General features: G+C 36.2%; 1 protein-coding gene across 1 annotated transcript; it reads right to left on the minus strand.

Annotated features, from left to right (window-relative positions):
* Nucleotides 1-36866: 36866 nt before the first annotated feature.
* Nucleotides 36867-59529, minus strand: tbx4 (T-box transcription factor 4). Its single transcript, XM_073818094.1, has 9 exons — nt 59200-59529; nt 55880-56025; nt 55598-55692; nt 49232-49351; nt 45701-45848; nt 40111-40263; nt 39943-40031; nt 39626-39861; nt 36867-38103 (listed from the first exon to the last, which is right to left on the minus strand). The coding sequence occupies exons 2-9, from the start codon at nt 56021-56023 to the stop codon at nt 37457-37459; spliced, it is 1632 nt and encodes a 543-aa protein (XP_073674195.1). The 5' UTR covers nt 56024-56025; nt 59200-59529; the 3' UTR covers nt 36867-37456.
* Between the last annotated feature and the right edge of the window lie 5263 nt (nt 59530-64792).

Below are 64792 nucleotides of genomic sequence, written 5' to 3' on the forward strand. Positions count from 1 at the left end.
TACCATAAAATGTACCATATGCCAAAAAAAAAAAAATGCAGTTGCGCTGCGGGTGTCCCGAGTTCGAATCCCGCCTAGTGGACCTTTGCAGATCCCGTCCTCTCCTCTCTCTCTCTCTCCCTCTCCCACTCCCACTCATTTCCTGTCATATCTCACTTGAACTTCCTTTTAGCACCACTCAGTGGACATTTATGTTGGAAACTGCACTGATACGTAATTTATATAGGTATGTATTTTGTGTTTTAGGAAAAAAAATCCCACAGGTACATTTTTGCCATGAGACCAGGTTGTTTTTAACGTGATCTAAGCTTAGGATTTGTTTGTTCAGAGCATTTTGTTTAGGGTCAGTATAATTTGTATAATATGTACAATATACAGTATAATAAGTCTCTTATTCTCGTACTCTCTTAAACAGTACTTTTGAAATATTATTACCATGTAAAATTACTTTTGTATTTTAAAGGAGACACATTATGCCCTTTTTTTTTTTTTTTTTACAATATGTAATTTAAATCTCAGGTGTCCCCAGAATTTGTCTGTGATGTTTTAGCTCAGAATACCCCACAGATATTTTTTTTTTTCAAAGATTTATTTTTTAGCATTTTTGCCTTTATTTTGATAGGACAGATCAGAATTGACAGGAAGCGAAGTGGGAGAGAGAAAGGGGGCGAGATAGGGAAAGGTCCTTGAGTCGGGATTCGAATGCGGGACGCCCGGAGCACAACGGCCCTGTATGTCAGCATGCTGCCCACAAGGCTATCGGCGCTGACACCCCACAAATAATTTATTATATAATTTTGAAAATGTAAATTTTTAGTGAAAGCAGAAAGGTTTTGTGCATAACTCTTTAAATGCAAATGAGCTGCTGCTCCCCACCCCCTTTTCCAGAATAGGGCTGTGCCTTTACAACTCGTATGTCAGATACTCTGATTTAAAAAAACATGTATTAAAGCCATATTAGTTTAAACTTCTGATATAGGGTTTTCTGAGTGCATGCATCCAAAACGCGCGCACAGAAAGTGTATGAGTACTAAACTAAGTTCTCTTTCATGTCTTATTGCGCTTAAACTGTCAAATACACAAATAAGTTACAAAAACGGTTATGTCTGTGAAGGTTAACTGCTGGGAAAGAAATTGCATGTTTATGTTAGTCTCCGCTAAGGCTGGGACTCTAAATAGTGTTCTGTGCTTGTCTGTGCAGCCTACGACAGAACAGTTAGCATGCTTTGCTTGAACCTTCGCCATTGCGTAACTGGTACACCGTGGTCACTTGCAGAAACTAAATGGCGGTGCCGTGGGTGGAATCATCCAGATTAAAGGGTTGGTAATATTATAATAAGATCACATTTTTATGTCACGGGGGAGCGAAATCAGAGCGGCAAGTTTTTTCACATGCTTGCAGAGAAAGGCTTACCAAAACAGTTGCTGGGTTGTCCTTTCTTACGTTTTCTGGTTTGGTAGATACACTGGAGGACCCATTTATAGCACATAAACATGGAAAAAGTCAGATTATACTGATATGTCTTCTTTGATATATTTAAAAAGCAATTGTTAAAAAGAAGGCTACATCATGTAAACTGTTTGCATTAGTCTAACAAGACAACATTCAAGTGCGTCACACCCATAGTGTCCCGTTGGGGTGTGGTCTTTGCTACTACTTATGCAAACCGTCACTATCCTATGTATCCTGTGTGGATGAATGCAGTCTTTTTCACCTGACAGAAGGGCAGATGGGGCCATCATGATGCATTTTGACCCTGCAAGGTCTTTCAGACTGCCAAACTGGCAAAATTACGTATGTAGGCCTGTTAAAAATTTCAATGTGTGGCATAATTAATAAACTGTTATTTAATTATTTTATTTCCCAATTCAGAAATTTGTACTGTTTTTGAAGAATTTTCTTTATAGTTATGGTAGAATAATAGGCCAGTTTGATTTTCCTTTTATGAGCCATTTAAATTCTCAGTGATGAGGTTCTGTCACTAAGAGAAAAGCCTGAGCAAACATGCCCTCTGAAACATTAGCTTGTCTTTTTGCTGTTTGTGCTGGTCTGCTGCCATCCAGTCAATATTAGGCTTGCACTTATTTCTGTGGTTATTTTAGTTGAGAGCACATAGATGAATACACACAGTCTGTGTCTTTTGTTTCTCATGTATTTGTGCACCCTGTACACAAATATCCACCGTGTTCGTGTACAACGCCATATGGAACGAATTCTTCAAACTGCGGAAAAAAAATCCTTATTGATTGGAAGTGCTTGAGCTTTAATTAAATCAGAACCAGACAGATACTTAGACACGAAAATGAAGCCATAAGGAACTTGAAAAACACTGTGAAGGTATAATAAGATGTTTTATGTTGTTTGTATGTGTATTACAAATTAAAAACGCTGTAACACTACAGTATGTCCAATCTCTTAGAGATCTTGTCCAATAATGTAAAGTTATTATTGAAATATTGATCAAAATCATACAAGAAGGGCTTATTGGTCTGTTGTTAGTAGGCTATCATACACTGCACCCCTACACATGAACAGAAGTTTATTGATCCACAAAGTCTGCAGCGGGTTAGTAGTCATCATAACTTTTCAGTGCGTCTGGTGTGACTGAACTCAGATAACCCATCAACTGAGGACAACATTTTATACTGACAAAACACTTTTATTTTTATTTTATACACTACCGGTCCAAGGTATGGGGTTAGTAAGGTTTTTGTTGTTGTTAGGATTAAAATTAAGTTGATCAAAAAGTAGAATCTGCTAAATGTTAATTATTTTAACAAAATAAGGTGGATCATACACAATGCATGTTATTGTTTATTTAGTACTGACCTGAATAAGATATTTAACATAAAAGATGTTTACATATAGTCCACAAGAGAAAATAATAGTTGAATTTATAAAAATGACCCCATTGAAAAGTTTGCATCCCCTTCATTCCTAATACTGTGTTCTTACCTTAATGATCCACAGCTTTTTTTTTTTTTTTGTTTACTGATAGTTGTTCTTCAGAAACATCCTTCAGGTCCCACAAATTCATTGGTTTTCCAGCATTTTTGTTTATTTGAACCCTTTCCAACAATTACTGTATGATTTTGCGATCCATCTTTTCACACTGAGGACAGCTGAGGGACTCATTTGCAACCATTACAGAAGATTCAAACATTCACTGATGCTCCAGAATGAAACATGATGCATTAAGAGCGGGGGGTGAAAACTTTTTAACATAATGGAGATGTGTACATTTTTCTTATTTTGCCTACACATCATAATTTTTTCATTTAGTACTGCCTTTCAGAGACTACAAAAGATACTTACATGTTTTCCCAGAATGCAAAATAAGTTAAATTTACCTTGATCTTCAAATTAAAAGTTTTCACCCCCCGGCTTTGTTGTTGTTGTTGTTTTTTTGCTAAATCAGCTGCTTTTTAGCTGTTTTTTTTTCCCCTAAATCAACTGGTTTTATGTTAATCGGCTGGTTTTAACTTGTTTTAGCTGTCTTTTCTAAATCAACTAATTTTTGCTGGTTTTCTCTAAATGAACTGGTTTTTAGCTCTTTTTTTCTTAGTTAGCTGTTTTATCCCTTTTTGCTAAAAAGGCTGATTTAAACTGGTTTTAGTTGATTAGGTTAAATTAGCTGGTTTCATCTATCTATCTATCTATCTGTCTATCTATCTATCTATCTATCTTTTAAAACTACTAAATTGAAACAACTATTTCAAACTGAAAACCTTCAAACTTCAAGCTTTTAAAAGTGTCAAACTTTCTGGCTAGGCTTTTTCAAGCCAACTTAAAGTTTGTCTACAAACTTTATCTAGTTAATTTGTAATATTTAAAAAAAAAAAAAAAAAAAAAAAAAAAAATCCAGACTTTCAGTGTCGCCATGTGTCGCTGACACTATCTCTCTTTGTTTTGCTTGTTTCATGTAAGGAGAAGATTCTACACATGGGGAAAATATCCTATAGCCATCTTTATTACAACCCAACACCTGCTTTAAATTTATGCTGCGGTCGGCTCTCGTCACCCTCCAGTCCCGAGTTCATCCTGACAAATCTTCCACCCCTCCAGCCTGACTTCCATTTGGGCGTGTAGCATGGGACCGACACACTCCCCAGAGGTGTCATCCCATCATTCGCACAGCCACCATCGCGCCATATTAATCACATCTCCCGTTGGTGTGTAATGTAGGTTTCATCTGCTGTCCAGCATTGTCGCAGTACCACTGGCCCATTTCTTTTCCCCCCTTCTTGGCCTTTTGTCTTTGCCTCAGAGCAGAGCTCGGCAGCTCCTGAAGGTGTTAGCCTCAGCCGTTACCTCTCAACGCCATCCGAACTTTAATTCATAATGGGCGAGGACGTTGAGGGCACATTAAATAATTGGCCATTATTCACAGCCTGTAGGGAGCTCGGCGCACATGGCATAGTTTGGTGGTTTTTAATGTGGAGGAGGAAGGTTGACAGACTCTGACCCCATTACGGAGGTTAACGTTATATTTGTAATTAAACTGGATCATTTTGTCTCATGAGAGGAAATTATCACGCTTCGCTGAGTATAAAATGTGATCATTCAGAGCGGAGCTTTTCACTTCACTGCTTTCTGGATGAAACAAAAGAAAACATTGCTTCATTCGTTTGCCAAATGACTAAGCCTTTTTCATATTGTATATTTTAATACGTTTTTTAATCACTTTTGAATATCTTGGTGGGGCTGTAGTAATTAGTTTTAGACATTAAGTTCATTTCGATTTATGTGGATGTTTTGTATGTCACAGCACTTTTATGTGCTAAGTTACAGAATCCAAACTGACTTAAAAGTTATCTCTACAAGATTTGTTTTTTGCAATATGAGCAGTATATATGAAAAGGTAAAGAATCAAACAGGACATGAACTTGTAGATTTTACACTATAGCTGGGGCCATGTGTCCCCAAGGCGTCACATTGCACAGCAAAGGAAGCTGTTAGCCAGAAGCTGTGATAGCATTGTTAGAGCCGGTGGGTGGGGTGATGTTATAACTGCTTGTGTTTTGGGTTTTTAACTAGGAGTGGCTTGTGGACAGGTGGTTGCCTAGTCACTGAATGTTTGTTGCTGCAGCAACAGTCTGCACCAGTTTTGATAAATCCTTTTTTCTTTTTCTTTTTTTCAAAAGGGGATGCGACTTGGCAGGTGAGGCGTAATCTATAATGTAATGGATAGCTAATCCTCATTTTGGTTAATCTGTCTGTCATGTTACCATCTTGTGCTGGCTTGGATGCCAGTTTTTACAGCCTAGAATCCGAATAACAACCCTTATGGGCTGAAGAGGCTCTGTTAGAGGTTTAGACCTATAATCTCTGGCAATAATTGGCTCATGATCAGACAACGGCATTAAGGAACACATAAGTCTGATATGCCACTTGTGTTTGGTCTTTAAAACTATAACAGCTTGAATTACTATAAATGGTTGATTTATAGGTATGAGCAAGAGTTATATTCTATAACAGTTTTATGTAATTTTTAAGTCTGAGGCTCTGAAGGTGTTGTTGGCTGGTTTTGATCAACTTAGTTCCTAAACATCTCCCCCTCAATCTGTCTGCAGACACAGCTGTCAAATCTTGGCTTGGGTTATAGTTTTGGAGCCCCTTGAACAATAAACCCGGATTTCTTTCGGCGGTTTATTCAGAATTAGATGTTTAATCTGGTTTAACCATTTGATAAGTAGACTGATCTGAGTATAGACATTCTTTGTTGTGGTTCATCCCCTGTTGTTTACTTAAAGCCTTTAATACTTTTTTTTTTTTTTGCATCTGTAATCTTTGTTAAATCATAGAGGCCACTTATTATGTTATAGCCTATATATAAAGTCATTTGTCGTCAACCTGAGAAAAAAAAAAGTTACTTTTTTTGCATTTTTGCATTTTGGTTTTATTTATTAAATTAATAAATTTTATTATTTTTATTATTACATTTTTTTTTTTGCATTTTGGTAATTCATTCATTAACATTAGTTACTTTAGTTAACATGAACTAATAATGAACTGCATTTATTAATCTTAGTTCATGTTAATTTTAACATTTACTAATGCATTATTAAAATCAAAAGTTGTGCATGTTAACTAGTTAATACATTATGAACTAAAAATGATTGACTGTATTTTCATTAACTAACATTAACAAAAATTAGTACTGTAGTAAATGTATTATTAAAGGTTAATAAATGACCCCTTATTGTAAAGTGTCACTCAGTATAGTGTCATTTGTTAACATTAGTTAATGTGTTAACTAACATGAACAAACACTGAACAGTACATTTATTACACTATTTTTTAATCTGTGTTAATGTTAGTTAATAACAATACAGTTCTTTATTGTTTTTTCATGTTATGCTGCATTAACAAAGAATACTAAATCCTGTAAAAGTGTTGTTTATTCTTAAGTAATGAACCTTAATGTGAAGTTTTACCCTTTTTGTTACGTCTTTTTTATCAGCAAACAAATAATTTCCAGCACATATTTCCGTAGCGTATTTCCATATTCATGTACTTAGCGGTTACATAAGTGTATCTGACGATTTAGCCACTAACAAATGGCTCTTTCATGTAGTTTTAAGTACTTGAGTGGCCATCATTTCAATCAATTAAACACTTATTTGGTAAGTCCCTATTGTCATTTCCATTTGGTAGAAAATTGATTTCTTAATTATGAGATAGAAATCTTGTGTTGGTTTGTCAATTAATACAGTTAAACATGGCTGTTGCCACACATAAGTGAATCAATAAAATTGACTTTTTAATAGAGACTCTGATGAACCTTATATTGAACCAGGCCTCCTACGTCTGTCTTTGGGGGGACTTTATCCCAGCTCGATCTGGACTCCAGCCTGTCAGTGTTTCAGAGTTATGTTTTTACACTTTTACTTTTATTTCATCTCTAGTTACCATGCTTTTGGATCTAACTGCAATTCTAAACTTGCAATTCTGCCTTTTTTGCAGAAGTGTGTGATATAAACTTGCAATTCTGACTTTTTTCCCGGGATTGTGAGATATAAATTTGTAATTCTGACTTTTTTCTCAGGATTGTGAGATATAAAGTTACAATTCAGACCTTTTTCTCAGCATTGTGAGATATAAACTTGCAATAACAAGTTATACAGTCAGAATTGCAAGATTTAAGCTCGGAATTCTGACTTTTTTCAGAATTGTGTGATATAAACTTTTTTGGGGGGACTTTATCCCAACTAGATCTAGACTCCAGCCTGTCAGTGTTTCAGAGTTGTTTTTTTAGCTTTTACTTTTATTTCATCTTTAGTTACCGTGCTTTTGGATCTAACTGCAATTCTAAACTCAAAATTCTGACATTTTTTTCATAATTGTGTGATATAAACTTGCAATTCTGACTTTTTTTCTCAGGATTGTGAGATATAAACTTGCAATTCTGACTTTTTTTCTCAGGATTGTGAGATATAAACTCGCAATAGCGAGTTATAAAGTCAGAATTGCAAGATTTAAGCTCAGAATTCTGACTCTTTTTTTGGGGGGAGGGGGGGAATTGTGTGATATAAATGTATTTGGGGGGACTTTATCCCCCAACTAGATCTGGACTCCAGCCTGTCTTTGTTTCAGAGTTATGTTTTTATGCCTTTACTTTTATTTAATCTCTAGTTACCGTGCTTTTGGATCTAACTGCAATTCTAAACTCAAAATTCTGACATTTTTTTCATAATTGTGAGATATAAACTTGCGATTCTGACATTTTTTTTTTCTCAGGATTGTGAGATATAAACTCGCAATAGCGAGTTATAAAGTCAGAATTGCAAGATTTAAGCTCAGAATTTTGACTCTTTTTTTTATTTTTTATTTTTTGGAATTTTGTGATATAAATGTATTTGGGGGGACTATATCCCGCAACTAGATCTGGACTCCAGCCTGTCAGTATTTCAGAGTTATGTTTTTCAGCTTTTACTTTCATTTCATCTCTAGTTACCATGCATTTGGATCTAACTGCAATTCTAAACTCACAATTCTGATTTTTTTTTTCAGAATTGTGAGATATAAACTTGCAATAACGAATTATACAGTCAGAATTGCAAGATTTAAGCTCAGAATTCTGACTTTTTTTCAGAATTGTGTGATATAAACTTCTTTGGGAGGACTTTATCCCAACTAGATCTGGACTCCAGCCTGTCAGTGTTTTAGAGTTATGTTTTTATACTTCTACTTTTATTTCATCTCTAGTTACTGTGTTTTTAGATTTAATTGGTTCCAATAGTCAGACATACCATTGCTTTGATTGATTAGAGACTTGTTTGAATTCTTTCTGTGTGATTCAGGTAAAAGCATTGTCTGGTACAGAGCCACAGACAACAGCAAATCAGCCAGACAATGGATAACAGCCTCTCGTTGTCTTGTTCCGCTGTGATATTGCTAGGCCGCTCTTATTTAACCTCACATTCCCCTTGTTTTGTGAGCTGGGTGCCTATAAAGTTGTCTGTTTTCACCATGTGTTTTTGATTTCACTGTAGGCTGGGTGGAAGGCTTGTGAAGTTCACTTCTCTGGGAGAACTGTCTCCTCGATGCTGATCATAGTGGGGATTACCTGAGCTATGAGCCTTGGCGGTCTTTATGCCATGCTATAAGCTCCAGCACTAGCTCCTATTGGATGAGAGAGCACTCCTTCCTGGCCAGAGTGCTAAATAACTATGTTCTTGAGGGTCTGTCTCCTGCTCACCAAAGAATGTCAAGAGGCTGAATGTAAGGTTAAATGTAAATCAGTGTTGGTAGACGTTCCATGCTGTTAGTGATTTGCTGCCAGCTAAATGCTGCAGACAAGCTATTTTGTCTGATAGTGATGCAGGTCATAAATTCAATACAAGGTACAGTTTTTTTCATATTCCCCAGCATGTGTACATGTTTATCTTTGTTTGGACTACTTTCAAAAAGATACTGATCCTATGGTTTGCCTTATTTGTATGGCAGGTCAGTTTCATTGGCATTTTTTAGTGTAAGTTATGGATGTGTACTGTTCTGTATGGAAGCCCGCTCAGCCACTGAATAAAGAATAAAAAAAAAAAAAGGTAATTGCTACTTTTTATTTCACAATTCTGACTTTTATTGTCACAGTTGTAAGTTCACATCTTGCAATTCACAGAATTGTGAGAAATTAACTTTGGCTTTTTTCTCAGAAAACCTGATATTAACTCGCAATTCAGATTTTTTTTCCGAATTGAGATATTAACTTGCAATTTTGACTTTTTCTCAGATTTGCGAGATATAAACTTGCGATTCTGACTTTTTTTTCCGAATTGTGTCATATTAACTTGCAAATATGACACTTTTTTCCTCAAAATTGTGAGATATAAACTTGCAGTTTGACTTTTTTCAGAATTTTGAAATATTAACTCACAGTTTTTTCAGAATTGCGTGGTGCAAACTCGCAATTTGGACATTTTTCTCAGATTGCAAGATGTAAACTTATTTCTGACTTTTTTTCTCAGAATTGCATGATATAAACTCACAGTTTTTGTGAGTTATAAAGTCAGAATTACAGGATATAGACTTACAATTGCAATAAAAAAAAAACTAAGATTTGAAGTTCTTGCCAGATATAAACACGCAATTCTGACTTTCCAGAATTGTGAAATATTAACTTTGCAAATTGGACTTTTTTTCCTCAGATTGCAAGATATAAACTTAATTTTGACTTTTTCCTCAAAATTGCGTGATATAAACTCGCAATTGCGAATTATAAAGTCAGAATTACAGAATATAAACTCTCAATTGCAATAAAAAAAAACTGAGATTTAAACTCGCAGTTCTTGCCAAATATAAACTCACAATTTGGACTTTTTTTCAGAACTGTAAGATATTTACTTGAAATTTTGACTTTTTTTCCTCAGATTGCAAGAACTCAATTCTGACTTTTTCCTCAGAATTGTGTGATATAAACTCGCAATTGCGAATTATAAAGTTAGAATTACAGAATATAAACTTGCAATTGCGAATTATAAAGTCAGAATTACAGAATATAATCTCAAGTCAAAACTGTGGGATATAAATCAGTGAAAAAGTGCACTTGATTGGTCATTTTAATACTAATAATTACTACTTATTAAATTTATATTTTTATATTAGCATTTTTTTATTTTATATTAGCATTAGTTAATGATATTATGTGAAATAACAATGAACAGTATTTTTATAGCTTTAATTAATCTTGGAATGACGTTTCAAGGCTTGTATTTTGATCTTGGATTAACAAAGAACACTAGTATATTTATAAATTAGCTGTAATAACAAATTACAAGATTGAACCTTTTTGTATAGTGTTGCCATAATAATATTAATTGCTTTGCAAGAGTCACTCCCTGTGGTGTCCACATATGCAAGGCTTTTTTTATTCAGACTTATGCAATGTGCCAGAGCACCATTACTAAGTAAACAGTAAGCATGTTCTTAACAAGTCGATAGCGATTTCATCAGAGAAACCAATCAATCGTCTACTGTTAAATCCAGCTGCCAGCCCCCAGAATGATGGATGCTACATCTGTTTGTAGAGGTTTGTGTGCAAAAAAAATCTCCAGCCTGTGAGAGAATGCCCAGCTCCTCCTCTCTCTGGTTAAGTGTCAGAGCTTGCAAATGAGTGAAGGAAACCTAAGTGAAAATTGAATGCTTTAGAAGTGCGTATGCGCGCCTGTGAGCGCATTTGTGTGCCTCGCTAGAATGTAGGTGGTCTGTGGTTGTGTAAATATTGGAAGCTCTGAGACACAGTGTGTCAAAACACGCACGGCTTCAAGTGGCACGCTAATGAATGGGGGCCACATGTGGAGTGCCACGGCGGTTTGTTTAAGCAAATGAACTCTGCTGACAGACATCTGCCCTAATGTGCAGGCAGAGACAGCTCCGATGCAGGATTTATACACAGACACACATACTAAGACGCACCCTTCCCCTTCGTGCCTCTGTGTCGAGAGGCGACTTCAGAGGCCTTTCAAAGTGGCGGTCGAACGGCAGAGGCACTCCGTGTGCTGACAGACAGCCTGTGTAAGAAACAGAGGGTGGGTGAATTATGCATGCACACTTTCCCAACACTTAACGCTTGCCCTGACTCATCATTACACAGTTCACAAGCGTCACGAGAAAGGCAACTGTTTATTTAGCCTCTTTTCACCACTTTTATTCCTTTTGCCTTTAATCCAGCTCAGCGCGACCCAACATCAGTAGTGTTCGTTTTCAAATTGATGAAACCGGTTTAAGGCCTTTCAGAGGTGGAAGTTTAGCATGTGGACACAAGCCAACGGTGCCAAATGTCTCGAGACTTTCAAAAGATTCAGTACAACAAAGATCGAATGAGTTATGAAGAGCTAATGAATTGTCATCGGAAGCGCGGCTGTGTAAAGAATAGCTTTCAGTGCAAATATGAACTGCTTTTTTGCTGAGTAGTTAGTTGACTTTTATCTTTACAACTTCATTGAACTGTGTCGTGATTTTTTTCCTTCTTGTTTTTCCATGTTTCTCCAGGTTTCTGCTGCAATAAATTTAGGCATTATCTTAGTCTGAAAAATGTAAAAAAAAAAAGAAAAAGAATTCATTAACATCGGTTAATTTGTGTTTTTCGAAAGTGTATTGTAAAGATAAATACCGAAGGATATGTTTGTTAACTATTCAAAAGTGTTCAGTATTTTCAATTCCAGTTCAATTTCAAAAATTCACTTTGTTAACTTAAAAACAGATTTGTTATCTAATTAATTAACTACAGCATTTATTAATCCAGACTAATGATACATTTTTTGTTAATTAGTGTTTGTTGTTTTTTTGTGTGTTGGACGTAGAAATAGTTTTCCACTGTAATTAATATTTCCATGGTTTATTAATATTTATACGGTAACACAAATATAGCAACCAATTCTCACTATTAAGTAGTTGCTTATTAGCATGCCTGTTAATAACATATTGGCTGTTTATTAGTATCTATACAGCGTATATTCTGCATGACCATATTCTACATCCTTAATTCAACCCAATGCCTAAACTTAACAACTACCTAACTATTACTAAGCAGCAAAATAGTAGTTTATTAAAGCAAAAGTAGTAGGTAATGGTTTGTTAATAGCGATAATTGGACCTTAAAATAAAGTGTGACCATTTAAACAATTTAAATGTTAAAAAAATAATATACTGTATGTAGATTAACATTAACAGAGAAGGAAAAAAAATGCTTTATTGTTAGTTTATGATACTAATGTCACAAATTGAGTCGTATTGTGAAGTGTTACAGAAGGTAACAAGTTATACTTCCTCCCAGTGAAATAAAAGTTGACCAGAAGCAGGTGTGACTCCACAGTCAAAGAGATAAATCCATCACTTTTAATATAATATCCACCAGCTTAGTTCCAGGAATCACACCCCAAAAACAAAATGGTGTCAGAACAGCCCCAAGCCAGAATCTTCGCAACAACAACAGAGGTGATACCTTAGAAACTGAAAACAAGTCAGGGTTGTCATTTTCCAAAAGGATGAAAGACACTTTTGCGGTGAAAGGATCCACGCTCAGAAGTTTGTATGCTTTAGCAAGCTAGGGATTACTTATGTAAAATAACAAGGGGAGGTGTCAGCACAGGTGCCTCTCGCTGTTGAGAAGCACCACTGGCCGAGGTCCAGGCACACTCACGCATCTGCAGCTCCCCTCCCTTCCTCTGCGTGTCAGCGCACAAAGCCCACAGGCTCTCTGACAATGAGAGCATCGCTGTCGCACCAGGAGAACACCTCGAAAGCAAACACGGTCATAGCTGGCCACAAAAGCGACCAGGGAGCACTGCACTTTTATGCCCCTGAGTGCCTTGTTAGGGGCACAATGACTTGCAGGCCTGGACAGCAGGTGTTACATTAAAGCGCTGCTCTGATGTATTGTGGCCGTCTATTCGCACTACGACCTGTATTTGCTTTCTCTTTGACTTTGCAATCACACCCAACAAAGCATTGTTTTTGAGAGCACAGGAAAGTGCAGTGATAAGCTTTGTTTTCAATTATGTTTATAGAGATTGAGCCGCTCTCATACGCGGCATCTCTCTCTTCCTTTTTTGTTTGCTGAAAACCAAGCCACTCAGTTTCTGTTTGCCTTTTTTAAATGAGCGCATTTATATGAAAGACATTTCGACTATATAGTCAGATCTACAGCTATTGTATGCATTTATATATTTGTAAAGAGGAGTCTCTAAGATAGTTTTTGATAATGTTTTTGAAAGATGCTCACCATAATTGGATTTATTTACTGTAATTAAAATTACTATAAAGACAGTAGTCAAAGGTTTACATACACCTTGCAGATTCTACAAAATGTTTATTATTTTATCAGAATAAAAGGGGTTATACAAAATGCATGTTATTTTTTATTTAGTACTGACCTGAATAAGATATTTATATTTGTTTGTCCTGAACAGTTGAACTGCCCGCTGTTTTTCAGAAAAATCCTTGAAGTCCCACAAATTCTTTGTTTTTCCAGCATTTTTGTGTATTTGGACCCTTTCCAACAATGACCGTATGATTTTGAGATCCATCTTTTCACACTGAGGACAACTGAGAGACTCATACACATCTATTACCGAAGGTTCAAATGCTCACTGATGCTTCAGAAGGAAACACGATGCATAAAGAGCCAGGGGGTGAAAACTTTTGAACAGAATGAAAATGTGTACATTTTTCTTGTTTTGACTAAATAACATATTCTTTTCATTTTGTTCTGACCTTCAGAAGCTACAGAAGACAAAATCAGTTAAATGTATCCTGATCTTCAAAATCAAAAAGTTTTCACCCCCCGGTTTTTATGTATAGATATGTGTATGTGTCTAATTTTAAATAGTTTATACATTAGGACATTTATTCATTTATTCCTTCATTGAAGGTCAGTAGATGGCAGTATGCTCCACAGCATTGCTGTTTTGCCATCATGGTCTGGCTCACACGCATTGTCTTACAATATCTACATCCTGCCTTTCAAAGTCATTTGGAAAGCCGATGACATCTTTGACTGCAGCAGGATTTTAACTATGTACATGTCACAACAAAGATGCACAGCTTGACAAAAATATGTACAAATATGCTTCTGCACAGCTGGCATGTATTGCCTCCGTTTCTGCTCAATCATCTCAAACACGGTCATCGATTTAACCTGCGAAGTCAACCGTACACCCTTGAACCTTTGAACTCCCCATAGCAGCTCACTGGCTGTGCACTGCTGGTGAGTTATAAAAACCAGGACATCTTTGCTGTGCACGACCCTAAGAGGGCACATGCTTGGACTGGCTGGTGAACCGAGCTTTCCTAAAGCCCCAAGAGGGGTTGTGTGACAACAGTTCTGTCATCATGTGATGAAGCCCTCACAATCCTCTCTTCAGCTTCTCTTATGTGTTAATGTTTGCGCTTATGGCCCGGAGAGACAAGGAATTGCCATTAGAAACAAGAACATGTTGATAATTGCCATACACATATCCTGCAGCGCCGCTGATCTCTGTGTCTTTGTGGAGGCCGTTTGCAGAATTAGGAGTGAGTTGGAGGCGTTAAAGCTTGGGATAATGAGAAGGCAAACAGGATTATTGACAGAGACACAAAGAGAGCTTTAGAGGTGTCTCCACCAGCTGTGTGAACGTAGCACACACTCCCAGTGCACTGGGAGGTACGTAAGATCAACACAGATATGGTTGAAGCTGTTAACCCTGTCACGTTCAGCCAGATTCTTATAGCTTTAGAGCTACATCAGTGTCTTATATGACCCAGATCTAACCATTAACCTCATTTTTAGGGTGCTTTATTTGAATGTGCCATCATTGTCTGTTAATTGGCTTTCATTCGTGACCCACTTTTTGCCCGTGAGGCTTCAGCTCCCCGTTGTGCATCTCCAGTCATGTGTCCAATTGTGCATTGAAGGAGGGAGGAGGGACGGTGTGTCTCGGAGGTTGCTGATTGGATCGTTGCGCCGTTTCTAATTACCCTCCTCTTTGGGAGCGCCAAGGTGTTACCGACATGCTCACTTCACCCTGTCATTCTTTTCCCTATCAGACGCATTCCCACCCCATTATTTTACATCTCATTTGATTGTAGACAGGGGGCGCTGTCTGCTTACACTTCTGCACTTTAACTCTTTGAATTTATTCAAATGGCTGGACCTCTCCTCTTTACGATTTGGGAGAGCCTTGCGAAGATTTACTTATCACCAAGTGGTTGATATTTAAGTTTGCCTATTTTCTTCGCAAATGGTGCGAGGACATCTGCTTCTGAGGCTCATCTCATAGAGTACCGGCTGTTCAAACTCTTGGAAGCCTTCACCATTCAGCAATGCAAACACAAGCAAATATCTCTGCCTTTGTATCAGGCAAATCATTTGTCTTTCCTAGCAGTTTTCACCAAAAATGCTTTGTGTACCAAGGCAAGTTATTGTGTTCTGGCGTACTTAGGAGGATTTTGGAGTTTTAAAGTGTGTAAGGGAAGATTATGAGGACATCTTGTTGGAGAGGCAAAGAAAATGATGAAAGCATACATTGCTGACCCCCCAAAACTAATTGAGGGTCTAAAACAACAAGGTTTCCCAGGGGGACTTGACTTGTTGTTTCTTAAGTGTTAGCTAACATCTTAAAATATATTAGGGCCGAATTCATCTCCTGGTGTTTTAATCTTGATTTCCAGTGCCAAAAATACAAGTTTCTTACTAAAAAAATACAAAATGTAATTATATTTATAAAATATATTAGGGCCGAATTCATCTCCTGGTGTTTTAATCTTGATTTCCAGTGCTGAAAATACAAGTTTCTTACAAAATAAATAAATAAATATAAGTATATTTACAAATTATATATATATATTAGGCCTAAATTCATCTCCTGGTATTTTAATCCTGATTTCCAGTGCTGAAAAGTCAGTTGTTTTTTTTTTTTACAAAATAAGTAAATAAATAGATTATAATTATATTTACAAATGATATATATTAGGCCCAAATTCATCTCCTGGTGTTTTAATCCTGATTTCCAGTGCCAAAAATTCTATTTTTTTTACTAGACAAGTAAATAAATAGATTATAAAATATAAATATAATTAAATTTATAAATTGTATAAATTAGGCCCAAATTCATCTCTTGGTGTTTTAATCCTGTTTTCCAGTGCCAAAAATTCAAGTTTTTTTTTTTTACTAAGTAAATAAATAGATTATAAAATATAATTATATTTACAAATTAAAGCTGCAAGCAGCGATGAACGGGCCCTCGCACACGGGCTCATCGCCGACCGGTGGCTTTAGGAACACAGCAAATGGTGGGTAGTATGCTTTTAATACAGTAAAAATAGGAGAAATATGTCAAAGTCACTTAAATGTGCCAAATTTCCTGCTGCCAGCTGGTGGCGCTATGCCTATAACTGATTATTGGCATGTAGATGTGTTCAGGCCACCACTTTCATCAAACATATGAAGTTTGGTGCAGATTGACCTTGGTATGTTTGAGTTAGTGAAAGATATGATATATCCTGCTGCCAACAGGTGGCACTATGATAATATCTGAATATTGGCCTTTAGGTGTCTTCAGGCCAGGACTCTTACCAAACCTGTGAAGTTTGAGGCAGATCGGACATTTTATGGCTGAGTTATAACAACTTCTATGTCCATGGCGAAACATCAAACTTTGTCACGCCGCCACAGACACGCCCTTTAACGAAAACTCAAGATCTTCACAATTTAACATCTCTAAGGCCTCTAGATCAGACTGACCAAATATAATGTTGATATCAATAAATTTCTAGGAGGAGTTTGATACAAGTCATTTCCTGTTGCCAACAGGTGGCGCTGTGATTATAATAGAATATTGGCCTTCAGATGTGTTCAGGCCAGGACTCTTATCGAATATGTGAAGTTTGAGGCAAATCGGACATTTTATGGCTGAGTTATAACAAGTTTTATATCCATGGCGAGACCTCGAAATTTGTCAGGCCGCCACGGACACGCCCTTTACCGAAAACTCAAGATCTTCACAATTTAACATCTCTAAGGCCTTTATATTAGACTGACCGATTTTGGTGTTGATCTGTATAAATCTCTAGGAGGAGTTGGTGGTAGAGTACAGCATGACACTTCCTGTTGCCAGCAGGTGGCGCTATGACTATAACTGAATATGGATATGTAGATGTCATCAGGTCAGGAGTGTTATCACACATGTGAAGTTTGGGACAGATCGGACATTTTATGCCTAAGTTATAGCAACTTCCTTTTTCATGGCGAAACATCGAAATTTGCGAGGCCGCCACGGACACGCCCTCTAATGAAAACTCTAGATCTTCACAATTTAACGTCACAAAGGGCTTTAGATTAGACTCACCAAATTTGCTGTTGATCGGAGTAAATCTCTAGGAGGAGTTCGTTCAAGTACGACGCTTGAAAATGGCAAAAATGACACAAATTTTGCTAAGAAAATTAATAATAACCGACTTCCTGTTGGGTTTCGGATTTTGTCCCAGGAGGCTTTTTTGTAGGTATTGGTGAGATACATGTGTGTACCGATTTTCATGCATGTACGTGAATCATAGCTGAAAGCGCACACCGCGGAACGTGTAAAGGTGGCGCTATCGAGCCGTTTTGCCACACCCATCTCTGAAACCCATATCAGACATCCATTTTCGCCAGGTTTGATGTGTGTGCAAAGTTTCATGAGTTTTCGGGTATGTTTAGGCCCTCAAAAATGCGATTCATTCCGGAGAAGAAGAATAATAATAATAATAATAAACGAAGCAGATCCAATAGGGTCCTCACACCATCGGTGCTCGGGCCCTAATTATATATATTATAATTATATATACCAAATTCATCTCCTGGCGTTTTAATTTCCAGTGCCAAAAATTCTAGTTCTTTTACTAAATAATTAAATAGATTATAAAATATAAATATAATTAAATTTATAAATGATATATATTAGGCCCAAATTCATCAAAAATCATCTCCTGGTATTTTAGTCCTGATTTCCAGTGCAGAAAAGTCAGGTTTTTTTTTTACAAAATAAGTAAATAAATAGATTATAAAATATAAATATAATTATATTTACAAATTATATATATTAGGCCCAAATTAATCTCCTGGTGTTTTAATTTCCAGTGCCGAAAATTCAAGTTTTGTACTACATAAATAAATAGATTATAAAATATAAATATAATTAAATTTATAAATTGTATAAATTAGGCCCAAATTCATCTCTTGGTGTTTTAATCCTGTTTTCCAGTGCCAAAAATGCAAGTTTTTTTTTTTTACTAAGTAAATAAATAGATTATAAAATATAATTATATTTACAAATTATATATATTATAATTATATATACCAAATTCATCTCCTGGCGTTTTAATTTCCAGTGCCAAAAATTCTAGTTCTTTTACTAAATAATTAAATAGATTATAAAATATAAATATAATTAAATTTATAAATGATATATATTAGGCCCAAATTCATCAAAAATCATCTCCTGGTATTTTAGTCCTGATTTCCAGTGCAGAAAAGTCAGGGGTTTTTTTTACAAAATAAGTAAATAAATAGATTATAAAATATAAATATAATTATATTTACAAATTATATATATTAGGCCCAAATTAATCTCCTGGTGTTTTAATTTCCAGTGCCGAAAATTCAAGTTTTGTACTACATAAATAAATAGATTATAAAATATAAATATAATTAAATTTATAAATGATATATTTTAGGCCCAAATGCATCTCCTGGTGTTTAAATTTTATATATATATATATATAATTTGTACAGAAAACCATAAATGTAACAATTACTAACTGTAAAAGTACTTGTGTTTTCCTGTAAAATGTTATAGATTCTATGGTTATCCATATTTTTTACTTCAAAATCCAAATATTTTCCAGTAAAATTGTTATATACTTTTACAGTATTTTTTATTCACTGTGTATGGCAAGATTACAGTTTTAGCTTTATTAATTTAGCACTTTTACTGCACCATCTTTTTTACAATATTTTTACCTGTCAGTTTAAGAGGAATAACATTGAGCCGCAACATCCTGGTATGTTGATTAGCAACAGCAGAGGTGAGTTCAGGAGCAATGTTTCCTTCACACGGTAAGGTATGTTTGCCCATCTTTGATTTTCATTAGCAAACAGTTATTGTTTTTCTAATGACAAAGGAATAAAAATGATTTTGAGTCACGCAATTCTATGTCATGGATGTCTCCTCCTCTGTTGCGCTGCGCACAATAGCCTCTGGCTTGATAGCTCGGCTTGATCTCGCTCATGAACAAAAATTTAATTGCTAACAGTCAATATTTACTCGACTAACAGTTGAGCCCCTTTTAAAACGCAAAGTTTAGAGTGATGTTTTATATTAGCAATCAGATTGCTAATGGCAGCGAGGGTGTTACTGCTAAAGAACAGAGAAAGCCTAAGGATTCCCCTTCTCACACATGCTGTCACTTGAACAAAAGAGTTGTGTGCTCTCTCACTCTTGTGCTCATAGCGCATACACAAACACACAACACAAAGACCAATAGGGGCAGAAGCTATGAGAGTAATCCAAAGAGCAAACAAGGGTGGGGAGCAGGGAGAAGAGAGCGAAGCTGTGAGTTTGGGGAGAGGCTAGAGATGTATGTTCCTACAGGCTTATATCTAGTCACAGTTCTTTCCAGGTCAGCGTTTGATTGATTTACATTAACACCATTAATAAATAGTTAATTTTGTGTCAATATTTTCTTCTCGCTGTTAAGCACAAGATAAATATGCATATGTGATTCATCACAGAGACTGCCACCTGTCACCAACATTACTATTAATACTTTTTTCTCACGAAGAGGGACTAGGAGTGTTTATCATTATCTTAGTGGCCTTTATCCATTTTTCAACAACTTACATGATGCTTTCACTTATAAATGTCTGTAACGTATGTCTGTTCTCAAGCTAAAAGCGTCAACAAGCTAAAACTGACCACCAATGGATTTATAATTTATAGATTTGCGTGTGCTTCGAGTTCACAACATGGTTTTTCAATCATCTTTGTGTGCGAACAGATTGTTTGTCATGCGTGTTTAGTACACTGACAGGATGTCAACTAAGCCTGCACTTTAGACACCCGGCGCTAGTCCACTCTTGTGACACAAGGATGTTTGCTGGTTCAATCCGGATGAGAATGAAGAATTGAAAGAGACAAGCTGTTGCGTCAGTTGGGGGATAGAGCAACTTACCCAACTCGCCCTGCCCTTTAGCTAATTTATAAACGAATCACACTGGCCTAGAGAACGTGACCTAAAAGAGCAAGTGATGCATTTATTTGCTTTCGCACCTTTGCACTAAAGCTTTAAACATAAGAATTTGTATTTTAAACGTTGTTTTCATGATAACATTTGGCCACTCAGCTGTCTTTTTGTACCAGGAGTGTTTCGTAGTAACTTGGATGTTGTTCATCGTGATTTAATTATTAAACTGTTGTATAAGACTTTAATGACCCTTAATTTTTACCCTGATTCTTGTTTTGGAACTCACCGATTCTAACTGACTAATTCTTCCTGTGGTTAATGGGTGCTATTTTCTCTTTTTTAGACTGATGTAAACAGCCATGCCCATGCAAATAAGCAAAATGTGTCAACCAACCACTGTGCGTTCAGTTAGCAGAGGTAAGGAATAAACAAGCCAAAGGTGTGGGCCAATGTGCCAGGATTTTGATATATTTATCACCATTGATTGGGTATCAGTTATCTTTTTTTTGACCACAGTCAGCTCTAATGCCCTCATTCTAGTCTAATATCAGGTGTTGAGATTTTAAGGTCACATTCTCAGTCGTTCTCGATATCCATCAGTGTCAGATTCCAAACCGCGCTGCACCTGACCTGACATGCCTTGCATTGGTGGATCTGGTGCGGAAGATGACAGGATAAAGACCATATACAAAGGTCACTGAGAATATGACCTCTTACAGAATTGACAGTATGATCTAAGCATGTGTTTTTCATTTTAGTTGGGAAATGGCGTTAGTCAGGAACCAGCAGGAAAATGGAAAACAAAAGACCATGTGAAAATGCAAGAAGAGAAGTTTTATACTCTGTGTTTCCGTTTGCTCGCTGTCAATCTCACTCTCTAGTGTTTTTACCCTGATCTGAGTGGGTCTCGTTTCTTTTGTCCTTGCGTTTTTTGTTAATTAATGGTGAAGAGGTTGTGTAATTGGATTTCTTTGTCACTGGTTTATGCAAGTGATTGACATAGTGCTGTTTATTTAGCTTAAATGGTGTGCCGTATGCCATGTGAATGACAAAATGTGAGAACACGTTGAAGTTCAGTTTCAGCAGAATGTGCCATGGTTGATTTCACTACTAAAGTAGCATTCTTCTGTAGAAAGGAATGTGTTTTCATGCTTTGTTCAGCCTGTCAAAAGGTTAGATTTCCTGTATGATATTGAAGCATGTTGGTACAACTTGCCAAATGTGTGGACGTATCAACCGCCAATGAAAGTTTAATTGTTTTATCTGTCTTAGTTGATTTGGGGTGGTGCCATACGTTACTATATGTACATAGTTATACATTTTGTTCTTCTTTGTTAATTTTAATTGATCTATTTTAGTTTTATTATTTATACTCTACTTTAATATTTTAAAAATAGAGCAGATTCAATAAGTTGAAGTCAAAAGTTTACATACACCTGGCAGAATCTGCAAAATATTCATTATTTTACCAAAATAAGAGGGATAATACAAAATGCATGCATTTTTTTATTTAGTACTGAGTTGAATAAGATATTTCACATAAAAGACATTTACATATAGTCCACAAGAAAAAATATATAGTTGTTATAATTTAATAATTTATTAAAATGATCCTGTTTAAAAGTTTACATACACTTGATTCTTAATACTCTGCTGTTACCTGAATGATCCACAGCTGTTTTTTTTTTTTTGTTTTTTTGTTGTTGTCATTTAGTGATAGTTGTTCATGAGTCCCTTGTTTGTCCTGAACAGTTAAACTGCTTGCTGTTGTTCAGAAAAGTCCTTCAGGTCCCACAAGTTCTTTGATTTTTTTTCAGTATTTTTGTGTATTTGAACCCTTTCCAGCAGTGACTATATGATTTTGAGATCCATCTTTTCACAACTGAGAGGACAACTGAGAGACTCATATGCAACTATTACAGAAAGTTCAAACATGTTCCAGAAGAAAAAAACAATGCATTAAGAGCCAGGGGGTAAAAACTTTTGAACAAAATGAAGATGTGTACATTTTTTATATTTTTTATTTAGTACTGCCCTTCAGAAGATACATGTTTCCCAGAAGACAAAACAAGTTACATTTACTCTGATCTACATATTTCCTAATGCATCATGTTTCCTTCTTAAGCATCAGTGAGCCTTTGAACCTTCTGCAATAGTTGCATATGAGTCTCTCAGTTGTCCTCAGTGTGAAAAAATGGATCTTATAATCATACAGTCATTGTTGGAAAAGGCTTAAATACACAAAAATGCTGAAAAACCAAAGAATTTGTGGGACCTGAAGAATTTTATGAAGAACATTGGGCAGTTTAACTGTTTAGAACAAACAAGGGACTCAGGAACAACTATCACAAAAAAAGCTGTGGATCATTCAGGTAACAACACAGTATTATTAATCAATTTGAACAGGGTCATTTTTATAAGCTAAACTATTATTTTCTCTTGTAAACTATATGTAAATGTATTTTATGCTAAATATCTTATTCAGGTCAGTACTAAATAAAAATAAAATGCATTCTGTATGATCCCTCTAATTTTGGTAAAATAATTCATTCATTTTGCAGATTCTGCAAGGTGTATGCAACTTTTGCAAACTGTATAACTTGTACAGCAGTCCAGAATTTCCTTCAAATTTTAATGTAGAATGACACGTTGACTTAGAAATCTCAACTAAATCTCTACTGCCTCGGTACAAATACTTTTTGGATTTTTGTCTCATTGTTTTTGACAAAAGCTAACAGCTGCAGTAACATTAGAATCAGACTTTCTTTCTGTGTTTGCTACAAAGTAATCAACTATGCCTGCGGGCCCGGACATAGGCATGAGCAAGAACGTGAAGGCATGCAAAATTCCAAATTTCATAAAAATTTTAAGTAAAATGGTCAGAGCACTCTCTGCTTGCTTTCAAACTAGCTACCTATTGGTAGATGCATAGGGAGGGAGTGGCTACTCGCTTCACTCGCTTGCTCGTCTCACTCGCTCACAGTCACGGCACGGCAGAGCTCAAAACTCAGACATCGTTCTAAGTAACTTTTCTTTCGCGGTCTCTCACCGGAATTATTTGATTACTATAACTCTGTTCTTGTTCTCTCTCTCTCTCTCTCTCTCTCTCTCTCTCTCTTTCTCCACTTTGTCTCGTGTTCTTACTCCCTTCCGTCGCACTATGCTACATGAAAGAAAAAGAAATTTAGTTATTAAGGGCATAACCACAGGCCTAGATATGGATGCATTTGTTACTCTTTTTGCACAGAAAAGCAGAGGACTGATGCTTTAAAGATTGTTATAAGCCATGCTGTGTACAGAACTAAGAAATAAAAACGACAAAAAAATACACAAAAAAAAGAAATAAAAAAATATATAAATAAAATAAAAGACAAAAAATGAAAGGTTAGATAGATAGACAGACAGACAAGCAGACAAAAGCAGACAGACAGACAGACACATTTAAAAAGTAAAAATGTAAAAAAAAAAAAAAAAAAGTTAAAAAAAAAAAATATATATATATATATATATATATATATATATATAAATGCAGCCTCAAAAGGGCACAAGCCAGTGTCCTATTTGTGCCGGTCCCAAGCCCGGGTAAATGCAGAGGGTAGGGCATCAAACATAAAACCTATAAGACAAATCAAATGGATCAAAGGAGAAGATAGAGATATGGATAGGTGAACTGATATGATGACAGCATAGTTAGTATAGTTTTCTTTGCATAGATGATTAGAGAAGCTCACCCACACTCCCAATATTCTACATGCACCCCCTACTGGGGCTGGCTAAATCCGGCCCTGTGTGCCTGTCTTGGGTGGCAGACAGTTATCTGTGCCATCAGAGAACAGTCTGTAAACTGGCATCTCATTCTCAGAACTGATTCCACCGCCTGCAGCATATTTGCCTTTTCATACAACCATCTGATATGTTTTACACTTCTAAAGAGTTTTTTAGATTTTGCTGTTTTTACCATTTGATGATTCGTATTTCGTGTGAAAGGATGGTGATGGAAAAATTGTTTTGCTGGTTCTGTCTGCAAGGTTTTAAGATTAGAATCAAACTTTGGTATAAGGGTTAGGCAATCTTATTTCCATTCTGTTGTTGCCTGAAGCTGAAAATATCTTCATTAACTGAAGCAAAGCCTTCCTGTCTGGAAGTTTTTTACAGTCCTTGCATGTAGATGTTTTTTGATGTTTTTTTTAATACATTAAACTATAATTTAGCACATGTGATGTGTAAAACTTTAGAGCTGTCTGGGCAACTGCATCAGCTTATGCAAGAAAGCCCTTCTTGCTTCAGTAGCTGTTTCTTTTGTTTGTCTTTAAGCTCTACCAAGACACTAAATAATGACCTAAATAGCACTTGAAATAAACACACGTCTGTGACAGAAACAACATTCTTCTGCTCTCTTAGGGCTTTACAAACTCATTTAGAGTGGTCTAACCTCGGCATCTTTGTTTGCGTAGCCCTTCTGCTAATATACAGCCACCCACAGTACTGAAAATGAGGCCTATTGAAACACATAAGGGTATGGGAAAGATAATGTGTTCACTGGCACTGATCATGACAATGACAGCACGACCTGTCACTAATCTTGTGACCTTTCATGCGTTCTTTACATGTCTACCATTCCTGCAGTTTTTCAGTGGTGTCCAAGCACGACAGGTAAAAGTATCGCCCTTCATTCCGAGCCTGAATGCAGACGCAGACGTCTGTGTGAATTGCCACTTTATCTGTTTTGCTTGGCTGCTCGTCATTGATTTAAATGTAATACGGTGTGCTTTCCTTATCTACTGAATCTTACAGGTATATGTAATCTTAACTTGTTTACCCTCATTACCTCTGGAGGGAGTCAAAACAAACTCGAGGGCACGAAAGATCACACAAGACTGAGCAGAAAATCCCCAGCTGATATTTAGGTTTGATGTTCAACTTTAATGTCAATGAATGTTCAGAAACTGCTGACTTTAAAGTCCCCATAAAATCAAAATTGAAGTTTTTTTGGCTTTTAGTATGAATATGTTAGCTTTAAGGTTATCTATAAGCTAGTGTCACCAAAACAGTGACAAAATTCGCATTTACAAGATAGACGTATTCAGAACTTACGGTCTCTAACTTCCGCCAATTTGGATCAACGATTTCGATGACATCACTCTGCACTTTAGCTTTTCATCAAACTTTCTGTCCAATCAACTGCTCTCTAGAATCCTGCTCCTGTCCAGCGACACAATTGCACGGAGCGGATCATAAGACAGAGTCAGCACAGACCATAAAAATTATCGGACCCATTTGAATTCTACACAGAATGGTATATTTTATAGCGATATGGATGAGATTATGGCTGTCGTACGCTGTCAAATGCGGCTTTACCAAGCTCAACAGCTCAAGCCCAAGCTGTGATATAAAGTAAATGCTTGATATGTCCCACCTAGTGGTGTGCAATATTGACAAAAAATAGTATCTTGATATTTTCTGGGATTTTATAGATAACGATAATTAGACGATATTTTGCTGAGTGTGTTATTGTGCAGATATTTTAAGGACATGGACAGCTGACTCCTAAAGTTTCTGATATTCTTTATCAGTTTACAGCAGTGATAGAAATTATTATTTTCCAATAAGTTTAAATAGATTTTTTCCTTTTATGGGCATTTTTTTTAAAGTGTGCATCATCCTTTGAGTCAAATACTTACATTTAATCTGTCAATTATAATAATAATAATACAAATGAAATCAATATCAACAAAATTATTCTTTGCAGAAGTTGCATCTGAAGTGGCTTAGAGAGACATTGAAAGCTTTAAACTGCATAAATGGTTTTGATATTTTAAACATAAAACGTTTAATAATGATATATGAAATTACTTTAAGTTAATATGATTCTTTAGGGTCTTAATGAAAAGGCTATACTACAGTCGTGGCCAAAAGTTTTGAGAATAACATAAATATTGGAAATTGGAAAAGTTGCTGCTTAAGTTTTTATAATAGCAATTTGCATATACTCCAGAATGTTATGAAGAGTGATCGGATGAATTGCATAGTCCTTCTTTGCCATGAAAATGAACTTAAACTTTCCACTGCATTGTTAAGAAGGCTTCAGGGTGTCCAAGAAAGTCCAGCAAGCGCCAGAATCGTCTCCTAAAGAGGATTCAGCTGCGGGATCGGCGTGCCACCAGTGCAGAGCTTGCTCAGGAATGGCTGCAGGCAGATGTGAGCGCATCTGCACGCACAGTGAGGCCAAGACTTTTGGAAGATGGCCTGGTGTCAAGAAGGGCAGCAAAGAAGCCACTTCTCTCCAAAAAAAACAGCAGGGACAGATTGATCTTCTGCAAAAAGTATGGCGAATGGACTGCTGAGGACTGGGGCAAAGACATATTCTCTGATGATGCCTTTTTCCGATTGTTTGGGGCACCTGGAAAAAGGCTTGTCCGGAGAAGAAAAGGTGAGCGCTACCATCAGTCCTGTGTCATGCCAACAGTTAAGCATCCCGAGAGCATTCATGTGTGGGGTTGCTTCTCATCCAAGGGAGTGGGCTCACTCACAATTTTGCGCAAAAACACAGCCATGAATAAAGAATGGTACCAAAACATCCTCCAACAGCAACTTCTTCCAACAATCCAACAACAGTTTGGTGAAGAACAATGCATTTTCCAGCACGATGGAGCACCGTGGCATAAGGCAAAAGTGATAACTAAGTGGCTCGGGGACCAAAACATTGAAATTTTGGGTCCATGGCCTGGAAACTCCCCAGATCTTAAAACTTGTGGTCAATCCTCAAGAGGCGGGTGGACAAACAAAAACCCACTCATTCTGACAAACTCCAAGAAGTGATTATGAAAGAATGGGTTGCTATCAGTCAGGATTTGGCCCAGAAGTTGATTGAGAGCATGCCCAGTCGAATTGCAGAGGTCCTGAAAAAGAAGGGCCAACACTACAAATACTGACTCTTTGCATAAATGTCATGTAATTGTCGATAAAAGCCTTTGAAACGTATGAAGTGCTTGTAATTATATTTCAGTACATCACAGAAACAACTGAAACAAAGATCTAAAAACAGTTGAGCAGCAAACTTTGTGAAAACTAATATTTGTGTCATTCTCAAAACTTTTGGCCACGACTGTATACTTTGGTTAAAAATTCTCAATAGTAGTGTAAAAAAACACCCTTTTACCTTGTCAAAATCAGCTCTGCAAAAAATCAACAAATTTTATTGCATGATCCTTTAAATGTTAATGAGCTCTGCTTGCCCCGCCCCTCTCTGCCTGGGATGATGAGCCATAATGTTTACTTTAGCTGCGTTTACCTGCGAAACTTGCCAACAAGCACATTATTAAGAAAGGCCATTTGCAAAAATGCATTAAAAACCCTTATACTCACTTCTGCTGTGGGTGAAGCTGCATCAGGAACAATCCGCACAAACATAGACGCATATGTAGATCGGGATCGGCGCTTTCCTTTTAAAAACGAAAGTAACATTGTCCTCTGCATCTTCAGCAGCTCAGATGTCGGGAGTAAATGACTACTGCCATGTTCATTATTACATCCAACAACAGAACACATCAATCACTCAATCAGACACATTCTTGTCTTTCCCTGCACCTGAGTCGACACAATGGCAATCAGTTTTAGCTTGCTGAGGGCGGGTCTAAGGTAAGGCACTCATGTCAATCAACTAACGTGGGAGCATCCGATGACCCCTTTAAAATGTGAAATTAAAACCGCCAGTAGGTGGCAGCAATTAAGCAATTGTACTGAATCATTTAAACAGTTGATTTATTCAGGAACGAAACACCGTCATGTTGCTCAGAGATGCAAAACAGTGCAGTGGCTGCGTTTGGAATGATTTTTGTTTGCGAAATAGAGCAAAAACAGGCAATATGGTGTCTAAAACGTAAGTTTGTTCTAAAACGAACTGCATTATCACATTTGTAACTATGCTGATTTTTAAAGAAAAACAGCCCTCTTCGTGTGATATTAACTATAAGAAATGATATAAATAAGTCTATTTTCTGCCCGCATATCTTGCATTATGTGATCATTCTAAATGCATTTTAATAGACTGAATCATGCAGTAAAAGAATGCACTCTTATACGTACATAGTACTAGTTTAACCTTACTTATAGACTTCATCATGTAATGTATGCGCACACTTTGTAGGTGTGTTATGTTTGCATACTCAAAAATGTAAAATTGCATATCGTTAAACCAACAATTACGATATTATCGCAGACAATATATATCACACACCCCTAGTTCCATCCTGTCTTCCTGTTTCAGTTTAAATTACCTCAACGCATAGAATAACCCTGCATGTTTCAAAGCACTTCAGTGGACCTTTAACTTTATTAGCTTCACTTTTTATGATATAGAAAATGAATGTATCCCATGACCTTCGAAGGTCCACTGAAGTGCTTTGAAACAGGCATGTATTGACGTAATTTCAACTGAAACAAGAAGACATATCCAGAACCCCCGCCCCCTTTTTAAAATGGCGCATATGATCCGCTTTGTGATATCGTACATATTTACACTGTCTGAATCGTTCCCTTTCCCTTATATAGTGCACTATGTGCCATTTACCATACAGAAAATACAAATTCTAAAAACAAGTGACCGATTTCAGCTTTAGCGTTGCTTTATAGTTTAGGGGGCGGGACACTTCGGATTCTAGAGAGCATTTGATTGGACCGAAAGTTTGAAGTTGAAGTTCAGAGTGATGTCATTAAAATTGTTGATTAATATTGGCGAAAGTTAGAGACTAAGTTTTGAATGCTTATATCTTCTAAATTCTTCTAAATTCATTGTTTTTGATCTAAATTGCCTACAGATAACCATATGGATTTCATGGGAACTTTAAAGCATGTAATTTTTCTGTATAGCCACTACAGAGACCCACTTTTTGTTCAGCTCATCAACATTAAGTAGCAGACACCTGTTCTGACCAAGGTGCCATATCAGCTCGGGACAGATTTACATAAGCCAGCAAGGATGAGCTTCAAATCACCTGTAAAGACTCTCTGAGCCTTAACTGAGGACCTTAATCCTCTAGTTTGCCTTCCATCTGGGCTTAGGGCACTTACAGCGCCGCAAGTTGGCATCTCTTTTGGCCAGAGGCCCCTGGAAAGTCCATTTGTCCTTTGTCAAATTCAAATTTTGTTTGTGTTAAACTCATACTCCTAATTCTGTCTCCAGATTGTATCTCCAAGTTGTTTATATACACGTGTTTGTGTTTTCCATGTTGTTTTTGTGCACTTACGCACTACTTAGATTCCAGAAAGTTGTCGTCATTCCTTTAACGTGTCATATTTGGTGATAAAACCAATTGCGTGCGCTGCTAACCTGAACCTGTGAGTTTTCCAGTAAGCCCACAGGTGGATGTGGCAGATGACTCACGAATCCAATCTGCTTTAGTTTTATTTTTATTTGCCCGGTGGATCCGGCTAATTATCATTACCGGCTTTGCTTGGCAAAGCGTGCAAAATGACAAACGAGGTTGTATTGTGCTCCTCCTTTACCCAGGTAATCACTTTTCGATGGTCTTATCCCCTCTGCCTGCTCTGCCAGTCACCAGTGGCCTGATCTTCTGTAAGCTGTATTTGTCAAACTAAACACTTGATCTGTGCACAGGCATCAGCCGGAGGTGAGGTCTCGGGAAACATAGAATCTCAATTGGGATTTTAAAGAGGACGAATGAATTAGCCAGCGGCTTTGCAGTTGCTTTTTCCAGGCTAATCCCAAGATCTTCTCTCACAGTTTATGGGATTGCCAGCCTTTCCTGGGAGCAACATTATGGGTGACAGAAGTGATTCTGAAGACACAGACCTTACTTAACTTACTGGCATGTAGTTCCAAACCTGTATGACATATGAACTGAAAAGAACTTTTTTGAACAGTTAGAAGTACCTAAAACAACATATGACCCCATTTACTTTCATTATACAGTTCAAAAGTTTACATACACCTTGCAGAATCTGCAAAATGTTAACTGGTTAACCAAAATAAGAGGGATCATACAAAATGCATGTTATTGTTTATTTAGTACTGACCTGAATAAGATATTTAATATAAAAGACGATTACATATAGTCCACAAGAGAAAATAATAGTTAAATTTATAAAAATGCCCTTGTTCAAAAGTTTGATTCTTAATACTGAATGATCCACAGCTGTGTTTTTTTGTTTTGTTTAGTGATAGTTGTTCATGAGTCCCTTGTTTGTCCTGAACAGTTAAACTGACTGCTGTTCTTCAGAAAAATGAGATCCCATAATTTTTTATTTTTTTTTAGTTTTTCAGCATTTTTGTGTATTTGAACCCTTTCCAACAATGACTGTGATTTTAAGATCTAATGACACAGAGGGACTCATGTGCAACTATTACAGAAGGTTCAAAGGCTCATTGAAGCTCCAGAAGGAAAAACGATGTATTGAGAGCTGGGGGTGAAAACTTTCTAAATTTGAAGATCAGGGTAAATGTAACTTATTTTGTCTTCTGGAAAAGTATCTTCTGTAGCTTCTGAAGGGTAGTACTACGTTTTTTAAAAATATGAAATTTAGGGAGAATAAGAAAAATTTACAAATCTTCATTCTGTTCAAAAGTTTACACCCCTGGCTCTTAATGTATTAACATGCAATACCATGCATTTTGTATGATCCCTCTTATTTTGGTTAAATAATTAACACTTTTAAAATTTGGCAAGGTGTATGTAAACTTTTGACTTCAACTGTAAATTTATTTTTGGTTGAACTATTCATTTAATCCATTTAAACGTTACTTTGCCCCATTAACCCATAAGTAGAAACTTTCATCACAACCCTACTTGTCCAACACCTCCATGGCTTTGCAGTAACCGTATTCAGCCAGTAGAGGGGATTGGCACACTAGATGGTTGGAAACTGGCAGGCATTCTCCTCTCCTTATACACAATACCTTGTCTATTTGAATAGACCTGTCCCTATTCATTAAACCAAAGTACTATCGACTCCAGACAGCCCCTGTTGAGTCTTTTCTGTCAAGCCTTGACTTCATACATTTGTTATTTTGCTCAAATAAACGGAATATGTGCTGTAGTAACAGAACTGGTACAAGTGAGGTAAGCATAAACAGTGTCTCGAGCTTAAACAAATTGGTTTTCCACTTCCATAAATGACTAATGCCTTTAAAGGAGTGCTGATGTTGGAGTCAAAGGCTTGGACCTGTGGAAGGAAGGAATCTGTTGTTGTAAACTTGTTGCTGTGTGCTTGAGGAGATCCTTTCAAGACCAAATTCTACACCTTGTTCTCAAAACAAGCAGTGTCTAATTGTGTGCCTGGTCATGTGACTAAAAGATCTGATCTCTTTCCTTTGACCTGTACGGTAAAATACAGAGGTAAACAGACTCGGCTACTTTAATCAATGATTGGTCGCTTGATAGGTCATGTGTATGCTGCAAGAATCCTCTCGCTGGTTGGTTTATTCATTGCAACACTTCCTGGATGCCGTGTTAAGATTGGGGGCTTGTGAAAGGGGCAGCCCTCTGTGTTTTAACAGCTGATTGGCTCTCTAGACCCAACAGAAACCGTTGAGAGCACAGAGGTGGAGTATTGAAGTTCACAAAAGCATATCACGCTTTCAAACACTAATTCGCCATCCAGAACCCGCTCTTGCCTTTGCTACACACGCACAGGTTCACACGCTAAGCCATTAGTCGGCCAGCAAACGTGATGCAACAATAAAGTCATGTGAAGACTATGCATGTGTAGTCCTCAAATCCAACCACAGCAGTTTTTATAATCACCCTGTTTTTTTGAAAATATGTTCATGTATTTGGATACAGATCAACTTTGTGAAGCGATTGGTTGAATAGCCTTTTGTAAAAATTAGCTCCAAATTTGAGCTTGTTTGTTGCCTGTGTTCTTCTGCCATCGCAGCACACTATATATCAGCCTCACAGGCCTTTATATAATCCGATGGATAAAAGATTAATCCATCCAGCATTTCTTTAGCAAACTATAATCTGCGGTATGTATATAATACAATTATTAATTTTTATTGGTCCTTTCATCCAAAGCCACTCAGTAATGTCGGACCCCAATTTTCTACAGTTGGGTTTATGTTTTATTGGAGTCAACCAGATGTACCTTTTGATCAAGGGATACCGCCTTGAGTTGGACCTCTGAATCTCCCAATTTGGCCCTCCTCCTGAAGCCCACCCCCTTGCTAAGATCAGTCAACCCCCCTCAGTTCCAATGCAGCAAGACCACAAACAACTCCAGCTTGAGGGATTATGACTTGGTTTTTATTCCAAAGTCACTGAAAGTGCAACTTAGACAGCATTCATGCCTGCCGCAATGGGCAGGTGAGGCACAGAAAGAGCTACATGTGGTCCCCCTCCCGTTTCAGTCGGCCCCTTTTTTTATCCCGAGAGTGTTGGCGGGCCCCGCCGAATGCAAAGCTGTCCGGTTGCCCCAGCGGATCTGGCCGCATGTGGATCGAATCAGAATTATCCACTAATTGACTATTTACTGGGCTCCAGAAAGGCCATAATGGACTTGATATTAAATCTCCTCAAAGTATTTAAAGCGTGCTTCTGAGTGCTCTTTCGAAGAGCCGATTCCAGCGTTTTACAAGGAGGAGTGACTTAAGCTGCTGGGTCAGAGAGTTGCCTTGCCAAGGCGGCTCTCAGACGGGATTTAGGGACGACAGTGGGAAGCTGCAAGTGGAGGGCAAGGGAGATCTCCTCCAATGAGTTCCAGATGCCCCCCGGTCCCAACTTAGATAGATGCTACAAGCTGGAGTATTCTATGTGAGGCTTAAACCTGGCTCTGTTTTAATGGAGATAGACGGCTTTTTATGTGGAAAGTTAAATCGCATGAATCTTATAGGTCCAGTTTGTCTTTTTATGTGCTACCAAAGCTTTGGTTGAAAAAAAAAAAGCCGGCTAAGTTTTGATCAGATGACAATGAGGGCTCTTTTTAAGTGATCCTAGATTTATCAGATGGGATTTGGTAAGGGAGAGTGTTTCAGTTTTTAAAAGCATATTAAAGTACCACATGACACTTCCTGTACTTGAACCCAGTCAAAAACAGAACAGCACTCCATTGAAGTTATGTATAATACAATCCATTGAAGTTATGTATAATACAATGGCTATTTACTTCATGCTCATGTGTCCTATTACTCTGTTGGTGCTTTATGAGATTCATTCTTGGACTGCGTATCACTCATGTAAATCAAAATGTTTTGGAGTATTTCAAAGAGCCAGAATCTGATGTTCTCATTTCCGTCTGTTTTCTTAGATCTGCTTGGTTTCATCAGAAGTCCAGTTCTTCTTCTCTAATATCAATACCCTGGGACTCATTCGGAGGGATCAACTGCATTTCCCATTTGCCTTTTAATGTCCCTTTATTTTTTTACAACAAGGTAATATTTTTTTGTTTTGACTGTTTATTGCCTGTATGTTCTGAGAAACCTGCTTTATACAAATCAACTCATTTTTTTTTACTTGTTTGTAGTTAAATAAAATCACACCTAGCACTTCTGTTCAACAATGAATCAAATGAAAACATACAGCTGTTTAGCGGATACTCTCATCCAATTTATCTCGTAAGAAATTGTAACGTATAAGGCCAGACATGAACAGCGCAAATCCATAAAAGCACAGATGGGAGGGGAAAATTATGCGTTTTACTGACCATTTGCACAATAAGGAACACAGACACATCTAGATAATTTCCATAACGACCAGAGCAGTGCAAATTACTGCTTCCTTAAGACATGCTTTTGGGCGTTAAATAATGGTGCAAATACTAGTAATTTGACGAGAGCAAAAGTTAGTAAATAACGCTGCGTGATTCATTTTAATACTTTCCTCCCATCAATTTTGCGTCTGAAATAGAAACTCCTACAAATGCATATTTAATAAGGTCAGGCACAAAAACAGCTGTGTCCACAACTTTTCAGCGCTAATTCTTCACTGCACGTCTTCAGTAAATCCTGACAGAACAATTTTAATGCCAAAAACGGGTTGTTGAATGTTGGCTGTTAGTAAATCTGGCCCATAGTGTATATTCATGATAGAATTATTGATTGTTAGAATAAATATTATTGCATACGTTATAGGATATTTCTTTTGATGCATAATCTACTTTTATTTTATTATTTTTTTCTGCTGGTAGCAGATATTAAGATAATAATTATTTTCTATATTAATAATTTTTTTAAAGAACATTCCTAGATAATTTTAGTTAGATCTTATTATGAGTAACAGCATGGCAACAAAGCAAACGTTTCTCAACAGCGCAACCAAAAATCAGCCAACGGCCTATAAAAAGCACAGCTTGAATTTTGTCATCTAACATCATTAGCGTCATTCAGGTGGGTTGAAATTTGAGTGTTTTCTATATATCATTGTCTTATATTGCTTAGTTAAGTAACCATCCTACATTTGCTTTATGAAGTCTGTTTTCCTTTAGTTGACCTTGGAAACAATGCTGCATAATAAACTCATCTTGGAAAATTAAAAAAGGTACAGTTTATTCAACATGTGTACAAGAACACCTGAGATATCTGTGAATATAATTAGTCACATGATAAATGAATTAACTGTCTTTTAGTGTGAGTAAATTCACCGCTATATGTTCCCGTAACACATCATGTTTTCATTCATTAGAACCGCAGCGCTTACTAGCCATACCCCATCCTCTTTGAGTTTGACTTGTGGCTGCCTGCCTGCAGAGGCTGTTTTACATTGTCAACCTCTTAAGGATTTCCCAGCCCAGCCAGTTGAGTTTTGGACTTCAGATGAGTTCTGTTTCTTCTCTGTTCTTCTCTTAATGATCGTTCTTTAAGCTTCCATCTGTTTGCAAGGAACTTCTCTGATGTCACATTGCATTAATTGAACAAATTTGGACAGTGATTTGGTGCCAGACATACAACTCAAACACTTCTCTTCTAGCATACAGTGCCTTGCGAAAGTATTCATACCCCTTAATTTTTTTCATGTTTTGTTATGTTGCTACCTTATGTTAAACTGCTTTAAATTACTTTTTTCCACATCAATCTACATTCCATACACCATAATTACAAAGCAGAAATAGAATTGTCACAACTTTATTAAAAATAAGTACATTGCATAAGTACTCAGTACTTAGCTGAAGCACCTTTACAGCCTCAAGTCTTTTTAGGGATTTTGCAACAAGTTTTGCTTGTCAAAAATAGGCAATTATCTGCCATTCTTCTCCTCACCTCTTCACCTCTCAAGCTCTGTCAGGTTGGATGGGGGTAGACACATTTTCAGGTTTCTCCAGAAAGGCTCTGGACAGAGTTGTCTATAAACCAATCTTGCTGTGTGCTTTGGCTCATTGTCCTGTTGGAAGGTGAACCTTCTGCCCAGTCTAAGGTTCTGAATGCTCTGGACTCGGTTTTAATTAAGGCTATCTCAATATTTTGGCGCATTGAGCTTTTCTTCTACTCTGACGAGTCCCTCAGTCCCTACAGTTGTAAAACAGCCCCAAAGCATGAGGCTGCTACCAGCACACATTACTTTTGGAATGATACTTTCCAGGTGATGAGCAGTGCCTGGTTTCCTTCAAACATGATGCTTGGAATTGAGGTTTATCAGACCAGAGAATCTTGTTTCTCAGAGTCTGACCGTCCTTTATGTGCGTTTTTGCAAATTCCGAATGTGTTTTCATGTGAGGAGAGGATTGAGTCTTGCTACACTGCCATTAAGCCCAGATCGGTAGAGTGTTGCAGTGATGTTTGTTTCTCCTATCTCCACATATGTTCATGGAGCTCAACTAGAGTGACCATCAGGTTCTTGGTCACCACTCTAACCAAGGCCATTCTCCATGAATTGCTCAGTTTGACCAGGAGGCCAGCTCTAGGAAGAGTCTTGGTTGTTTTAAACTTCTTCCACTAAGGGTAATGGAGACATGCTTCTGTGAACCTTCATTGCTTAATTTTTTCTGAAAACTTCCCCAAATGTGTGGCTTGATCCAATCCTGTTTCTGAGCTCTACAGATAGTTTTTTTTGACCTCACGGCTTGGTTTTTGCTCTGATATGCATTTTCAGCTGTTAGACCTTTTATAAAGACGTGTGTTCCTTTCCAAATCATAACCATTCAAATGAATTTGCCACAGGTTAACTTCACTCGAAGTGTAGTAACATCTACAAGCAATATGAATGCTTCTGAGCTAAATTTCAAGTACCCCAGATAAGGTATGAATACTTATGCAATTGAATTATTTTACGTTTTTTATTTTTAATAAATTTGCAAACGTGTTAAAAACAGTTTTTTGTTTTGCCATTATGGTGTATGATGTGTAGACTAATTTGTTAAACGAAATGTGAAAAAAAATGAAGGGGTATGAATACTTTCGCAAAGCACTGTACATTGTTAAAACAGACAGACACAGTCCAATGAAAATAGAGGGAAAAGGCATAGGAGCCAATTCAAGACCACTAATCTGAAGATTTCAGTAGTGTTTTCTGAGCTGTGCATTTTTTTTTTTTTTTTTTGCCACAGATGTGATTTTAAGGATCAAGTGTTTTAATATTTAATAGCTTGAGTTGCATTACAAAGATATATTAGCAATTGCAAAGCATGAGTACATTAGAAAATTCCATTTAAATGCAATATATATAAAATGGGAAAAAATATATTTTTTGTTTAAAACTTTATTGCAATAATAGTAAATAATAAGGATCTATTAATAACACCCAGAAAATTACCTCAACCAATCTTTGGGCTTGGCACAGGTTTTGCACACTTTAACATTTGAAGAGGAAAAAGGCAGCCTTAGTAACTAAGCCTGTTTAGGTTAACTAACAACTAAACGTTTTAATATAATCCATTGACTCATCACAAAATCTCCCAAGCATAGCATAATTTCAATTGGCACACACACATTTTGTGCTTAATACAGAAAGTCGGCAGTGAAATGTTCATCTTAAAGAGACAGTTCACCCAAAAATGAAAATTCTGTCACCATCTGACCATCTTTCTTCATTTTTTTGTGAACTAGATCTTTATGTCCACTATTTGTGCTTCGCTTCACCACCTGCGCATGAACTTTAACTCTTGTCGTATCTCAAATTCAAATAAATACACAGTGCCGCAAACGGTGGGCTTCCTATACTATTAGGCTACATAGATTTATGGCTTTGCTTTACAATTTAGCATCATGGCTGTATGTAAAAATAATCTCATTGCAGTTGTTGCTTAGAGAGAGTTTGTTGCTCTTAGCTGAGGAGGAATATAGTTGTAGATGGTGCTGTGGATCACTCTTTAACTGTCAGTCCAGTGCGGCCCAACACTGCTGAGGCCCGTTTGGTACTGATAGGCTGGTTCTCGTGTTGAAGTAGGGCTATGGGTTGGATATCCTGTGAAATCCCTTTGTGAACGTAACGGCGATCCAGGCTTCCTATGAAACAGTGAGGAATGTGCTCTATCACGGGGGGCAGGGCCGGAGGGGGAGGAGGATGCTGAAGACGGCGTGGGTGGCAGCACCCGCTGTGTGGTAAACGTGACTATGTCGGGAGGTGCTGGATGTGGACGCTGCATGGACGGTGAGTTGTGGGGAACCACAGAGGCAGCGGTGGCTGTGCTGTTGAAGTGGGCGGGAAAGGGCTGGTATGGCATTGCCTCCACAGTTTGCATGCCGTAACGAGGATACGGCTGCACTGACGCCCACATATTGCAGTTCAGGGAGGGGGCCGGGAGGTCGTCGGCACCCACTGCGCCCCCTGCCTCTCCCTCCATTCCTCCATACATGCATGCCTCTCTAGAGCCCAACGCCTCGCTGCAGTATGGATGGGACAGCAGGGGTGGGTCGTAGGAAGGAGGGGAGCGGAAGTAATGCTCATCTGAAACGGCAGAGGCTGTTGTGTCAAGATAGGGGCGTTTGCATCCCAGCTCCAAATGCCTTGTGTTATCTAAAAGAAGATATAATGAAAATTCTTCAAATTCTGAAAAAATGTACTCAAGTAGTTCATAAAAAGTGCAGCTAGTCAAAATTTGTGTTAGGATTAGGGATGCACCCATGCTGATAATCTTATCAGTGTTATTACTATGTTATACTATATTATAATAAAAAAAATGTTATGATGCATACATTTAATGTAGCATTTAAAATAATTGAATTTGATCATTTTAAATGTTACAAGTGAATTTAGACATTAGCATTTGTGTTTTTTGTATTTTGATGAACATTATGCATTATATTATATTATATTATATTATTCATTAAAATACAAAAAACTAATGTTATGATGCATAAATTTACTTGTAGCATTTAAAAAGATTGAATGTGATCATTGTAAATGCTACAAGTGAATTTAGACATAACAGCATTTGTGTTTTTTGTATTTTGATGAACATTATGCATTATATTATATTATATTATTTATTAAAAGACAAAAAAAATGTTGTGATGCACAGATTTATTTGTAGCATTTAAAATTATTGAATTTGATCATTATAAATGTTACACATGAAATTATAGACATTATAGCATTTAGGGTTTTTGTATTTTTATGAACATTATTATATTATATTATATTATATTATATTAATTATATTACATTAGATTACTGATTTTAATCATTTTAAATGCTAAAAGTGAATTTAGGCAACAGTGTAGTAGAGGAAAAAATAATTTTGAGATTGACTAAAGATTACATTTATGTTATGAAATTATCATTTTTAATATGAATTTTAAGTGAACGTTAAATGATTTCAAAGGAAATCTAAATGTAAAAATGTACAAAATGAGCAATATAAAAACTGATTGATACCAATACATATCAACCAATAACCTATATGGTACTAATATTGTCCGAAAACGTACCTGTGGGAACGTAGTTTCCAACAGAAATCAACACTGGATGCAGTAAAACAGCGAGTACTTGTAATCGTTTTCGTACACAGTTATGATTACAGCTCCATACGTTTTGCTTTCTGGACGTAACAAGCTTACTCGGTAGCTGAGCTGGTACGCAATTAGACTTAGGATGCGGAATCCTTGTGTACGAATGAAAGAGCTGAAAGATGAGGGATCGAAAAACAAGCTAATACGGCATGCTTGCGATTGCGTTTTTACATCACATTCGCCTTTGTTCATACTATCGGGTAGGTTTAGGCGTAGTGCAGGTGGTACGTTATTTTAAAACGTCACGGAGCATTAGAGCACCACTCAACGGACATTTCAAGTCAGAATTTTGGTAACACGTACAAAACCAACGTCACATAAAACGTCCTATATGTACCAAAAAAAAAAAAAAAACGAACACACTTTTAGTACCACTCAGTGGACATTTCTGTTGGAAACTGCAGTGATATGTACTATATCGCGTTCCCACAGGCACGTTTTCATCATGAGACCAGGTTGCATATTGTCCATCCCTAGTTAGGATTTATATGTTTGTGGCAAATAAGGTGGTTGCCACAGCCCTGTACCTCTGTGCTTGAAGCAGTGGTAAAGAAGGCTTGATTCCCGGCTAGATGGGAAAGAGTTGGAGAGCGCTTCCTGGGAATCGGAGTTCGGTAGAGGGACGCCACTGTCATACTGATAGTGAGAAAGCACCTGCGGGTGGCTACTCAGCACACCTGCACCCAGTTTTCCTGACAGATGGCCATGTGATGAGATAAGCCGCTGCCGGACCATGTTTTTAGAAATCACAGGGTAATCTTTCCTAGGAAAAGGGGCACTTGATCAGTAAGATCAGATCATCTATTTGCTACATTATGCAGCATATTTTAAATGATAATCTTACCCTTGAAGTCTGGACACACGCAAATCGCCCTCGTCGCTGCCCCGGAAACCTTTGGCAAAAGGATTGTTCTCGATTTTTAACTGGGTGATCTATAAGAAAAAACAAACAAGTTAGTAATTGTAGTGTATTTACAAAATAACTGCAAGTTTGAGACACTATTGTGTGTACCTTATGGTTCTGATAGGATGTCACAGAGATGAAAGCTGTCTCGTGGAAGACGTGAGTGCAGTAGGCCGTGTTCTTAGAGCCAAAGGCATTGTTCTCATCAGCTTTCACAATGTGTAACCTGGGCTGGTATTTGTGCATCGAGTTTAAGATGATCTGAGAATAGAAATGCAATGCTACATTAGGGTAGTATATTAACAAAACAGAAACGTTCTGTTGTTTTAGTATACAAATGCAAAGTTCATAGCACCAGTGTAGCCAAGTTCACAAAATTGGGCTACTTTTATTTTGTTGTCACATTTTTTTATGCAATTTTGGAGTGATTTCTTATAGCCAATTTCCCCCAGAACACAATTAGGCTGGTTTTGGCCATGATTGGGCAATTTTTGGGTAGCAATTGGGCTGGTTTTATAGTTTTTGTTACACAGACCTGGCAACCCTGTCTAGCACATGTACATTTTCATACATTTGAAAAGTATATTATTACCAGACTGACAGCACTTTACATATGAACAATTTTAGATATGTATAAATGTCAATGAATCATTTTAGGGTTGCAGAATATTAATTTATTTAGTTGATTTATTATGTATTTAATCAATGACATAAATATGTTAAGTTTCATCACAGTTAAAAATAGCTACACTACCAGTCAAAAGTTTTTGAAGAGTAAGATATTTAATGTTTTTTAAAAAAAAGTCTCTTCTGCTCACCAAGCCTGTATTAATTTGATCTAAAGTACAGCAAAAACAGTAACATTTTGAAACATTTTTACTATTTAAAACAACTGTTTTCTATCTAAATATATTTTTAAATGTTTTTTTTTTTATTCCTGTGATTTAAAAGCTGAATTTTTGTACTTAATTGTTTCAAAAATTGATAATAATAATAATAATAAAAATGTTTCTTGAGCAGCAAATCAGCATATTAGAATGATTTCTGAAGGATCATGTGACACTAAAGACTGGAGTAATGATGCTGAATATTCAGCTTTGCATCACAGGAATAAATTACATTTTTAAAATATATTCAAATATAAAGCAGTTATTTTAAATAGTAAAACTATTTCACAATATTACAGTTTTTTCTAAAAAAAAATGCAGGTTTGGTGAGCAGAAGAGACTTTTTTTTTAAAAAACATTAAAAATCTTTTGACTATTAGGTTTAGTGCAAGGGTCAGGGTTTGGACTCTATAAAATAGTAAAATATAACTATACAAATATATATGATATATGATAATTTTGAATATATTTTATTTTGATATTTAAAGTATATATTAAAGGATTATGAAGGTTTGGGGTTGTAATATTTTTAATGTTTTTAAAGATCTCTTATGCTCACACAGGCTGCATTTATTTAATTAAAAATACACTAAACAGTAATATTCCAAAATATGTTTACAATTTAAAAGAACTGATATCTATTTTAATATCTATTTTTATTATTATTTTTAAAATTGTATTCCTGTGATTGCAAAGCTTTTAGCATCATTACTCCAGTCTTCAGTGTCACATAATCCTTCAGATACTCAAGGTACATTTCTTATTATTCCTACAATACTTTTTACATTTAACTGTGATGTATGATCCTGTTACACATATATTGTAGGTTTTAGGGAGTCTCCAAAAGTACAAAACTGTATGTTAAACACTAATGAAGCTGTTAATGTACAGTAAATGTTAACCTGACAGGATCAATAAATATGTCAAGAGGTTTTGTTCTGCGTCGCATGCAGTTAATCCAATTGGATCCTTTGTGTATGTGTGTTTGATCATAGTGTTCTAGCACCAGTCTGCTCAGTGCGTCCATGTGTTCGGTGTTCAGTGAAGCGTTTAGTTAGGGTCATCCCCAACACAGTTCTGTCAGGGCCAATAAGCATCAAGGCCTTTCCCTTTGTTATGTCGACTCGCAGACAGAGAGTGAGGCAGCTTTCCTCGTAACTGCACTTTTTAAAGAGGAGTTAGGAGCACTAGTGCACAGAGGGCAACCTCAGGTCAATCCCCCATCTCAGACAGACGGTAGCCCCAGCCAAACGAATGGTTTGAGCGCTTCATTGGGTGAGTGCAGACACATGTGACCTTTGCCTGGTTGGCTGGCTGGCGTCTTGAGGTAATACCATGTGATACGAGCTGCATTGATGATTCAGATACAGGGATGTGTGCTGTCCAAGTATATTAATCAAGCACCTTTGTCAGATCAATGCAGACTCAGAGGCTGGCCCTTGCCTTTCATCTCTGTTTTCTTATAATCTAAGGTCTATTTTGGGGAATAGAAGTGTCATGTGACCTTAAAGCTAGATGGCTCTGTACTGAAAAATTCCTGCATGTTCAGTCCACAGAGAGATTATAAATATTGTTGGGTGTTGGGTGTCTGTGCAGTCAGTGGCCTAGCAAAGGAAAGCAAAGCATGGTGTAGTGGAAATGCCAATAAATCACAACATCCATACTTTCTGAAAAATATACTCTATGGTAAAAGTAGCTATATAATTAAGTGTACTGAAAAAAAAGTTTTTGAATTTGATCTTGTGACGCTTTTAAATCATTTGACACACTGAGGTCTTAATTTAATGTTTGTGTGTTATGGAACAGCTTTTCTCAAGAATTCACTATGTTTTGGTACCATATTGGTTATCAGTTATTATTGGATGTTTTTTTTTTTTTTTTTTTTTTTTTTTTTGTATGTATTGGCCAATATTGTATATTCAGTATATTGGCCAAACATTTAGGGTTGGTAAGATTTTTTATGTTTTTGAAAGAAGTATGCATTTAATCCTTAAACAAAAAAGAAAAAAAGAACAATACACTGCCATTAAAAAAAAATAATCAGTAAGATTTTTAATGTTTTATAAAGTTTTTTTTTTGCACATCAAGACTGTGTTCATTTGATTTAAAAAATACTGACAAAAACGGTAATATTGTGAAATATTATTAAAATTTTAATTAGTGGTTTTCTATTTTAATATATTTTAAAATATAATTTATTCCTGTGATGCAAAGGTGAATTTTCAGCATCGTTACTCCAGTCCTCAGTGTCAAATGATCGTTCAGAAATCAATTCTATTATGCTGATTTATTATCAATGTTGGAAACACTTGTGCTGCTTAAAAGGTACATGTACATTTTTTTGGAACCTGTGATATTGTTTTTAGGATTCTTTGATGATTAAAACAATAAAAAGAACAGCATTTATTTAAATAGAAATCTTGTAACAATATATACTACTGTTCAAAGTCTGTGGTCAGTAACATTTTTCTTTCTTTCTTTCTTCGAAAGAAATTAACTTTTATTCACCAAGGATGTGTTAAATTGATAAAAAGTGATAGTACAGACATATAGTTAGAAAAGGTGTATATTTTGAATAAATGCTGTTATTTTTAACTGTTTATTCATCAAAGAATCCTGAAAAAACTATTACAGGTTCCAAAAACATTGATAACAATAATAATAAATCAGCATATCAGAATAATTTCTGAAGGGTCATGTGACACTTACGACTGGTGTAATGATGCTAAAAATTCAGCTTTGCATCTTTTACAGGAATAAATTATATTTTAGATAACCATTAATTATTTAATATTTCACAATACTGCATTTGTTTTCTGCATTTTGGACCAAATACAGTAAATGTACCTTTGATGAGCCTGAGAGACTTGAAAAACAATAAAAATCTTACTGATCCCGAACTTTTGAACTGCGGTGTGTGTGTATATATATAAATATATATATATATTTATTCCGGTGATAGCAATGTTGAATTTTCAGCAGCTATTACTCCAGTCTTCAGTGTCACATCATTTTTTAATCACATAAAAATAATTATTAGAACACTAATTTTAATATCTCTGACTTCTAGCTTTAGTGTATGTTTTGACTGTGACTTGTGTGGTGAGCACTAGCATTGCTACAGTGGCGGCCTGTATTGGGGCTTTCGGCCAGCCACGGTGTCCCTGCTGTTGTGGGCGTCAGTGGAGCTTAGCAACCACTTTCCGAGCTCATTACTCGCCCTTATCACTTCCTAGGCATTCAACTAATCCTGACAGGCCAACTTTGTGCCGTTCTGACAGGTTATGAACCTAATGAGCTTGCTTCTGATGTTATTGCATGAGACAAGCTAGGTCCACAGGCTCCTTTGGGCAGCGCTGCCATGGTCAGACTCCTCACCTCTGCTCCACTGTCTCTCTTCTCCTTTCTTCTACATTCTCAAGATGACCCTCTCACCATAGCTCTCACATGAGGTGTATTCATTTTGAACTGAACAGGTTGCAGAATTCCAATTCCAATTTAATTTTGAGAGGTTGATTAAAGGGGTCATCGGATGCAAAACTAACTTTTACATGTTGTTTGAACATTAATGTGTGTTGGCAGTTTGTATACACAACCACCCTACAATGATAAAAATCCACCCAGTAGTATTTTTTTTTATCTTTAAAAGTAATATCCCCATTTTAAAATCAGGTCGTTCTCAGCTTCTTGTCATTGTGACGAAACACAGTTGATTGACATGAGCGTCTTACATTAGACCCGCCCTCACCGAGCTGAAACAGTCCGAATACGATCGCCATTGTGTGACTCAGGTGCAGAGCAAAACTCTAATTAAGTGATTGAGGTGTTCTATTGTTGGATGTAATAATGAACATAGCAGTCGTCATTTACTCCCGACATCTGAGCCGCTTAAGAGGCAAAGGAGAACGTTACTTTCATTTTAAAAGGAAAGCGCCGATCCTGATCTACATATGCATCTATGTTCGTGTGAATCATTCGTGATGCAGCTTCACCCACAGCAGAAGTGCGTATAAGTTTTTTTTTTATGCCTCTTTGCAAATGGCCTTTCTTAATAATGTGCTTGTTGGCAAGTTTCGTCGATAAACACGGCTAAATGCGGCTAAAGTAAACATTACAGTTCGTAATCCCTCAGCAGAGAGGGGCGGGGCGAGCAGAGCTCATTTGCATTTAAAGAGCCTATGCGATAAAATGATTTTGACAAGGTAAAAGCGTGTTTTTTATACTACTATTGAGAATTTTTAATCAAAGTATTTTAGAGACTTCACTAAGACCCTAAAGAATCATATGAACTTGTGGAAAATGGGCATCCGATGACCCCTTAAAAAATGTATTGAAATTGTGTAAATACCTAGTACTGCTATGAAACTCTAGAAGACGCAGGCTGACGGGTTGTTAACGTAACTGGTGATATCACAGAGTTATACGACTTGGCACAAGCTGATTGGTTCATGTTGCGTACGCAACCAATGAGCTTGCAGCTATTTAAATGGCGGGTAGCATTCACTTGGGCATTTCATTTTGGGCATTTCCTCTGAAACCCTCCACCTTCCCCAGGTCCACCTGTATAGATCTGCTACAGGTTATTTTATTCAAGCCCCCACCCTACACATCTTTTTTTTTTTTTTTTTTTGATAATCCGTTTCACTTTGGATGTATGTCACAATACCGAATAAAAGATTGATTGCTATGTCCACTGCGTTTTGGCTCCCACCTAGTACACCTAGTAATCAAATCCAATTCATCAAATCCAAAGTTTAAATGTCAAAGTTCTGATTTTTAGAAAAAGATTTGTTTGCATGTCAGCCACTCACATGCCCAAATGGATCAAGGTGGTTGTTTGTGAGCTTCAGCTTTTGAAAGGAGACCAGCTGTCTCATCCAATGAGCCCCTGTTGCAGGAGAGTCTGGGTGGACGTAGAGTCTTCCAGGCATGGCAGGCTCTGCTTTTCCTGCCACCATCCTATGGAAAAGAAAATGAGAATTTTTTAGTTTTAGTTTTTTACTTTTGCAAAAGACTGTTAGCTTAGAGTTGTTGGTGTAGTGATTTAGGCTCTGTCCCCCAGATTTTCTCTAGTGCTACACAGCTTTCCAGCACCTCTGACATCATGCCATGGCGCTTTTAAAAAGGAAACTGTTTTTCAGTGTTGCACAAATTCTGTAGGATATAGCGTCAGGCTACAAAAAGGCTTTATGCAGAACATCTGTACATTAATGACAGATTCAGAGCACGAGTGGTTATGTCCGTGACATTATGGGAGTAATTCCCAAAGATTTGGGGTGGCTGCTTTGACCATAACATCACTGCTAATTGTGTGCCTCGAAGGTGTCGCTGAAGATCTCCAGAACCGATGCTGGCAAATGCTGGAGTTCCAGTCTTTCCCGCAGATTTTGAAAAATGGTCATAAAATACTCGTTCTCGAAACAAAACATGCAATTCATTGAGATTTGCGTGCCATCGTTATTTTATTTTTTCCATCATGGATACAACAAGATCTGACTTATTCGTGGTGCCAATTGTTGCATGGGTGGATGGTGCCCATATCTAGTGGCATTGCCAGAGGCACAGGGTCACAAAGAGGACGGCATGCATAGCCCAGCTGTTTTAAGCCCATTGGTTTTGACAGACTGCCTGCCCCGGCCTAAAGTAATTAACTGTGTGCTAATGACAGTCCACAGCCAGAACTAGCTAGCAATGCACGGATAAACTGATGCAGACTGCACATTGTTTGCTAATAAATATGGCTGCAATTTAAGTTTCCTTCAGTGTTAACCTTTGCAAAAGTGTTTTATTGGATAAATTCTCATTTTATGACAAGACTGATAGAAACCAGGCCAAAACATTCTTTGTTGTTAATTATTTACTAACATTATATTTATGAATGCAAAGTAAAGATAAAACTTTCTATACTGATAATGAAACAAATAATATAATTTATATTTTTTATTTTATATTATATTACATATGTGAACCAGTCATAAGGGTCTTTTTTTAAAATTGAGAATTATACATCATTCGAAAGCTGAATAAATAAGCTTTCCACTGATGTATGGTTTGAGATAGGACAATTTTTTGCCAACATTTATTACAACTATTTGAAAAGCAGGAATCTGAGGGTGCAAAAAAAATCACATTTAAAGTTATTAGCAATGCATATTACTAATAAAAAAATAAGTTTTGATATATTTGCGGTAGTAGATGTACAAAATATCTTTATGGAACATGATCTTTACTTAATATCCTAATGATTTTTGGCCTAAAAGAAAAATCAATAATTTTGACCCATACAATGAATTTTTGGCTTAGCTACAAATATACCCGTGCTATTTAAGACTGGTTTTGTGGTCCAGGGTCACATATATTATAATATAATATAATATAATACAATATATTTTATTATATTATATTATATAGCAGTATGTGTGAAAATTACAAAAATTATATCTCAATATTTTCTGAAATTTTGCTGTTATTGTACTTCCATTTTATTCAATACTGATATTTGACATGATTTTTTGGGGAAAATATACTAAACCTAAAATCACCAGTAGGTTGCTTCAAATCACTGCATGAGTGAGTCATTGAATCATTCATTCAACCGTTTCATTCAAATGGCAAAACATTTCTGCTGTCGCTTTGTTTGAAACTATTTTTGTTGTCAAAATAGAGTGAAAACAGGAACTTGTGTCTAAAGTATAAGTCAATTAATATTAACTTCTTGTTTACTGGACTGTTTTAAAAAAATCAATAGGACATTTGCAATCGTACTGATATTTGGAGAAAAACTGTACTCTTTGTGTGATATTAACTATATCAGTTCATATAAATAAAAGACATAAAAGTCATGCGGGGGCATATTTGCAACCTTATCTTAAATTTTATGGGAATTTTATAAATGTGGTCATGCAGTAATCTAACCTACACTACCAGTCAAAACTTTTTGAACAGTAAGAGTTTTAATGTTTTTTACAGAAGTCTCTGCTGCTCACCAAGCCTGCATTTATTTGATCTAAAGTACAGCAAAAGCAGCAACATTTATTTTGTTTAAAATAACTCTTTCCTATTTGAATATTTTTTTTAATGTAATTTATTCCTGTGATCAAAGCTAAATTTTCAGCATCATTACTCCAGTCTTCAGTATCACATGATCTTTTAGAAATCATTGTAATATATTGATTTGCTGCTCAAAAAACATTTTTTACTATTATTATTATTGTTAATATTTAAAACAATTGAGTACATTTTTTCAGGATTCTTTGATTAATAGAAAAATCCAAAGATCAGCATTTATCTGAAATAAAAAGCTTTTGTAACAATGTAATGTATTTTTTAATCTAATTTGTAACAATATACCATTCAAAAAGCTTGTAGTCAGTATACCTTTTTTATTGGGGATTATAGAAATGATAGAAAGTAATACTTTTATTTTGCAAGGATGCTTTAAATTGATTTTAATTGCTTTAAATTGATCAAAAGTGATCATAATGACACATAAAGTTACAAAAGCTTTTTATTTCAGATAAATGCTGTTCTTCTAAACTTTCTATTCATCAAAGAAACCTGAAAAATTTCTACTCAGCTGTTTTTAAAATAATAACAATAAATGTTTTTTTTAGCAGCAAATCACAATATTAGAATGATTTCTGAAGGATCATGTGACTGGAGTAATGATGCTAAAAAATCAACTTTGAAATCACAGAAATAAATTACATTTTAAAACATATTCAAACAGAAAACAGATATTTTAAATAGTAAAAATATTTCTAAATATTTTAAATTTTTTGCTGTACTTTGGATCAAATGCAGGTTTGGTGAGCAGAAAAGACCTTACAAAACATTAAAATCTTACTGTTCAAAAACTTTTGACTGGTAGTGTAAATCTCATAGTGTATGCTGGGTGTGGTTTTGTTTGGTTTTTGATAATGTCAAATCGCATGTCGTTTAAACAACAATTATGATATTATCATAGACAATATATACCGCACATCCCATTATATAGTTTATTGGCAGTTCATGTTTACTTAGAGTATTAAGTGTTCAGAAATGTACTGTGTATACAGTGCAAATGGCGCCATTTGTCCACTCAAGTCAACAAACTTAGAATCACATAGACTGGAGGAGACAGCAGAATATAAAACATGCTAATTTTTGCCTCTTTGCAATGTAATCTGGATAAGTGTTTGTCCAGATGCCTCAAGGGATCAGTCACTTTTCTGATCCAGTCACATTTGCTATTGCATGCTCAAGGCATAAAGTATCCTTAAAACAACTTTCCAAAATGTGGTTATTCTAATTACTCTGTTGTGTTTAAGCATTAAATATAGACAAAAGAATGTTAAACTCACCACTTGTTGTCACAAAACTTGTACCGATGGTCATCAGCTGGAACAATGTCAGTTAAAAGAATGTATTTGGTCTTGGGATTCATTCCTGTGACTTTAACTTTGTAGCTGGGAAACATCCGCCTAAAAAAGAGTGCAAAGGGTAAAATTAGGGCATTTTTATATAAGTTCATTCTTTTTACATACTGCTGTAGTTTTGTCCTTAAATGCCATTTAGATCTCACTTGTTAACTTGTTAATGCGCTTTTGCGCTCACTGAGGTCATTCTCTTTCAATCGCATCTACGCAGGCTTATCTCATTTGTGTCGTTCAGGTATCTCAATGTCGTCGTTATTGCTCATTACAGGAACAGCTTTTTCCTCCGAACGACTTACGCCCAGGGTGCGTGTGCAACAGCTGAGCACTGACAGTAAGCACGGATGAGTCTGTCTTATCGGCTCTTTAGAGGGTTTTAACAGGCCTCGAGTGCAAGAGAATCACGGGAAGTGTTTGTTTTGAGCGGATGAGTACACGATTAGCGATCAGATAACAGCTTAACCTGTTTTTAGGACAGATTAGTTGTTTAAGAAGCACAAAAGGTCACTTAAATCTCAAAGAAGACATGCATGCTCAAGCATCCCCATGCTCAAAATCCTCTGCAAATCATCTCTCGCAAATGGCTCTACTATAAAAGGCTACACTTCAAAAAAAAAATCATAAAACCTAAAGCATAAAATTTAACTGTTATCCTCGACAACCCCATATAAGGAGTCATGAACTGTACCTGGGATTGATTTGCTTTTGGGCAGATATATATTTTGAGGGATTGACTTTGTTTTGAAGAAGCCGCTCTGTAAAATGTAGGATCTCTGAGATGACAGACAGAATATGCTAATACAGCAGACGCTGTCATAAAACAAATCAACGGAGCTACCTTTGATGACCTCTTCACGTGAAATATCCAAAAGGCTCTCTCATCTCAAAGTTGCAAAAAGATCGAGTCCCCTTATAAACCCTGAGTGCTTTTTTAATGGCAGGTCTTTTAAACAGCGGGCAGCTAAACAGCCCTGTTGCACCAAAAGTTCCACTGCAGTGCATTACTTTTTTGAGGCTTTCCAAAGGGTCCCACCAGCCGTCATACATTTATTACGGCAAATAAATGTGCCCTGAACTGAATCACTTCATTGCGTTTGCAAATGCAGAGCTGCTCAGGTCTGCACTTTGTAAAAGGTTCTCTGAAAGCACTACCTCTAATACCCAGAGGAAGAGCTCAGGGAAAGGCAAAGCTCCATGTCTGCCCCAGGCCTGCAATCCAATCAATGTAAATCACTCTGGGCAAGAGACTGCAAAAGAGGTGCTTTAAGCCATCAGGAACATCTTAAACAAACCTGTCCACTAGGCAATGTTCCGATGATGCTGTTTTTTCTTATGCATCTATGCCAATGATTACAAAAATGATCCACTATCTTATTTTGCTGTTGGTTCCGTTGCACTTTTTAATTAGGTTCAATTAGTTAATGCATTTGGTATCATGAACTAACACATTTTTATAGAATTGTATAGGCAATTTATACATGTATGCAATTGTTTATTATGTTCTTTTGTAATACATACATTTATACAACTTGGTATACACTACCAGTCAAAAGTTTTTGAACAGTAAGATTTGAAATGTTTCAAATGAGCAGAAGTCTCTTCTGCTCACCAAGCCTCCATTTATTTGATCCAAAGTACAACTATTTGAATATATTTTAAAATGTGATTTATTCCTGTGATTTCAAAGCTGAATTTTTAGCATGATTTCTTCAGTCACATGATCCTTCAGAAATCATTCTAAAATTCTGATTTGCTGCTTAAAAACATTTTTTATTATATTATTATGTTAAAAAAAGCTGAGTAGAATTTGTTCAGGATTCTTTGTTGAATAGAAAGTTCAGAAGAACAGCATTTATCTGAACTAGAAATCTTTTCTAACATTATAATGTCTTTATCATCACTTTTGATCAGTTTAAAGCATCCTTGCTAAATAATTTTTTATTTTGGATAAATGCGGATCTTTGCATCTTTCTATTCATCAAAGAATCCTGAAAGAAATGTACACAACTGTTTTAAATATTGATAGTAATAATAATAATAATAATAATAATAATAATAAATGTTTCTTGAACAGCAAATCAGCATATTAGAATGATTTCTAAAGGATCTGAAGTAATGATGCTGAAAATTTAGATTTGATCACAGGAATAAATTACATTTTAAAATACATTCAAATAGAAAGCAGTTATTTTAAATAGTAAAAATATTTCACAGTTACTACTTTTACTGTATTTGGATCAAATAAATGCAGGCTTGGTAAGCAGAAAATAATTCTTTAAAAAAAAGTGTATGTGTATTTACATGAATCTAAATGCTGTAAAATATTATTAATTTTTAGTTACCTGTGTTAATGTTTTATGATACCTGTTGCATTAACTAGATAAATAAATAAACTAAATAAAATGTACTGTAAAAAGAATTCTTGTGTAGCTTCATGTACTGCACATGTAGACGTTTTCAAAATATGCAAATCTATCTCAAATAAATTATTCATGTTAAGAAAATACGGTTAGGAAAAATTAACTTCAGTATTTACAGTACTAACAGTGAGGATGTAATAAATCTTGAGTAAAACTCATTTACTCAAGACTCACATGTAAACACTTGAGGGATGTGTAATGCTCTTTCCATTTATGCAACACTTTGACATAATGGCTGCCACAGCATATCACATTGCATGTCTAAAGGGGCCTTACAGTGGCTCTGTGACAGTATTCTGTTGCTGTAGGTAGTCACGTTGTAGCGCTGTCCTTGGCATGGTGCAACAGCTGTGTGCAACATTTCCTTCTTTCTCTTGTTGCTTAAAGTGATAGTCTGTCATCATTTATTCACCATCATATATATATATATATATATAAATATATTAGGGCCGGGACTCGATTAAAAAATTTAATCTAATTAATTAGAGGCTTTGTAATTAATTAATCGAAATTAATCGCATTTTAATCGCATATAAATATTTGACCTGAGAACAGTGAAAAGTACGTTTTTTTTATATGGATTTTTAGTATACCATTGAATAATGACTGAATACATAAGCTTAAGCAACAAAATATTGTTTATTTTTGTTCAACCAAGTCCAACAGACCAGTGCAATATTGCCATTAAGTGTAGCAATAGGCTCGATGTGCTGCGGTGATATGCGAATTCCTTGTTGCATAGCTTGCACACAACCATGCTCTTATCGACGCTTCCATCCATTCGTTTTTTTATAACAAAATTTCCCATCCACAGGGCCAACCAAAGCGGTCCCATCAGCTTTTTTGTCCATGTTCACTGTGGTTTGTTTTGCTGCGTCCCAATTCGCCTACTTATACTATGCCCTATAAGTATGTACTCTTTTTGTGAAGAAAAGTACATACTTTTGAGTATGTAGCAGAATAGTAGGCAAGCTTTGGGACTACTTCGTCATAACTGCTTCTTTAACGGACGCTCTGTTGCTTAGTTACCTGAGTTTTTTTTTTTTTTTTTTGACATAACATAGTGGTTATATCTAAGTGGGTTGTTTACTTAGTCTGCCCATTAATGCTATTATATTGTTCATTTAGACTAATTTGCAAATGTGGAAATCGCACGAACACAAGAGGCGGGATTTATCACATGAACCAATCACAGCCGAACATAATCAGTCTTATCCAGTCATATCTTGATGGAGGCATTGCCTCCCCTCACGTGACTTTCCTTATTCATTCTCAATTACCGCCCAACAAACCCACCGCACGCTTTAGGGAGTCTGTTAAACTTCAGTGGGCTCAGGGGAGGCGAGAGAGATATGGGCTTTACCTGCTTCACCTGCTGGTAATATGTACACTTTTTAATGTTATATTTGATAATATTAGTGTTGTTTTATTTTTATACAATTTTTTTTCTCATTCAATATTTTAAGGAGACACTGCCTCCCCTGCCTCCTCAGAGGAAATATCCCTTATAGATGGATAGATGGATAGATGATACAATAAATTTTTTTGATATATATTACATGTCAAGTTTGTAGATATCCATGGGAGTGAAATTCCTCAAAGTGATATGATTATTTTTGTTGTTATCTCAGTAAAAGCACTGTTAATGGGTGGGCCTGCTCTTGAGTTTATATGTGTGAGGATGACATTGAGAAATGGCAAGTACGAAAGTGTATCATATCGGTGTCAGCGTGCGCATTATGCCAGCTGTTTCTTTTAGCGCTTATGCACGCCTGAGCTTTCAGTGATTCATGCTATCTGAAAGAGTCGGCAGAACGCCTAGATCAAAAGGCACTCGATGATGAAGCAAGAGAGGTCCTTTAGGGCCTGGGAGACGCAATCTAACGGGGCACCGTGCTTCTCTCATCAGCCTCGCTGATGCTTACTCTGACGGGCTGTGTACAACTAACACCAGCCGGCTGCTTTCAATAGTCATGCTTGGTGCTGGGCCGAAGACACGTATGCGCATGTTGTAGCGGAGTTCAGTTAAGTTTCATCAGTTCTTCAAAGGAATATTTTGAGTTCAATACAAGTTAAGTTCAATCGACAGCATACATAATGTTGAGTACACTCTTAAAAATAAAGATTCTTTATTGGCATCAATGATTCAATGAAGAACCTTGAACATCCATGCAACCTTTCAAATGCAGAAACGTTTCTTTATAGTTGAAAAAGTATCTTTAGATTTTTAAAATGTTTTTCAAAGTGTTTTTTAAAGAACTGTTCACTGAAAGGTTCTTTGAGGAACCAAGAATAGTTCGTCTATTGCATCATTGCAAAAATAGCCTTTTGGAACCTTTATTTTTTAAGAGTGTAAAAAACACTTGGAAGTAAATGGGTCCAATTTTGGAGGATTTAAAAACAGAATTATGTTAGTTCTTTAACTCTGTTAAAACTTGTGTGTTATTAAACTGTGAAGCTGTTTAGATGTCATCACTTTCATTTTTCATGCTGTTATGTTGTCAAGTCAACGAACTTCTCAAATTGGATAAAACTTTGCACAGAAATGGTTGGTAAGCAATTTTTTTCACACTAAAATTACATTAACACACACTGTTTATATCTTGTGGCTGAACTATTGAAAGGGAGTATATTAATGTTTACAAATTGGCCCCATTTGCTTTCAATGTAAACCCAGATTTTTTTTTCTTTCAAACGAGTGGAAATTATTTTTTGTGGTAATCAACTTTATGCCACAAATCCTGTTAAATAAGCTTGTACTGAACCCAGAATATGTCTTTAACACTATGTTTTCCGCATGGAAAGTGCTAGTAATTGTTTTACCATTTATGCTAAACAAAATCGCTTTTTGATTACAAAACCTGCTTTAGTCTTCACTAATTTTTCAACATAATATTATTCTTTGGATTCCGCCTTGTTTGTGGAATTCACAGAAGCAAAATATTGTCATAAGCAATTTTGGTTACTATATTACACCCGATTCATTTTATTTAAGAGTGTATTCTTCTTCAGGGTAAACCTATACTGTCAAACAGCGTATACCGTGCAGACATGGCTCAAGCCTGCTATGTAACACAAGCCCACGATGAGAATCATTGCATGAAATTGGCCTCAATTTTGTGTAATGGGAGCCATCGTGAAGAAACCTGGTGAGTTTTCTCAAGATTTACAGTTCAGTTGAATGGCTGTCTAATGTCCTACAAGTCATATCCCCTCAAAAAAAAGAAAATGAAACAGTGAAAAGCTCTTCCTGCTTCATGGCTCGATTGACATATTGAGCATCTTTAACAGAGCCTGGTGTCCATTATACACTAAAGTATGTAAAATGAAATGAGCCCATCTGTTGCTGGAACTATGTGGAAGTACAGTCTCCTGTTCTGTGCGCAGCTGTCCGACTGAACAGCGCTTTGGCTCTTCAAAGGGTTTAAGGATTCTTGGAGCACTTTATCAGTTGGACAGGGGGAAGCCCATCCCTCACAATGTTACAGCATTAAAGAAAAATTGTGGTGACCTTTTGCATTTTCCACAGAGAAGCGCTGAGAAACTGCTGGCTAAGACTGGCAGAGAGCATTGACTCATTCTCTGCTTAATATCCAGGGTCCTGCTCTTAATCCACAGGGCACATTAAATCTAACACACAGGGCAGCCGTTTGTGTTTTCAATTAGATATTTGTAGGCACAGGAATTCAGCCTTGCTTTACCTTGGTCACGTAATATTTTATAAACATTCCATTAAAAGCGCTGTGGCATTTCATGTGACTGAGGCTCTTGGTAAAACAAGATTTCACATTTGCTTTTCTTACTAGAAGCGAGATGGCCTAGTTATGTTTTTGTCGATGGATTGAAATGGAAATAGAAATTATGCACTTCTTGCCTGCCTGCTTTGGTGATGATCATCTCGGTTCCAGCCTCGTGGAACTTCTTCCATAGTTCCCTGTCGTGAAGAACCACTTTGATGTTTTCAATGTTCTGACGGTCCACGCAACCAAAAAAGATAAATAATACTTAATTAGGCACTTAATACCGCTCAAGTGAAAAGTAGAAATAAATATATACATTTTTTTATCAGTAATTAATTTTATTTTGTGTGCAATAAATATATGTTATGAAGAACTACATGTCAGGCATCATACAAACAATGCAAATGATTGGCTACCTGGTCAGGCTCATTGTTCTGGGGAATGCTGGGAGTTGTAGGCAGGCCCAAATGTGAGGAATCACTGGCAAGCTCAGGACGCCCACCCGACTGGGCCACAGTCATACCTTCATCAGCCACAGCTGAGGCCTTCTCCTGTAGCATTTCTGTAAAATTACAGAAAATTAGTTTAAATATTAGCAACATTCACAATTAATTTTAAAAACTGAACACTTTTTTGACAAACATCTTGTATATTTTATTTTATTTTCTGCTAAAAACCTGGCATAATGGTGTGAAAAATGATATATACTTTAAGATTATGATCTTAAGAAAATAATATTTTCAATAAAAATTTTCTTTACAAAAAACTAATACACACTCTGTTTGGGTTTTGTTTCTTGATTTATTTCCATTTATGTAAAATGTAAATATAAAATACTGTATACACTCTTACAAAATGAAGTGATGCCATAAAATAACCATTTTTGGTTCTGCAAAGAACCTTTAAAAATCTAAAGAACCTTTTTTGTCCATCAAGAACGTTTTCTGCAGTTGAAAGGTTCCATAGATGTTCAAGGTTCTTCATGGAACCATCGATGCCAATAAAGAACCTTTATTTTTAAGAGTGTACTTATTTGACACAATGAAAATGAGCCAATGAAAAAACTAAACTTGCGCCGAGGTTTTAACACAAGCTAAAAACGACCTAATGATATATGTGTAATGAAAATACCACAGATGCCATAGTTCCTCTTTGTTCTCTCATAGTCTGCTGTAATTGATTATACACACACAGACAAGACATAGGCTGCAAATTTTGAGAAATAGCGTACATTAACATTTACATTTGGTGAGGGAAAGTCTGTCCTCATAACATGGCCTGGCCGATTCATTTCAAGGAAAGGGGTCGAGATCCGTTTGTTCTGAAGTATCGCAAGATTAAATATTTACACTTGCAGCATTCGGGCACCTCGGTTTTATGGAAGCGTGCTAAACACTGCTGATTCCATTAAGGGAGGTCAGAAACTTAGCCCCGCTCTCACGCCCCTTCTCTGCTCACGCTCAGACATCACACCAGAGGTATGTCTCATTACTGTACTACAGCACAGTGCCTCCATAAATGCTGCCTATCTGCACGGCGGACACCAAACCGCTCTCATGGTGAAATCCACCTCCTCCCACCCACTCCTAATCTCACGCATGTAAACAATGTGAGTGTGCGCCCTTCAGATAAAAGGAGAAGAGCGGGATTCCGTGTAAACTCGGCCAGGCATTTGCCAAAGCTAATAAAGATAAAGTCTGACAGGCACCGTGAGGCTACAGCAAGTCAACCCTGGACTTTTCCAGTCCAAAATGTGCCTTTCACTTACACTGTTTAACTAAGCCCAGTGAGCGAGAGCTCTGTTTACATCTCTGTCACCCCAGACATATAATCCGCTAAACTATTCCTGGCAGATACTGCTCTGTGCACACTAAGGTTGGCTGGCTATTTCCAGAGCCTGTTGTCCAAAATGTTCAACGCTGACCAAGTTTCAACTATCCCTACTTTTAAAAAAATAAATAAAATACAATTGTTTGAGGATGGCCTGCTCTATATTGGCCATGCTTTTGTGGTCAGAATTCACCCAGTTCATTGAAATGCCATATGGAAAGCTGAAATAATCTCTTGCCTGGAACCGTGATGAGTTTTCATCTAGTCCATCAGCCAGATCTGGTTTTGATATTCAGTTTTGATGCATGTTTTAATAACGGTCCAGTATCTTTTGGTTTTCCTTTTGGTTCTGTACCAGACTGAATACAGTGTGTGTTAGAGAACAGGCCCGTTCACTACTAACACAGTCAGACTACGCAATTTAATTATATTTTGCAGCACATTAGGTTTAGGAAAGTATTATCTTCTTATCAAGAACCGTTTTAGCTGTATGTAGGGTTCTTAAGTTAGTTACTCGTTTCTTTGGAGATTAAAAATTGCATTCTTGATTTATTATAGACTTCTAAGAATAATGTATTGGTTTCTCAGTTCTATATAAATGGTTTTGGAATTTATGGCATTTTTGGATTCTATTTTGAACATTTATTTTTAACATATCCCATGACTGCACAAAATTTGTCACTGTCATTTTGACACAATCAAAGAGAGAACATGAAAAATACTGGAAATGTATCCCCTTTCAGGTGCCCTTTAGCCATTGGAATTAAATAGGATTTGAGCTTAAAAATGATTATTATCAGGTCTGTTTATAACACAAATGGTCCGGTTTAACATATATTGTTTCCTTTTCGATTGGTTTTTGATTATGTTTACAAATAAGTCTGGAAGAAAAATATTAACTGTGATAACGGTATTAATTCTTGCTATCTGGTCGTGATATAATTTTATTTTAGTTGTGCATTGCATTTTCGTTGTGCAACTAATGGTATATTTTCTTGTTGATTGTTTATTGAATTAGGCCTATTGTGTACAAATAAGTGATTTCTTGATTGTTAATTTATTCCGAAATTTCAGCGAACTCGAATTAAATAGGAGAAACAAAAATAAATGAACAAAAACAAAAATCTGTTTAAAATGGCCAGTTATGCCGTATACGTATGTGAATATTTTTGTTCTTTTGCATTCACGTCATTCCATTTGTTTGCGATAACGTGTATTTTTTTATTTATTAATTTTTTTATTTTTTTATTTCGCACATTAGCGTCTAAATAAGAGATATTTGTCTTATTGTTTACCGAGCACTATGCCATTCGAATGAATTAAGCTGATGCTTTAAGGCCTTTAGGTCTGCTCCATCCCTCCCGGCAAAAGGATGGATCAGATTGACACGAACAAGATCAAAAGTATCTGCTTTATCAGATGTTTATGCATGTAAACAATGTGCACCCAACAATTCGTTTAAAATATTAAGCGAGAACGCACATACAGGCCGCAGTGCCTTCTTTTGACAGACTATAGATTACGTTTACAACGTTACATGCAAATACATGAGGTGTTGTAGTAAAAGATAACATCAAATAAAGAATTAAGGCCTGTACAAGTCTATAGTGTTTTTTTTTTTAGAAATCATAATAAAAACAACATAATGGCTACAGTTTATATGAACTTCAGGCTGCGTTGTTTACATCACATGCAAAGGCGATCTTCAGATATTGTTAACGAAAAGCTCTATCCAGGGTTTTATTTGCGAAGGACTGACGCCTTCTCGTTGATCATTTAATTTGATAAAGAAGGATAGATCAACTGCGTCTAATCGCATTACCGCCACACATAAGTGAGGGTTCAGTCCGGCACAAGGATTTCAAAGCAGCATGATGTGACCTACTGAGAACAAATGTAATATTACCTCATAAAATATTATGTTCTGAAATCCTCCATATCATTCCAAATCGCAATAATTTGTCCTCTGCGACATTACAGCAGGAAGTTACGTCCCGGTGTGGCGTTGAGTCCAGTGCACTAGTAGCAGCTCAGCATCCCCTGTATCTGATAATGAGCAGACAGAGCTGTCTCTTCCCCAGAGTCTGTTTCTGTTCAAATACCGCCGCGAGCCTCGAGGTAACACCGGTGAGTGCCCGTCTCAGAGGCGAATGGTCACTACGTGATGTTTTCTTGGAAACACAAAGTATCCGCAGAACAGCTTGAATTGTTAAAGCACGGGGGTGAATATCTTGGCTCATTCACTCATTCCCTCCTTCCCCCCGCGCCTCATCGCTGACGTTGCTCTCAATAACACCAAACCCGAGACAACCCGATGCGCAGGGTTCACTCACGAACGGTCCTCTCACGAGGAAAGCAAGTCTATTCATCGTAAAACTTGACTTGTAGCCTCCTCTCCTTATTCTCTCCCCCGCATGAATAGTATAAAATGCAGGTATTCAAAATACCACAAGTATCAGGACAAAAAAGAACATTTGAAATGATTTTTGGTGGGTAAACGTGTCCTTTCCTCTAAGACGATTTTGAAGAAAAATTTATTTTTTGTGTTTTTGTTGTTGTTTGTATTTGTTCTATAAATGTTGAACTATGATATTCTATTTTCGGCTAGTTCACCACCCAGATCTGTTTCCATTATAATATATTATTATTTTATAAATTCAACTTTGCATTCCTCCCAGTTTGTCATGTTATATATATATATATATATATATATATATATATATATATATATAGAGAGAGAGAGAGAGAGAGAGAGAGAGAGAGAGAGAGAGAGAGAGAGAGAGAATGTCTCACTGTCTTCAATTTTAGACAACACTTGAGTTGTTAAAAAAAAAAAAAAATCTAATTTCCATGACATTTGCATTTTAATGGAAATGAGAAAAAGAATTCTACCAGGACAGAAAAGTGACAATTTTAAGATTATAAATCAATTTAATTTGCAGAATTTCACATCATGAGAAGCTTTATTCTGTCATTACCAATTCCATACTGGTTATTATTTGAATTATTAGTTTGAATTCATTTGAATTGAGTATTAGCAAGGCAAGACTTTTTCCTGTCATTAATCAAGTCCAAGACATTTTTTGTCATGTTGTTTTTCTGTCATTTTTCAAGTTCAAGCCTTGTTCTGTCAAAATGTCATTATCACACATCTTTACCATCACACATCCAAAAATCACACATTATCCCATCAGTGATCACACATTATACCAAAATTATTATCATCAGATCTTTATACTAGGATGTGATAAATGTTTTAACAGAGACGCAACAGTTTGAAGAAGTTTCGTTACTCAACATTTTAAGTGATCCAAGTGCCTTTAATTGAAGAATTGAATTTTCATGCTCGGGCATAAACAGTCTGTATAACGATGTCATTTTTGATTTTGTATGTCATGAGTTTTCTATCATTTTCACAGTTTAAAATAATTCGATTTTTTCGCATATTTGTTCCGCTTTTATATGTGCGCATGTTTGAATTTAAAATCTACAAAGGATTTTGTTTGAACGTCCTAGTATTTCCAGTGAAATATGGTTGCGGTTTTAGAGTAAATGGCTCGAAGCACGAGGCTGAAAGATCAATAAATCACCTGCAGAAGTTCGAGGGCCGTGGGAGCCTTGACTTATATCTACTGGTGACATGACCAAATGAATGGCAACAGCCAGAATATGTCCTTCTCAAACCCGTTTGTCATTCTCGCCAATGTAATTTTCCAAACAGGTCTTGCTATCAGATAAGAATAAACGCAGGAATAATGAAAGACGGTTTTATGTTTTAGGAGATAGGCCTCAGTCATGGGTGTAATGATAATGGTTCGTTTTGTTTGTTTTACTCTCTTATTGCAATTCCGCCCGTCACAACAGGCCAATATCTTCTTCCGTCTATAGATGTAGACAAATGTTTGGATTTTTTAAATGGTAATCTGTACAGTCCATCCTCCTAAAGCTAAAGCATTTGCTACACTCTGATTAAATATAGACCTAGGTGTTTGATTAAAATAACAATAATACAAATGTCAACCTGACGCTTAATAAAAGTTTGTTGTACGTTCGTTCTGTAGGCGAAGTTTGTTCAGGTTGTTATAGGTCGTTTGCTTAATTTATAAACCTTTTAGCTAATACTTCAAAACTGACATAATATAAAATATATGCATAATATAAATAATAAAAATAAAACGATAATAATACTATAACGTGCTATAACGTATTTACACTTTAGTCTAATGAATCTATTGTCGGTATTTATTTTTCACATTTTCTCCACTGTATTCTCTTCAGTTTTTCCTGTCAAAAGTGGATAACTTTTTCATAAAATATTGTTGCAAAATAATCTTTGTCTAGACATTCAAACATATTTTATTGTAGGCAATGTAAGCCCCAAAAAATGCAATTATATCACGTTTACCAAATGTCAAAATGTCGGCTTATATTCACGTGAAGGCCCGCCAGCTAAATTTGTCCCATCAGACTTCTTTACGTTTTGTCAATAGATTTTAATATTGAAGTAGAATATATACTAGACTACTCCACAGTTCAAAAGTCATAACGTTTGTTTGAAATAAACATTAAATATGGCCTAGATGCACACCTCATTAATTAAGTTCAATCTCAAAATGTTATTCTTGAAATTGTTTCGTAACTGTTCTGGTCTAATTACTCGACTGTTACTGACATCCTGTCACGGATTAGAACGAAAATAAATAGCTTAATGTTGGTCTTATTTCACAACTAGAACCATCTAAAACGTCAAAGGCCTATAGACTGGAAGCACGAAAATATTCGCATGAGGAATAATCATTTCAGGCAGTATTTGTTTGCTTTAACCTCAGTGTATTAGCTACCGAAATCACACGTGATTGAAAATAATTGGTCTTACCTCCACCTCGCTGATCTTGATACACCTTCTGTGTGTGGGAACCTCAGGGTGAGACTCGCTCAAGATGGGCGCTTTCTTGGGGATCCTCAAGTAGGCAAGTTATACCTTAGCGTGCTATATAAGATGTCGCTATAAAAGGGATGATTTTTTATAGGGGATGAATTGAGCTGCCTTTCTGAAAGGGAATTTAAACTTCACTCACTCCCACCGTCACGTGGTCTTGAAATTAGGAACAGCAGTAGGTTTAGTTTATGTACTGGGAGCAGGGTGTTACCGAATGGACACTGAGCGATGCTCTCAAAACTTACACATTGATGCCTCACCGTCACACCGCTAGTTTTTCGTTTTCTCTGCCTCACAATAAATGTTTACCGTTAACAACATCATATAGATGCTATAATAATTCAGTCATCTAATTTAATAATACAAATGTGATGATCTTTAGAATTAACACTGAAACCTTGATTACTGAAGTACATAGTAAATAATTCGGCGTCGTTTTACTATATACTTTTTTCTTCTTCAGGGCTTTATAGATTGCTAATACAGTTTTTAAAAATTAGATGTTTACATCTTAAATCGAATTTAGCGTCAATTTGTTGGATATTCACCATAAAAAGCTATGACATATTTTTAATTTGTCTTTTCTTAAAAAAAGAGTCTTTTCTATGTTGTCATTTGGAAAAATGAGAATACTATCATTATTATCATTATAACAATAGTTCGTTTTTTATCTATAGCCTGTATTTAACTTCTATGGTAACCCAATAAATAATTCTAAACTATACTTTTTATTTTGTAAACATATAGGCTATATTAAATGTAAATTATATGCATATGAATTATATTTACACACCAAACTTTTGATATTGTAAGTCATAGTGCTTAACTCATTCTATCATCTATTATATTATAAAGATTTTTTTTTTTGTTAAGTAAAATAATTTGTGTACTTTTTTCTTTTTGTGATTTTATTTTTATGTACTTTTACGTAATTCCTGATATAAAAAACTGCTTGTCTAAAGATTTTAAATACTGCTGTATTTCTGTCAGTTGAATCAGTATCCCTGCGGAAGCATCAGTGAGTGATTAATGCGTATGGGAGTGCAGGCTCTTTTTCCTTAGAAAAACATTTGCCTGTATAATTGGTCATGGGCAAGAGGGGTCTCTGCTAATAAACAACAAAGAGTAAGGAGGCTGATGGGGGGGGGGGGGGGGGCTTCGTCCTACATTTCTGTCTCCCTTTTCCCCTCTCATACCTGAAATCTTGTGCATTATTATCTCAAATATTTCCAAAATCCTGTTTATCCTGCACAGATCCAATCTTTTCACACTACTTAACTGGTTTGTGCTGTGGTAACACTGTGCTCAGTATAGAGTCTTTGGCATGAAATTAATGGGTGAGGATGCTCTCATCTTTTCCCGGCTTGCTGTATTTCTCAGAAGAGCATTATGTGCAGTTGGCTTTACACTAGGACATTGTCTGTGCCCGGCGGCAGATAGTCAGAACAGAGCCGTGGCATCACAATGGTTTCATAGTAAAACCTCCGACCGACCCGCCACCCTGGAACCAGCATAACCCCATACTGCCATAGTCATTAGCTCAGATGTCTGTGTGCAGTCAGAGTGTTTAGCATGCATGCTGTGTCTTTTCTTCCACCATTAGCCCTCTTCCCATAAGCACTAGAGCAGTGAGCACTTTGGAAGATTTTCACATACGGCATGCGTGCATGCAAAAATATGTTGTTTGCTGTTTGTATGTGGCTTTCAAAACGTGATATGACAGCCAAAAATGTTGCATGCTTTTGTAAGCGATTTTAATTTTTTTGATTTAGCCACACTGGTACAAAAGCTGTCACTGGGGTGGAAATTTTCAAACGGTATTTATATGTACACTTTCGGTACTAATATGTGACCCTGGACCACAAAACCCGTCTTAAGTAGCAATGGGTATTTTTGTAGCAATAGCCAAAAATACATTGTATGGGTCAAAATTATAAATTTTTTCTTTTATGCCAAAAATTTATTAGGATATTAAGTAAAGATGATGTTGCATAAAGATATTTTGTAAATTCCCTACAATAAATATATCAAAACTTAATGTTTGGTTAGTAATATGGATTGCTAAGAACTTCATTTGGACAACTTTAAAGGCAATTTTCTCAATATTTAGACTTTTTTGCACCCTCAGATTCTAGATCAAATGTTTGTATCTCTGCCAAATATTGTTCTATCCTAACAAACCATACATGGTTTCATATGATGTATGAACAAATTGACCCTTATTACTACTTTTAAAGTAGTATGTACCTTTACGATACAAATGAGGGGTAAATAAGCTATAAATATGTACCTTTTAGCTTTTGTGCCTATATGGGTATCGTCACAGTGACATATGCTTTAAATTAGAATTTTTATCTCTGAAATCAAGTTCTTTCATTGGCTAGTTTCCATCTTATCACAATTGGTTTAATAAGCTTACGCATTTAAATACCTATTCGTTTGTTTAACTGGGCAGCATTAATCTTATCATTATATAATGTAAGCCAATGAGTTTTGCCAGGTATTATCAAATGTTTATTAATTCTCTTATGACCTGCAGAGTATGCACAGTGATGTGAAC

The sequence above is a fragment of the Garra rufa genome, chromosome 14 (assembly GCF_049309525.1).
Source record: "Garra rufa chromosome 14, GarRuf1.0, whole genome shotgun sequence".
Classification (NCBI taxonomy): Eukaryota; Metazoa; Chordata; class Actinopteri; order Cypriniformes; family Cyprinidae; genus Garra; species Garra rufa.

Excerpts from the sequence above, each read along its gene's own strand:
- tbx4 (XM_073818094.1), bottom strand. The coding sequence starts at position 56,023 with ATGCTACAGGAGAAGGCCTCAGCTGTGGCTGATGAAGGTATGACTGTG. Across the intron at positions 49,352-55,597 it reads ATCATCACCAAAGCAGGCAG|GCGGATGTTTCCCAGCTACA; the intron begins GCAAGAAGTGCA and ends ACTCTTTTTTAG. Across the intron at positions 39,862-39,942 it reads CGTGTGTCCAGACTTCAAGG|GAAAGATTACCCTGTGATTT; the intron begins GTAAGATTATCA and ends CCCTTTTCCTAG.